Source organism: Cryptomeria japonica, chromosome 6 (genome assembly GCF_030272615.1).
Source record: "Cryptomeria japonica chromosome 6, Sugi_1.0, whole genome shotgun sequence".
NCBI lineage: Eukaryota > Viridiplantae > Streptophyta > Pinopsida > Cupressales > Cupressaceae > Cryptomeria > Cryptomeria japonica.
The window spans coordinates 284,409,181-284,481,269 of record NC_081410.1 but is presented as its reverse complement, the minus strand read 5'-3'; positions in this window follow the sequence as shown (position 1 = coordinate 284,481,269).

Below are 72,089 nucleotides of genomic sequence, written 5' to 3'. Positions count from 1 at the left end.
CAAAAATATACCTTTATCAGTCTGTGAAATCTGCAATCCTAAAAAGAATTTTATTTCTCCAATCATAGACATTTCAAATTCTTGCTGCATTTTAATAGAAAATTCCTTACATAATCCATCTTCTCCTCCAAAAATTATATCATCAATGAATACTTCTATAATCAAGATGTCATCATTAGTTATCTTGTAATATAAATTGTTGTCTGCATTTCCTTTAGTAAAACCACTCTTTAAAAGATACTTATCCAACCTTGCATACCAAGCTCTTTGGGCTTGTTTCAATCCATACACTTTACTTAACCTGCAAACCATATCATTGTCATCTGTCAAAGAAAATCCATCAGGTTTTTCAATATAGACTTCCTCTTCAAGATCTCCATTCAAGAATGCACATTTAATATCCATTTGATAAACTTTGTAGTTTTTGTGAGCTGCAAAAGCCAAGAATAATCTGCCTGCCTCAATTCTAGCTACCGGTGCAAAGGTTTCATTGTAATTAACTCCTTCTTTTTGAGAATATCCCTTGCACACTAGTCTTCCTTTATTTATGACAACCTTCCCATCTTCATTAAGTTTGTTTCTAAATATCCATTTAGTTCCAATTACATTTTTATCTTTAGGCCAGGGAACTAATGTCCAAGTATTATTTTCTGCAATTGTTCATCAATCTTTACATTTGTACTCTCAATAATTTTCTGCAATCTCTTGTTAAAACATTTATATGCCTTGCTCTTAGATGAATAACCAAGAAATATTCCTTCATCACTTCTAGGATCAAATTTGCCAATATACTCATCTCTTCTAATATAACATTTACTTCCAAAAATTCTGAAATACTTAAGAGTAGGAGTATTACCAAACCATAGTTCATGAGGGGTCTTACCGGTTTCACCTTTGATGTGAACTTTGTTGAATTTATAGATGGTTGTGCTGGCTACTTCTCTCCAATACACATGTGGTAGATTTGGTTCTAATAACATGCTTCTTTCTGCATCCAAGATAGTTCTATTTTTCCTTTCAACAACTCCATTCTGTTGTGGTGTTGATAACTGTCTTCTAATTCCACTCACTTCATAGAATGTATTAAAGTCCTTAGATGTGAATTCTCCTCCTTGATCTGATCTTAAACATTTGATTTTCTTACTGGTTTCATTTTCAACCATTGCTTTGAAGAGTTTAAACTTTTCAAGTGCTTTTGATTTTTCTCTGAGAAAAGTAACCCAACACATTCTAGAATAATCATCAATAATTAGCATGAAATATCTATCACCTTGTAAGCTTTTAGTTCTAGCTGGACCACATAAATCAGTGTGAATCAAATCAAGAGCATTATTGGATTTTTCTAGAATACTTTTGAAACTAGCTCTAACTTGTTTTCCAAATTGACATTCCTTACAAATTGTATTATGAGGTTTCACAATTTTAGGTAGATCTCTAACTACCTTAGAAGTACTGATCTTCACAATGCAATCAAAGTTTACATGACAGAGTCTCTTATGCCATAACCAACTTTCATCTATATGTGTAATCAAGCATGCCTTTTCACTATTATTCAAATGAAAGATATTACCTCTAGTCTGATTACCAATTGCAATTTCCAAACCAGTTCTATTCATGATTTTGCATTTTCCATTCTTAAATTGTATCTGAAATCCTTTCTCAACCAATTGATCAACACTTAAAAGATTATGTTTTAATCCTTCAACATAGTAGACATTGTCAATGTTATGCTTACCATCAAGAGATATTGTACCCTTACCTTTGATTGAGCAGGCTTTGTCATCTCCAAATCTTACTAAACCTCCATTGTATTCTTGAAAATTCAATAATTTACCTTTGTCTCCTGTCATATGATGTGAGCATCCTGAGTTAATGATCCACTCATCCTTTACTTCAACTTTAGCTTCTAGGGATTGTTCTACCAGTTGAGCAGTAGGTGCCAGTTGATCTTCTATTATAGCAACAAAAACCCATCCATTGTCTTTTGGATCCTCATCAGAATCATTAGTCACACCTTCATCAGCAATGTAACAAGATTTGTCTTTGTTCTTCTTAAATCTGTATCTCTGATATTCAGGATTAGGCTTGTATGTTTTTCTAGCTTATTCTCTTAGTCTAGCATGTCTATCAGGGCATATCGAAGCCATATGACCAATCTTGTTGCAATTAAAACATTTAAAGGGTGCTTTACCTTCATACTTACTTCCAACTTGACCTTTTAGCATTTTCCTTGCAAATAGTGCTTCAAGTTTTTCAAGCTCTTCATTCTCCTTCCTAGTTTCTTCAAGTTCTCTTGCATAAAAGGCTTTCCAATCTGATTTGTCAAATGATGGAGTAGATGATGTTGATTCTTTGAAGGCCAAATCTATCTTTATAGTAGCAACATGGCCAAATTCCTCAATTTCAAAAGCTAAAAGTTTTCCAATCAATGTATCCCTAGTTACTGATGTATTAGGCATTGTTCTCAACTCATTTATAGCAGTAACCTTCATTTTATATGTCGGTGGAAATCCTCTTAAGATTTTTGAAACAATTTCATCCTCACTCAAGGTTCCTCCACAACAATTAATCCCCAAAACAATTTCATTTACTCTTTCCATAAAGGTAGAAATCCTTTCATCTTCTTCCATTTTCAGATGTTCATACCTGACTTGGAAGCTTTCAAGTTTTGCAATCTTGACTATACAATCTCCTTCATTCAGTGTTTCCAAATGATCCCAAATAGCTTTAGTAGTAGACCTATCTGATAATCCCATGATTTGTTGATCTGATAATGCACTTAAAAGTGCTTCTCTTGCTTTGCAATCATTCTCCTCATCTTTAGCTAAGGTAGTTGGAGCAGTCTGACTAGCTACAGCAACAATATAACCATTCTTTGTAACTTCCTAGATGTCTTTACCAATGCAATTAAGATGTGTCTCCATTCTGATCTTCCATATTCCATAGTTGGTTCCATCAAGTTTAGGATTGTCCTTCCTGAAATAATTAGTGATTGGATCTCCTCAAGTTGTTAAACTTCTGCAAAAAGAGGACTAAGCTTTGATACCAATTGTTAGGTCCCAGAGACAACTGAGAGGGGGGGGGGTGAATCAGTTGTCTAATAAATTCAAACCAAAAACCACTTAACCAACTTAACGCTTAATACTAGTAAACCAGTTAAGTATGCCGGTAGATAGTGTTAACAGTAAATTGATATACCGATAAAGATTAATGCATGAAACATAAATACAAAGTCATCCACAACACATAACACCAGTATTTGTATGTGGAAACCTTGTAAGGGGAAAAACCATGGTGGGAAACCTTACCCACAATTAGATGATACTATTGCAGATAGTAAGTGTACATAAATGGGGTCTGCACATGCAGAAAGGCCAACAACCTAGAGCTAACTACTCAATCACAAAATGGGAGTCACACTGAATACAGTTGGATGGTTAAATCCAATAAGAATGTACTGCACAAAATATCATCTTCATATGCTAGATTCAGTACCGGTGTAATGCTGATATGCTTTCACAAAAACCTAGCTTCACCTTCAAATGATGTCTTCGTGTATACCTCTGCTTAATCTCGCATATACCTTCACACAATTCTTTTTCGCATTCCTCATTTGATCTTACAAATAAGATCTTACATTTATACCATAACCTAGGACCAATTTTAGTACGTCGGCTCTACAAGATATTACAATAAAAACATTTTACAATCAATATAATATCTGATGTAATAACCAATTAAACATGTCGGCTTAATGCATTTACAACAATAATAAATCATCTTCATAGCGTGCCATGCTGATCTGGAAAACATAAACTTGCTGGTGAAACCCTAGATAACCCTGGACCTATTTGCCAGTAAAAGCAAATATGCAAGTATGAATATACCAATGATTAATTCATCAAAACAAAGTGTCCACATGATGTCTTCGACATTACTAGGTGTCTTCCATATCATTCCAAGTGTCGGTGATCATTATATCCTGCCGATGAACCATATACCAGTAACTGTACAATAGTTACTTGCTTGTCAGTGAATGTTGTTGGATCTCCAGAGTACTAGTGTTTTAGTAGGTGTTGCCATCAATGAAAAAACCATACCAAAATACCAACATCTACTACATCAAGTAAGGAACACAATGAAGACCAAGAAGCTATCACAAAAGAAGACTTGTCTATTGCAACACAAAAGATGGAGTTAGAAAGAACACAAGAAAAATTCAGAATTCAGAGAATAGAGGCATATGCAAAAAGGAAAGGGAATGACAAAGACAAAGAATTAATGCCACAAGAATTACAAACAAGGATAGATCAAGCATCTGAAAATACAAGATTTTCATTGAAAGAGGAACAAGATGTATCCAGATATGGTAGAACCATAGAAGAATTAAGAGATAGTCAAGTTGGATTGACTATTAGTCCAGAAGAAGTTGAGTTTGAAAGGAGACAAAATCTAGCAAATGAATCCTCTTTATCATGTACACAAGTATGTCAACTCCAAAATGCAAATAAGGTCAATCAAGAAGGAATTTGTAGTATTAAAGATGTGTGTGTTGATATAATCCATTCATTTAAGGGACAAACGTTAGTTGAAGAACCACTTGAGTGTGAACTACAAAATGCTAATATTGATTTTGTTAGAACTAATTCGGAGATGCTTGAGAAAGACAACTCTCAAAAATAATTAATCTATGACAGTACCTATTCTATGCCAAGTTATGATCATTACATCATGAACATTGAAACACCTAATGATGACAGTGATTATGATTTACCCCCTTCTTCATCCTGAGCTAATTGATTGCGATAATTTAGACAATCCTGAACTAAATGTCTTTTCCAATGATCATGACTTAGCCATGTACCTTAATGCTATTGAACCCATCCCACCTAAGATATCTTCCATTGCAGAATCAAGTGATGTTTCTCATAATTGGTAGAATGCCAAACTTTCCAGTCGCAAAAGAAAAAGAAAACAAGGAAAGAGACCTATTGTTGAAAACCATTTCAAGGCAACACTAGATCAATCAAAAGAGAAAACAAATAATGTATCTGATGGTGAAAACCTCTTTGAGGTGCCAGAAGATGGAAAGTTTGACATTCTTCCTACACATTTTCAGGAGAGATCTGCTATCCTGATAGAACCAACAAAAGCAGCAAACATTGGTACATCAAAGGATCCTAAAATACTTCATTATGCTGCCTCATTATCAGAAAAAGAGAGGAATGAATACATGGGATTCTTTAAGAAAAGACAAATAAATTTTGCTTGGTCCTATGCAGATATGCCAGGACTTAATCCAGATCTTATCATGCATCATCTTAATGTGGATTTAAAAGCAAAACCAGTTAAGCAGAAGCTAAGAAAGATGCATCCGCACATTGCTCTTCTTATAAAAACTGAGCTGAAGAAACTATTAGAAGTGGGTTTTATAAGACCTATTGTACATCCAGAATGGGTTTCAAGTATTGTACCAATATCAAAACTAGATAAAAGCATAAGGGTCTTTATAGATTTTAGGGATCTGAATAAAGCATGTCCAAAAGATGATTTCCCACTACCAAACATTGATATCATAGTGGACTTATCAGCAGGGCATGAGATGTTTTTATTAATGGATGGCTTCTCAGGATATAATCAAATAATAATTTCACCTAAAGATCAAGAAAAGATAGTTTTCACCTGTGCATGGGGAACATATTGCTGGAATGTTATGCCATTTGGGCTTAAGAATGTAGGAGCAACTTATCAAAGGGCTATGACAACAATTTTCCATGATATGATGCATACATTTATGGAAGATTATGTTGATGACATACTTGCAAAATCTCATACAAGACAAGAACATTTGAACATTTTAAGAAAGATTTTTGATAGGTTGGAAAGATATCAATTGAGATTAAATCCAAAGAAATGTGCATTTGGGGTAACCTCTGGAAAACTCCTTGGCTACATTATATCAGCTCATGGAATTGAAGTAGATCCTGAAAAAGTCAAAGCTATCATGGAGATGGAGTCACCTAGGAATATAAGTCAATTGTGATCTTTACAAGGAAGATTGCAATCAATCAGGAGATTTTTTTCTTAGTTAGCAGATAGATGTCTTCCATTTACCCATCTTCTACATAAAAATGTTCCATTCAAATGGGATCCAAAATGTGAAGATCTTTTTTGCAAATAAAAGAATATCTTATGAGTCCTCCAGTACTGATATCACCAACCAAAGGGAAACCATTGTTGCTCTATATCTTAGCAACAAATGTATCATTAAGAGCTCTCCTAGCTCAACATGATGATGAAGGAAAAGAAATAGTAGTTTATTATATCAGTCGAACACTTGTTGGCTATGAATTAAATTATTCCTCAATAGAAAAGACATGTCTAGTAGTTGTATTTGCAACTCAGAAGCTACAACATTATATGTTGATTCATTATGTAAAACTAATAGAAAAGATAGATCCTCTCAAATATTTGTTGAGCAAGTCAACATTGATAGGGAGACTAGCCAAATGGGTTATGATACTGAGTGAATTTGATATAGAGTATGTTGACTAGAAAGCTGTCAAGGGACAAGTTATCGCTAATCAATTGGCTGATGTGCCTTTACAAAATGGCATGCCTTTTCACATCAAATTTCCTGATGCAAATATCTTGACAGTAAGTACAAACTTTTGGGAATTGTACTTTGATGGTTCTTATACACAATATGGATCTGGTGCAGGCATCTTTTTTATCACACCTCAAGGACACACAATTCCCAAATCATATAGACTGCGGTTTGCATGCACTAATAATACTACAAAGTATGAAGCATTGGCTATTGGGCTTAAAATGGCTATTGAATGGAATGTCAAAGAACTACATGTCTATGGTGACTCACAACTTATCATCAACCAAGTAAATGATGAATATCAAACAAAGGATGATAAGCTTATACCATACAAACAACTGGTGGAGGAGTTTAAAGGACACTTTAAAGAAATATCATTCACCCAGATTCCAAGAAATAAGAATAAAGTAGCAGATGCAATGGCTACAATAGCATATCTCTTGCAAAATATGGAGAATCAACAATGTTACAAATTTTTCATGGAATATATCTTAACCCCTACCATTCAATCCCAGCATACCTACCGAATTTTCCATATATCAGGAACTAGTCAATCCTCATATGGTCAAACTTATCAGTATTTAAAAGAAAATATCCTTCCTCTTGACTTATCTCACAATCAGAGAAGGAATTTTATTTTCTAGTCCTCTCACTATACTATAATTTCTGATATCTTCTATAGGCATGGTCTAGATGGTACTTTATTAAGATGTCTTGAACAAGAAGAATCTAAAAAAGTTCTTGACAAAGTTCATGTAGGTATTTGTGGCACACACTCAAGTGGTTTAACATTGGCTAAGAAAATTCTTTGTATGGGTTACTTTTGGCCTACTATGGAGAGAGATTCATTCACATATGCTAGAAAATGCAAACAATGTCATGTCCATGGGAATCTCATTCATGCGCGAGCACAAGAGTTATATCCTATGAGATGATCATGGCCATTTTTGCAATGGGGCCTTGATTTGGTAGGAAAGATATATCCCTCATCTTCTAATGGACATAAGTTTATTCTAATAGCTACTGAATATTTTACTAAATGGATTGAAGCAGTGCCTTTAACAACAATGACAAGAAAACAAATATCATCATTTATTTTGAATTATATAATCTATCGCTATGGAGTTCCTATGACAATTATCACTGATAATGGAAGACCATTCAAAAATCAAGATGTGAAGTAGCTATGTGAACAATTTCATATCCAACATAGGTTTTCTACTCCATATTATCCACAAGAAAATGGTCAAGTTGAGGCATCAAACAAAACTATCTTGAAAATCTTGAAGAAAACAGTCAATGAAGCTGGAAAAGACTGACACATTTAGCTAAATCCTTCTCTCTGGGCATACCGAACTAGCATTCGCACTCCAATAGGGGAAACTCCATATTTTTTGGTCTATGGATCAAAAGCCATATTACCTATAGAAGTAGAGATATCTTCTCTATGAGTATCCTTGCAAGGTCTTATACCAGAAGAAGAATAATGAGTCTCTCGACTCCAGGAACTAGAACTGATTCAGGAACGTCACCAAAATGCAATAGATCATTTGAAAGTGTATCAACAAAGAATGGAAAGAAGCTATAACCACAAAGTCAAGCCACACATTTTTCAGATTGGAGATATAGTTCTAAGGGAGAATCCAAGAAATCAGCAAGATCCAGAAAAGAAGGGAAAATTTGAACCAAATAGGCTAGGACCTTTTGTCATAGTAGGTGATTGGTTTGATGAACCTATCAATTCTATGCATCTCAAGAAATTCTATGCTTGAGATATAAAGTCCTAAAAAAAATCAACAAAAAACATATAACGTCCTGGAAAAATCAACAAAAAGCATATAAAGTCCTAAAAAAACCAATAAAAAACATATAAAGTCTTAAAAAAAAAAATCAAAATATGAAAAAAATGCAATAAATTTAGATAGTGAAAACTTGGTAAATAGGCACTATCTAAGAAGTAAGTTCCTTGATCTATGAGATCACTTTGCACACCTATCTACTTCATCATATCCATCTATCGCTTCCATCATATCCTAACTTATTCATTCCATTTTTCCCATCCATTTGCTCTAAACCATTTAGCAAGAAATATGCAACTTACCAACAGTTATCGATCTTTGACATACTTGTCGTAGTCACTGTCTTAGATTTTATCAGAATCAATCAATCTACATTTGTATCCCACCATGTTTTAGCTCTTGATCAATTCATACATCCATAATAAATTTTTGTTTCCATTGGGGGCAAAATCTTAATTCCTTTTGCTAAGGTGATCTTTTGAATCTTTGAAAATCCAAAAACATTTGAAAAACTTAGAAAAAACAAAAACACCTAGGATTTTGAAATAGATAATGAGCAACAAAGCAACAAAAATCAAGGTATTTCATCAACAACTGAATCATGAACTCAGGAAATGAAGAATCAACCAGCAAGCTATAAAGGATTATCAAAGATCATTCATCAAGATGATTATATCAGTTAATGACCATAAGAATATGTGAATGACATACAAGATTTGGTGTTTATATCTTGATTTTATTGCTAATCATGTACTTTGTGCAACTCAAGGATGTCCATGACTTGAGAAGCTATGATGGGACATGATTATTTTTCTTTGATTGTTGTATGTGGTTTATCTCTTACTATGGTATAAACTTGTCTCGGGTTATAATCGGGAAAAGATCAAGGAGGATGTTCCAAGTCATGCATGAAAGGGGATAATCCTTGTCTGTTCTGCAAAGCAATGCTCAGGTCAACTTGATCCATTATATCAAGTTGCTTGTATTAACTTGCTATATCAAAAGTAAGAAATAATCAAGTCATCTTGAATCATTATGTCAAGTTGCTTGTATTTTATTACAATATTTTAAAGCTCAATAATGAAATCAAACACTGTTACAAGATAACATATGAAGAATGGCAATATCATTTTTAGTTAGATCATTTCATTAACTCATTATTCATCTGCATTATAAGAATTCATGGTCAGTTGCATTATAAGCATATCATTTCATTAACAGATCAACGGTCATAAATAAAGATTGAGTATGCTTGGACAAACAAATACAATTTGCATTTAATCATTATATGTGCATTCATTTTTTAAGAAACATTTTAATCATCATACATTTCATTTAGATGCATTTTATTATTGCATTAGCTTGCATTCAATTAAGTGCATTTCATTCATCATGTAGTGTATCATCATTATTATTTGCATTATCATTCTATTAACGATCATTTAATTGCATCTTTGCACTTAGATTCATAATCATTATAAACATTACATATAAAATCAAAAACATTTCATATAGATCATTTTCATTTACATCATCATAAGCATTAAAGCAATCATTCATTTACATTTCCATATAGATCATTGCATTTGCATCATTTACATATCATTTAAGTTAGTGATCATTTTCATTTGCATCCAAGATCATCAAAATAAAAAATCAACAAAAGCATTTATCATTGCATCATCATATAAAGCATCATCATCAAATAGAGTAACATCCATAATAAAGATCATCATCATATAGAATCCATGTTTGCATATAGATCATCATAAAACAATAAAAACTCCAAGTATACAATGATATCAGATAAACAATACAAGTGCCTCCAAATCAAGTCATGACTATCCTGTACCACTACCACCTGACTCTGTCCATCTTTGTGGCTGTAGGCGAGAAGATCCTCTAGATGCATGTCTTCCATGATCACCACTCCTCTGAGGAGGTCCCATGACCCCACCACTACTAGTATCTATCAACATGATGGTATGATAACTACCTACTCTCTAGCTCTCTACAACTACCTCCTCATATCATCATCACCAGTGGGAATTCTCCTTCCTAACCCAAACTAATGCTCTAACAGTGTCAGCTGAGAGAGTACCTGATCCAACCTACTGAATGTGATCAAGAAGGCCCTAAGTATCCTGTTGTCTCCTAATAGCTCTATCCCTCTCATGCATAAGAGTCTGCACCTATGCTCGAAGCTGATCAATCTATGCTCTAAGACTATCAATAGTCTCCTGCTCTGGCACATCATGCTCTGGTGCATCCTGCTATGGCATATCATGCTCTCGTGCATCCTACTCTGGCAAATCCTGTTGTGGTGCATGAACCCCAATCCCCTCCTCACCACCACTCTGTCTAATTACTGGAATCTCTATCTGAGTAGCTCTCGCAACCCATCATCTAATAAGGGGAACATGATCCTCGGGATCCTCATCATCTCCACCATGAGCTGCAATAAGTCTAGGGTCTGGCTGAATCAGACCAAAATCAATGCCTCTCCTGCAACCTCCATCTAGTCCAGTCACCCTGCCTCTTCTTGTCAATGGAAACCCTCTCGGTGATCTCATACCTACCCTACCATGCTCCCTCCTAATCTATCCAACATCCCTCCCACCCATAGGACGTGGTCTCCTAATCCTGACAACTGGTCCAAATGGTCCTCCATGGACTCTCAATCGACCTCCCCTCCGTCCAAGTCTCCTACCACCACCACCTCCATCCCCACCCTCATCTCCACCTCCCCCAACCTCTTGAGCAGCTCTGAGCTCTCATCTCCATCTATGTCTCCTCACACCTGGATCATCTGAATCATCATCCTCATCTCCTAAGCTGGGAGGAGTATCTGTTGGATCAGTAATATGAGGAAATGGATGAGCTAGTATGTACTGAGCATAATCTACAATAACCTCCGGATCAAGAATTTGCAATCTCGTATCATAAGCCACTCTCAGAGTAGCAAGAAACTCTATTCAAGAAATCTCAAATGATAAGGAAGGTCCCCAATCTTGCCTATCTCTATACTATAGAGCATATATCATCACACCAGTAGGCATAGGCTAGATGATACCAAACTATCTAAGAATGCGACTAATCAACTGTTGCTCAATAATGTAAGGAGTCTAACCAATGAGATATCTACTCTGCATGATAAATGATAATGTCTGTGCATCATCCATCCATGGCTCACAATCAACATATGGTCTCCAAGTAATGATATCCAATGAATCAATCACCCAACGCCAATACTCCATCTTACCCAGCTTATGTTGAGTAAGGATACCTACATAAAAATACACATATGGTTGTCTCCCTCCACAAACTCTATGATGGATAGGCCGAGTAATAGCAATGTGCTCCCACCACCATATCTGCAATAAAGTGCATCTTGTAGACAAACTAGCACTCTCATCACACACCACCTGATGAAGATCATGATATAAATGTACAAGAATGAAAACACCCCAAGCATATTGAGTATGATGCTGCATCATACTCAAGAGAATCTCACCCCATCCAACAACAAAACCTCATGATCGCCTATCAGGACAAATAAATCCTCCAATCAAACCAACAAGAATCACAGGGAGAGCCTTGTAATTCATCACCATATCCTCCCATCGGATCTCTCCTCTAGCAATGCTATCATTAGCAAACATGGCTCTGAAAGCATTTGTCCCAACATGATCCTGAAAATCATACTGCACTAACTCGCCAGTCATTGGGATGCGCAGAATTCTATACACATCCTCGAGCATCACACTAATCTCACCAGTGGGCAAGTGGAAAGTGTTATGCTCATGGTGCCATCTCTCAGCTAACACTATCAATAGTCCTCTATTATGCATAATCTCAGGCATATACAATAGATGGCGTAAACCACAAGCATCTATATGTCTAACCTCATCGTGTGTCAGCTCTAGCACTCAATGACATACTACCAGTAATTTCACCCGACACTGGAGAACATCAAGTTTCTCCTATTTATCAGGAGAATTCAATCAATCATCAACTATCTATCTATCACATCAAAGCGATCGCTAATCTATCAAATCAATCAATCAATCAATCAATGAAGTCCCTATTCATCATACATGCACATCAAACACGTTAAATCTAATCATCAAAGTAATTTTTATCTTTTGCACTTATCAAAAACATCCTATTGAGAAAAAGCGCTAAACAAAAGCATATGCGCTATCTTTTTGATCAAATGCACTAACCCTAAGAACATATGCGCAAAACAAAGCAAAAGCGCTAACTTTAGCTACAAAAGTGCAAACAAACAAAGCAGAAGTGCTATCCTATGCATATGCACTATCATACTTAACATTTGCACTAACAAAATGATCATAAGCACTAATCTATGCATATGCGCTAAACCTAATTGCATATGTGCTAAATCTAAATGCAAAAGTGCTAACCTAATACCGAAAATCGCAAAAAAATTCAAAAATTCACAAAAAGTGCCTAAAACATGAAAAGTTGCACGACAAGTTGAAAAAAAAGCTCGGGATAAGATACATACTAGATACCCATACTCGGGAGGTTGCTGATATCGTCGCACACGCTCAAAATGATGGTTCTCCACAAGAATCACCAATTCGCCACCTAACCAAGAATACTTTCTTCACAAGCTGACAAGGATAACAATGAAATTAAAATTAGCCTTGGTTAGTTTTATATTTACTATTTGAAGAGTAATTAATGCTACTCAATGGGGCAATTTAATTTTTTTTTTATAAATGAATTTAATTGACGGAACCTTTTAGCAATTATCATGAGATCAATCATTCAAACCATAGTTTTCAATAATTTCACGATAAATCTCCTGAGGGGGCACACAATCAAGATTTTCATCTTCATCGGGCGCATTATCAAGACTTGATTTAATCTTTGAAACAATGTTGTCTTGACATCATTTCAAAGACAGGCAAAATGTATACACATAAAAAAGGCTATGAGCGATTAAATAAATATTGTATATTTATTTAATAATTATTCTTCTATTAAATAGTTAATTTGAAAAGATTTATTTATTTAATTAATTTCATGTCTTTCTATTAATTGATTTAAATGAAATAATTTATTAATTAATTCATCTATCCTATTCTTATAATTAATTAAATATATAATATTTAATTATCCTTTTAACCAAGTTTATTAAATATCTAATATTTAATTATCTCCTTCAAACAATTAAAAATCTAATATTTAATGGTTAGTCTCCTATCCTATAGTCTCAAATATTAAATGATTTCTAAAAAATTTTAATCTATTTTCCAACTCACCCTCCATATCCACTTCATCTTCCCTTTGCCAACTCATCAAACACGTGGCTAAGGAAATTAATATTTCTTAAATATTAATTCCTCATTTATCTTCAACTTCCAAATTTAATGAAATATTGTGTACATACACATATTTCATAACCATTTCCTATATTCTCTCCAACACCCCCTACATCTTAGGAAGGACTTGAGTCCACTTGTCCTGTCATGCCAAAATCTTCTCCAACCATCTCTAGATTCCCTCAGTCAAGCAACCCAATCAAGGTAAGATGAGTGACACTTGTCTTCTCCTTCCCCCTTTCTTTTAACCTTCACCTTTGCTCATAGTCATCCAAATCTACAGATCTGATCATGACTGTTGATCTAAGCCATATCATCTCATCCTCTCAAAGTCTATAAAATCAAGAGCTTCAGTTGAGAGAGAGTTAGACTTCAAGTGCATTTTCAAGCGAATCATTTGTGAAACTTATGCATCCATGAGTTTTAATCTTAAAGCAAATAGCAATTATCATATAGCATAATCAATTTAGCATAATCATGTAGTATTTTATATCATAGCATTTTGTTAACTATCAGTTATCAGTCCATTCTTCATATGCCATCTTGGAAGCTATCAATGCATTGTCTAAGAGCACACCATCTACAACTAGGAACGGTGGAGTTAGGACACAATGAGACATAAACCATGAAGGTAATATTAGTATTTTTATTTCATATGGATTTCATGTAGTTTTATTGGTTGAGTTTGGGTTTCCTATAGCATTTCCATTTGTATTTTGTGAAACTAACTTGTTGTAGGTAGCATTCTGAGGATGAAATTCAAGTAGACACAAATACATAAGGAGTGCATCTAAACAAGTTAAGGAAATTAAAGAAAATGTCATGAGTATCACTGGTATAAAATAAAGTGACTTAGAAAGATTACAACTAAAGGCTCATCTCTCACCGGTTGGTACATCATCAGATAGTAAAATTCTTGCTGAATTCAAAAGAGTAGATAAGAAGAGAAAACCCTCATCAGTACCCTGTCCTCCTCCCAAGAAGACAAGGAAGAAGAAATAGGAAGTGAGACCACCAGAAAAGAAGTTGACACCAAAGAAGAAAAAGCAGCAATAGGCTATACCACCATTGGACAACTTACTGAATGAAATAACTGATAATGACAACTTACCCAATGTGAACAAATTCTATGATACATTCACTAATGAAGAGAAAGAAAGTATAGAGAATAGCATCAACCTACATCTTGACATATATAAAAAAGTGTTAATAGAAGTTGTAGATGATTTGCCTAGTGAATTGTATAGGCGGTACCTACTAAGAGGTTAGCAATTATGGAGCTAGATAAGAAGATTAAAATTGAGAAACTTCTAGCTGTACATCAAAAGGACAAAGACAAGGGGAAAGGCAAGTTAGGTGGACTACCAAACATTAAAATAACTGATAACCTACCACCACCTTCGGTTACTCCACCGATACAGACTGATAGTACACATGCTATTCAAAATGTGGATACACCACATAAGGATACAAACCCTAAGTTTGAAATTGTGTACACTATTAACATAGACACTCAGGAGGCTAACATTGTAGTTGATAAGAAAAGCATAGAGGAAAAGAATGATCTTACTACTGAGAAACTGATAGATAATATTGAGGTTGGAACACAAGCAGAACACATTGAGATTGGGGTACAGGTAGAGCAAACTGAGCATTTAGAGGAACCCTTGGTTAGTGAAATGGTTACTGACAATACCAATGCAAGCATAGAAAAACCTGCAGAGACAATAACTAAGATACCAACAGCTGAGAATAAAGAAAACCCAATGGACATACCGGTAGTAGATAACATAGTGAAACAAGCAGAGAAACTGATAGAGTCACAGGGACACATTGAGATAGTGAAACCGGTAACCACAGAGAAACCAAAACCTTTGCTAGTGGAGATGCAAACATAGACTGACCCACCATAGGTCGATTCAGGCAAATTGGTTACTCCCACTGGAAGCACTAGGATTGTAAATGTAGTTGGGCAGACATCCGGTACTTCACTGACAAAATTTAGACCCACCAATGTGACTGAAGTACTTTTGGATTCAATAAAGAAAATAACAGTCTATAATGCATTGGCCTATAAGGCAATTGATGACACAATTCCTATTCTTAAGTTGATTGCACCCAAATGCAATGTAGATAATAAGGATTCTTTGAGTCAGTTAGACACATTGTCTAAATATATTGTTGGCAATATAGCATTATAACAGACAATGAAAGATTGTTGGCATTTCATAAGGATATTGAGAAGGTTGTTGATGATTATGGATATATCTGATTAAGGATGTTTATTGTCTTGATATTATTATTTTGTCATTGATGTCAAGAAATTGATTTTCTAATTCAGTATGATGTTGCCATATCTTGAGAAGTATGATTTAAAGAGTATATAGATGTCGGTAAAAGACACAGGAAAGGATATGATGAATAAGGGGATGAATAAGGTATTCAATGGGCAACTAGTACCAAGTCAGACAATGATGAGATCATGATGTTTTAGATTGTTTTAAGTTTGCATGTTTGACAGTTTTGGTTATATTACTGAAATATATGTTACTGAGGTTGAATCTGATGTTTTAATGGATGATTAAGTTTGTATGATTTATCCCCCCCCTCTCATCTTGTTGGCTATTGGATCTATACTTATATTAAGTATCAGAACTATCAATTGGTATAAGAGCTCTAGAATCTGAAAGGAAAGTTTAAAGGCACTTGAGTTAAAGATCCAAAAATGTATAAGAGGGATGCACCGAAGTTGAACAAGTCAAGTTTCTCTACATGGTAGAAAAGGATGAAGCTACATCTATCAGGAGTTGGAGAATATGCTATATACTATATGGAAAATGATTTTGTCACACTGAGAACCTATCCATTGACTATGGAAGAGATAAAGGCAAAGCAAGAACATATTCAAGCAACGATTGAAATAACATCTGCATTGACCGATTCAGAGTTTAATGATCTAGAAGGCTGCAATGCTGCAAAGGCTATGTGGGATAAGCTCATATCAATATATGGAGGAGATGAACATGTTCAAAGAGCTAAAGTATATAGTCTAAGAGAACAACTTGAATCTATGAGGATGAATGAAGGTGAGAACATAACTCAGTATAGTACAAGACTAAAGGAGATTGTCAATCAAATCAAAGTAGTAGGTGGAACTATTAAAGAAAAGGATATAACAAGTAAGTTGTTAAGAACCCTTCTACCAGCTTATGCAATCTGAATCTCTGCAATCAATGAATTGAGGTCTGTACCTAATATGCCAATTTCTTTAGATGCTACTATTGGTAAGCTACATGCATTTGAATTGAGTAACTTTGATAACAGTGGATCTTCGGTAAATAAAGTTGAATCTACATTTAGTTCTTTTCATCTTGATGAATCTAATGATTTTAATGAAAGAAAGTATAAGTACTCTGAAGGAGATCACAGTGGAGCAAGTGAAAGATTTCGTAAGAACATGGAGGCAGTACACAAACTATATGAGGAAATCAAAAAGCAAGAAGAGTTTGAAGCACTATTAGCCAAAAGGTTACCGAGAGGCAAAGGTAAGTATAAAGGAAAGCTACCTTTGAAATGTTTCAATTGTGATAAGATAGGACATATGGCTTCTAACTATCCTGACAAAGATTCTACTGAAAGAAGAGATTACCGAGATGACAAACAGAAAGATAATCATTACAGAGGACACTGAGACTTCAGAAGAAGATATAGAAAGACATGCCTAATAGCTGATGAGGAATCTAACGATGATAAATCAAATGAGACTAATACAGAGGAAGTAGTTTATGTAGCTATGAAAGATGGATCAGATGAAGAAAGGTATGAAGAAAATGCCCTAATATCTCACATAAACACTAATGATTCTTGGATTATAGATAGTGGATGCTCACATCATATGACAGGAGATAAACACAAGTTTGTTATATTAGAAGATTATGATGGAGGCTATGTCAGATCTGGTAATGATGCAACATGTATGGTAAGAGGTAAAGGATCTATAAAACTTCTTGACAATGCAAGATGCAATGATGTTTATTGGGTTGAAGGTTTGAAATACAATTTGTTGAGTGTAGCACAACTAAACAACACAGGTTACCGAATAGAATTTCAAAAGGGAATTATCAAAGTTCATGACAAGAATGGAAAGTTAGCTACTACTGGGACACAAACAAAAGGTAACACATTTCACCTTGACTCAACTCATAACAAGTGTTTGCATGCAAAGTTAGATGATACCTGGTTATGGCATAAAAGGTTTTGTGATGTAAATTTTTATAACCTGATCAAAATAGGTAAGAAGCACCGAGTAAGAGGTCTACCGAGTCTTCAAAAACCTGAGAATGCTATGTGTCGAGGATGCCAGATGGGTAAGATGACAAGATCAAGCTTTACAAGTAAGTCTTACACTTCTAAGGGAATTTTAGATCTAGTGCACACTAATCTTTGTGGTACTATGAAAGTTCAAAGTTATTATGGTGATAAATATTTCATATTATTTGTGGATGACTATTCAAGGATGATGTCAGTAATGTTTTTAAAAGAAAAATCAGAAGCTTTTCAAATGTTTAAATGGTACAAGGCAAGAGTTGAAAATGAAACAAGAAGACAACTAAAATGTCTTAGATCAGATAGAGGAGGAGAGTTCACATCTGATGAGTTCAACTTATTCTGCAATGATCATGGTATTAAAAGACAAGTCTCTGCACTGAGAACTCCACAGCAAAATGGAATAGCTGAGAGAAGAAACAAATCTATTGTGGATTGTGCTCGAACATTGATGATTGAAAAGAAGGTACCACAAACATTTTGGAGAGAAGCAATAAGCATAGCAGTTTACACCTTGAACCAAGTTCAATTGAAGAAAGGTACTTTGAAGACACCATATGAAATCTAGTATGATAAGAAACCTAATGTTAGTTATTTTAAAATCTTTGGAAGTAGATGCTATGCTCACAAAGATGATAGAAATGGCAAGTTTGATTAGAAGAGTGAGGAAGGAACATTTCTAGGTTATTCTTCTACAAGCAAAGCATTTAAATGTATGATCAAATCATCTAACAAAATAGTAGAAAGTGCAAATGTGAAAATTGATGAATTTGCAGAAAGAAATGATGAAGGAAATTCCAAGGAACTAGAAGACTATGATGAATTTATCTATGTTCAACCGAGAAGTCTTACTGAGAAGACTGTTGAAGAAAATGAAGAGAATATCCAGTTACCGAGTGATGAAGAAGATCATAAAGAGCCTACCAAGCCTGTATTAGCCAAGTATGTCACAAGACATCATGCACCAAGTCAGATTATAGGAGATAAGGATGATCCAGTGATGACAAGGAACAAACTGAGACAGAAGACATGTTTGATATCTGAATTTGAACCAAGAATAGTGAAAGAGGCATTTAACAGTGAAGATTGGATAAATGCTATGATAGAAGAGATTGATCAAATCAAGAAGAATGACACATGGACACTAATCCCAAGACCAAAGGACAAAAATGTAATCGGTACAAAGTGGATTTTCAAAAACAAGCTAAATGAAAAAGGAGAGGTCATTCGAAACAAAGAAAGACTAGTTTGGAAAGGTTATGCTCAAGAAGAAGGAATTGATTATGGTGAAACCTTTGCATCTGTTTCTAGACTTGAAGGAGTAAGAACATTGTTGGCTTATGCCGCTTTCAAAAACTTCAAAATATATCAAATGGATGTCAAATCTGCATTTCTAAATGGAATATTAGAAGAAGTTTTTATTAAACAACCTGAAGGATTTGTTGAAGACAATAATAAAGATTAGGTATGTAAATTGAACAAAGCTTTATATGGTTTGAAACAAGCACCTAGAGCATGTTATGAAAGATTGCACTCTTATTTGATTAAGATTGGTTTTATAAGGACAAGTGAGAACAACAATATGTATATGAAGAATGATGATGGAATACTGATCTTAGCCATATTTGTTGATGATATTATATTTTATGGAAATGACTCTTTATGAAAGAACTTTGGAAATGAAATGAGCAAAGAATTTGTGATGTCATTAATCGGTGAGATAAAGTATTTTATAGGTTTACAGATATTGTAAATGAAAAATGTGATTTTCATTACTCAATCCAAGTACATAAAGGAAATCTTGAAGAAATTTGGAATGGAGGATTCAAAACTAGTAAGTACTCCTATGACTACCAACTGTAAATTATCAAAGAATGATGAATCTGCATCTGTTATGAGACACTTTATCGATCCATGATTGGAAAGCTACAATATGTTGTTCACAGTAGACCAAACATAGCACATGCAGTAGGTATAGTTGCAAGATTCTCTGCAGATCCTAAGGAAACACACATGACAACAATGAAAATAATTTTTAGATACTTGAAAGGCACTGAGGATTATGGCTTAGTATATCAGAAAGGAAATAATTTTGATTTAAAAGTTTATACTGATGCTGATTGGGTAGGCAACATTGATGATAGCAAAAGCACAAGTGGAGGAGCTTTCTTTTTAGGAGAAAGGCTAGTGAGTTTGCTTAGCAAGAAACAAGGATGTGTTTCATCGTCAATAGCAGAAGCTGAATACGTTGCTGCAACATTGAATTGTACCAATATTGCATGGATCAAACAATTGTTGGAAGGTATAAATGAGAAAGTTACCGAGCTAGTAATTATATTCTGTGACAATACTAGTGCTATTAATATTTCAAAGAATCCTATTATGCACTCTAAGACAAAGCACATATCTATCAAATATCATTATCTTAGAGAAGAAGCTCAAGAGAAGAAAGTGGTGCTGGAATATGTTAGCACAAAGGAACAAATAGCAGATATCTTCACCAAGCCACTACCAAGGGACACTTTTGAATATCTTAGAAGTAAGTTAGGGGTCCTACCCCTACTCACTGACCGAGTTCGGTGAAAGCATCAATCTGATGATTTTATCGAATATCTTTTGGGAGTTGATGCTGATTTATACACTTTAGGATGTTTTCTAAAGGTGTACAGGAATTATTACAGGAAATAATATAGGGAACAGGAATTGAAGACAAAATGCTCTGACCGAGACTGAATTGATACACAACAGCAGGAAATCACTTCATATAGACAAAAACTATGTTTTAGTTCTTTACTTTTTGGCATTGTTGTCAAAGGGGAGAAGACTAATATCAGAGGAGAAGACTTAAAGAAAAATGAGAAGACTACAGATTGGAAAGAAGACTGAAGAGAAATAGGAGAAGTCTAATGTATGGGGGAGAGCATTTCAGCATTTCAGAATCACAACAATTTGAATCTTTTAAGGTCAAATCAATTGGTTTTGCCATCAATGCCAAAGGGGGAGATTGTTGGCAATATAGCATTATAATAGACAATGAAAGATTGTTGGCATTTCATAAGGATATTGAGAAGGCTGTTGATCATTATGGATATAACTAATTAAGGATGTTTACTATCTTGATATTATTATTTTGCCATTGATGTCAAGAAATTGATTTTCTAATTCAGTATGATGTTGCCATATCTTGAGAAGTATGATTTAAAGAGTATATAGATGTCATTAAAAGACACGGGAAAGGATATGATGAATAAGGGGATGAATAAGGTATTCAATGGGCAACTAGTACCGAGTCAAACAATGGTGAGATCATGATGTTTTAGATTGTTTAAACATCATACATATGTTGTAAAATTGTAAAGGTTAATACTATACTATGTTATCAAGCAAAGAACCTAGTCGGTAAACCCTAAGGAACCTAGTCAGTAAACCCTAAGGTTATTGCTATCGGTTAATGAAGGTGGAATGTCTACCAAGTGAAGTTTAGTATTCACTAAGTTGTTACCGAGTTGTAACCGAGCTATAATAGAATGCATTAAATTTTTGCATGCATTATTTAATGAAGGAAGCTGATGAGCTGGAACTGATTAAATGATCGGTGAGTAGTGGATGAAGTTTGTTAATGAATCTAAGACAAAGGAAAGTCAACATGAAGATCTACAACTTAGATTGACCCACAATACCCTGGCACAAGTTTTGAGAAATGTATGCAAGTTCCAAGGCAGGGTAAAATGTTTTCAAATCAAAAGATGCATTGAACCTGGACAAGATCGAAGATCTAATGGCTATGATTGATCATGGGAAATGTGATCAAGGAGATTAAGTAGTTACCTAATTGTTTATAAATAGGAAACTATTGATAAACAATGTATGCGGGCAAGTGTATGCACAGGGATTCTACATAGTGATTACCGAGCACAGAAGCTTGAAGACCTGTTTGAATAATAGAGTATAGAAGCCCAGTAGATAGACAAGATTAGTTCTATGTCTAGATTGTATTGAACAAATAGGGATCTGCTTTAGCATTTTAGATGTGAAGTTGTAGATAGATTTTATTACTGTTATTTTGTGAAAGTGATAGAAAATCTCTTAACCGAGTGGACTTAATAGTCTTATTTGTAAAACCCTCTAGCAAGGTGACATTCTGATTAAGTGTTTGAAATCCTTTAACAAGGTCACTTCTAACAAGGTGAAGATCCTAATAGATCTAAGGGAAATCCCTTAACTAGGTCACATCTAGCAATGTGTTTGTAATCTTTAACAGGATTTTCTTTTAACCGAGCATACTCTAGAAGAGTATATTTCTTAGTGGGTCTAAAATCCCACAGTGGTTTTTCCCTATTTGGGTTTCCACGTTAAATCTGGTGTTATGAGGTTTATGATGTTTATATGCTTTTGAGTTTGCATGTTTGACAATTTTGGTTATATTATTGAAATATATGTTACCGAGGTTGAATCTGATGTTTTTATGGATGATTAAGTTTGTATGATTCACCCCACCCTCTCATCTTGTTGGCTATTAGATTTGTACTTATATTAAGTATCAGAACTATCATATATTACTCGTAATATACTAACTGTTGATCAAATAAATGAAGAAACATTCAAGGAGAAAATGGAAAAAGAAAAAGAGAAATTCTTCGAGGAAACAATAAAGAAGCACATGAAACATATTGATACTCTTTTACAAACAATGAGGGCAACAATTACGGAGTTTAATGAACTGTACAAAGATACTTGCAAGACAAATCTGTTGACAGTAGATATTGACAAAGAAATTAGTAAAGTTCAAAAGGAGATTAATAACATAGTTGATAATATAATTGGTTCATCTGAACCTATATCAGTTATTGATTAGGAAATTGCTTGATTTAGTGAAAAATTGGAGAAGAAAGAGAAAGAGAAGGAAAGGATAAAGGAAAAAGTGAGAGAGCTAAAGTGCAAACTCAGTCCTAAGTTAGATAATCTTTTCTCTCTGCGGAAAGAAATCTCTGAGGCACTAATTCAAGGTGAAAAGATGCCAGAAGAACAAATGCATCATCTCACTGGTACAATTCATAGAACTGAGGCAGCTATGAAGGACAATAACAGGTTTATTTAGAGCTTGAATTTGGTCTTAGCAAACTTATTCCAGATTGTAACCCAACAGTTAGAAAGTTCAAGCTGAAAACTATACTCATTTGACAATTTTGACAACCTTTGTGATTGCTGTCAAAGGGGGACTAGTAGGATAGAGAAAAATGATTATCAGGAGAGATCATTTGCTTAGGGGGAGCACACATTTTTGGTAAAAATTTTGGACTTCTTTTTGGATACAATTTTTGGATTTTTCTCATGAGTGTTGCCATCAATGCTAAAGGGGGATATTGTTGGCATTGCATACTCTAATGAGAATTGAAGGTGATTGAAGGTGTTTTCATTGATGGCAACCTTGCGGTATTGTGGAAACCAGTAGACACAACCACCGGGAGGCACATACAGTGGTAGACACTTCACCGATAATGACAATAATATTCACTGGCATCACAGCCGACAGGAACAACCTTTTGTATTTAATTGTAATATCTTTTGTAAGATGACATGGCATATTGTAATAGACTCATATATGTATGAGGTCTTATAAATCATTTTACAATGATAGATGAGAAAAAAGATAAGGCAACATGGATGTAGAAGTGATAAGTGAATATTAAGGCAGTTTTTGTATAAGGGTTTATGGTTATAGTATGAGCTTAAACCGGTACTGAACCTTGTATAGAAGATGTTGAATTATAGCAGCACATTATTTTTGATTCTCATAATCCATTTTGTAAGTCAGTGAGACTTGCTTTTGTAATTGAGTAGTGAGCTCTAAGCAGTTGGCCTTCTTGCATGTGCAGGCCCCTCTTGTAAGTAATATCCATTCATTGGCCAGTGAGTGAATATTGTGGGTCACAAATCCCACTGAGGTTTTTCCCACACTGGGTTTCCTTGTTAAACATCTTGTATTATGGTGTGCTTTCTATGTTGTGTTTATTGTTACTATATACTGCATTAATTCTTGTTTATCGGTACACTATTTTGGAATGCAAAATACTTAATAAAGTTAAATATTTTGTAAGAGGGTTAGATATTGATTCACCCCCCATCTTAGTATCTTTGAACTATCGTCAATCCTAAGAATTGGTATCAGAGCTTGGTCCTCTATTTTCGAAAGTCTAATAGCTTGAGGAATATTCTGACACCGGTACAGATGGAAAATTTAAGAAAGCAATTAGGAGCTTTGGTGGACTACGATGCAGAAAAGTTGAAGAATATCAAACTTGAAGATGATCTAAGGACTGCACAGGAATTCATTCAAGGACTTCACGAGAATCTCACTATTGCTAGAAATAAGAGAAAATAACTTCATGAGAAGATGCAGGGTAATGATGAAGAAAAAGAAACTCTTAATGAGCTTGTAAGCAAGATAAGACAAGAAAACATGACCTTGAGAAATTAAATGCAAGACATGACTATGAGATTTTGTAAAGATATTGAAGATAGAAAGAAGAATGAAGATGACTTGACTACAAGACTCAATGATGTTGGAGATGAAAATCTAAGACTCAGTCATGAAAATGATATGTTGAGGACAGATCTAATTCACATGGTACATGATAAAACTGAACTTATGAGAAAGAAGGAAATTTTGGAAAATGAGTTGGATACTGCAAATCAACATAAAGAGAAATTCAAGAAAAGTTCAGAAGAACTTGATGGTATGTTGAAAAGTTGGAAACCTAATGGAGACACTGACGGACTTGGACTTGAAGTTGGTGAAAGTTCTGGTACTGCAAACAATCATGATCACAATAAACCGGTAAGACAACCCAATGCCTACAAATTTAATGGGAAATGCTTTAACTATAACAAGTATGGTCATAGAGAAAATCAGTGTAGATCTAGAAACAATCAGAACATTAATGCACCCACCGATCAATGTTCCAAATGCAACAAAATTGGTCACAATTCAGAAAATTGCAGAATGAATGTAAGATGTCATGTTTGTGGAAGATTTGGGCACTTATCTAATCAATGTAGAACACAAACCGACATAGGATATGGAAAGGATATTTAGAAAAACAATGTGACTTGTTATGCTTATAACAAGATTGGACATATTGCAAAATTTTGTTGAAGCAAGACTTCATCGACAAATACTAAAGGATCCAGTTTGAAAGGCAAAGAGAAGGTTGATGAGGTAAAGAAATAATTTTCAAGAAAGTGGATTAGAAAGACAGGTCAGAATGTTGATGAGACTATTCCTTCACTAGCAGAACATAGTATTACTCCACCGACAGGAGACTCTTCATCCAACTGAAAAGTAACCCTTGGGGGTATTGCAACAAGTTGAAAATCATGTAATTTTACCCTTGGTTGATGGTGAGAAGATGAATTTCTTCTTTACTGACAGATGTGTTAAGTTTCACTTAACTGACGAACATTTAATGTGGTTGTTGGAGTAAAAGACATTATAATCTTTGATTTTCCCTCTTTTTCATTCACCGAGCATTCAAACTTTCAGAGAGCGTGAAAATTTGAGTGAAGGCATCCTTAGTGAGAAGTGAAGCAAGTTCTTTCAAGCATTCAAACCTATCAGGTAGATTAAGGTATTTATCAATGGCTTCCTCCTCTGCTTCAGAATTTATTGCAACCCTACTGTTGTGGAAGTAGTTAAATGCCCTAGACTCATTTTTAAGATTATCCCTGAGATAGCGAAATAGGATGATTCCCTAGGAGGTTTTTCAAAAATTCCAAAAGGTGTTGCATATGCTGAAGATTATAGAATCTATATTCATTACCATATTGAGGAATTAGGTTCAAAAGAAATATTGAAAATGTATAAAAATGTTATTTGTGATGAAAGTGGAAATGTGAAACCCGAAAATAAGGCTATTGAAACTTGAGGTTTTATGGAAATCCTTGACATCCCAGAATTTCCTAAGGAGGTAGTAAGGCTTGTGCTTAGCAGAGTTCATGGTGAATTATTTTGGCTAGACTATGTTTGTAAAATCACTAAGGAAGTAGTTAGGGCAATGACTGGCTTACCCTCCACCGATAGCATGCCAAATAAAACTAAAAAGGTTCCTAATAACACTATGATGACATTAACAGGAGCAACCTATGATAGCAGATCCCTGAGAGTGAATGATGTAAAAGATGTGAATATTAGATTCATAAGTATGATTTAGGTTATAAGGCCACCCATGTAAACTGACTCAACTCTATTTCCAGCCTTTGTATTAAAAGTGCATATGATATGGTCAATAGTGATGCAAAGATAGATGTATGTGAGTGGTTAAAGGATGAGTTAATAGATAATCTAAAAAAGATCAAAGGAGACAAGAAAGGTACTTTTCATTTTGGCAATCTTTTGGTATGTCTGATGTTGTATCTTACAAAAGAGGTTCCCGATATTGGTAAGAAAGACTTTGGTTTTGATATACTGGTAGGAAAACAACTGTTAGATATCTTCACCGGTGTGGGGAAAGATAAGGATAACAATATAACAGAGTACTTCAAAAAATTCAAAGCAAAAATGAAAACAAGAGAGAGATTACCACAAAGTATTGTAGATAAATATGAGAAGGAAATATGTTTTGTAATCAAGAAGGATGAGATCTGGATGAAGGCAGTTCTTCCTAGAACTGTATGGGTAATAGAAATGGGATATGAGGCAGATGTAAACATAATTGAAACTTATGCCAAAGCCCTATTAGAAGCCCCTAGAGAATTGGAAGAAAAGGTTTTTGGAAATGTACAATCAATAGAAAGTGATGTACAAACATTAAAACAAAGAAAGAGAAGAGAAAAATACATAAGGAGTGCATCTAAACAAGTTAAGGAAATTAAAGAAAATGTCATGTATATCACTAGTATAAAAGAAAGTGACTTAGAAGGATTACAACTGAAGGCTCATCTCTCACTAGTTGGTACATCATCAGATAGTGAAATTCTTGCTGAATTGAAAAGAGTAGATAAGGAAGAGAAAACCCTCACTGGTACCCTCTCCTCCTCCCAAGAAGACAAGGAAGAAGCAACAGGCAGTGAGACCACTAGCAAAGAAGTTGACACCAAAGAAGAAAAAGCAACAACATATTATACCACCATTGGACAACTTACTAAATGAAATAACTGATGTCGGCAACTTATCCAATGTGAGCAAATTATATGATACATTCACTAATGAAGAGAAAGGAAGTATAGAGAATAGCATCATCCTACATCTTGACATATATAAGAAAGTGTTAATAGAAGTTGGAGATGATTTGCCTAGTGAATTGTATAGGTGGTTAGATGCTAAGAGGTTAGCAATTATGGAGCTAGATAAGAAGATTAAAATTGAGAAACTTCTAGCTGTACATCAGGTCAAATCTATTGAAGAAATTGATGAATTGGTCAGTGAAGCTAATAGGTCAGTTTTTGCAAGTGGACACCGGCATGTGAGCCTAATGATTGGCAGGGTAAAAATTTTAGAAGAAACAACTGACAAATGGGACATCTTCTTTATTGAGAAAGAAAAACAAGAAGAACTGAAAAGACCTAAAACTTTCAAAGTCTATCAAAAGGACAGAGATAGGGGGAAAGGCAAGGTAGGTGGACTACCAAATATTAAAGTAACTGATAACCTACCACCACCTTCAATTACTCCACCAGTATAGACTGATAGTACACCGACTATTGAAAATGTGAATACACCACATGACGATACAAACCTTGAGTCTAAAATTTTGTACACTATGAACATAGACACTCAGGAGGTTAACATTGTAGTTGATAAGGAAAGCACAGAGGAAAAGAAAGATGTTGCTACTGAGAAACCAAAAGATAATATTGAGGTTGGAACACATGCAAAACACATTGAGATTGGGGTACAGGCAGAGCAAACTGAGCATTCAGAGGAACCCTTGGTTAGTGGAATGGTTACTGACAATACCAATGCAAGCATAGAAAAAACTGTAGAGACAGTAACTAAGATACCGACAGTTGAGAATAAAGAAAAACCAATGGAGATACTAGTAGTAGATAACACAGTGAAACAAGAAGAGAAACTAACACAGTCACAAAGGACACATTGAGATAGTGAAACCGGTAACCACAGAGAAACCAAAAACCTTTTCTAGTGGAAATATAGACATAGACTGACCCACCATAGGTCGATTCGAGCAAATTGGTTACTCCCACCGGAAGCACTGAGACTGTAAAAGGTAGTTGGGCTGACATCCAGTACTTCACTAAAAAAATTTAGACCCACCAATGTGACTGAAGTACTTTTGGATTCAATAAAGAAAATAATAGATTGTAATGCATTGGCCTATAAGGAAATTGATGACACAATTCCTATTCTTAAGTTGATTGCAACCAAATGCAATCTAGATAATAAGGATTCTTTGAGTCAGTTAGAAACATTGTCTAGATATATTACTGGTAATATACAAATTGTTAATCAAATAAATGAAGAAACATTCAAGGAGAAAATGAAAAAAAAAAAAGAGAAATTATTTGAGGAAACAATAAAGAAGTGAACAAAACATATTGATACTCTTTTACCGACACTGAGCACAACAATTACAAATTTTAAGGAACTATACAGATATACTTGCAAGACAAATATGTTGATAGTAGATATTGTCAAAGAAATCAGCAAAGTTCAAAAGGAGATTAATGACATAGCTAATAATATCATTGGTTCATCTGAACCTATATCATTTATTGAACAAGAAATTGGTGGATTTAAAGAAAAATTGGAGAAGAAAGAGAAAGAGAAGGAAAGGATAAAGGCAAATGCGAGAGAGATAAAGTGCAAACTTAGTCCTAAGTTAGATAATCTTATCTCTTTGTGGAAAGAAATCTCTAAGGCACTAATTCAAGGTCAAAAGACACCAGAAGAACAAATGCATCATCTCACCAGTACAATTTAGAGAACTGAGGCAGCTATGAAGGACAGTAACAGGTTTATTCAGAGCTTGAATTTGGTCCTAGCAAACTTATTCCAGATTGTAACCAACTAGTTACAAAGTTCAAGTTGAAAACTGCACTCATTTGACAATTTTGACAACCTTTGTGATTGATGTCAAAGGGGGAGTAGTAGGATAGAGAAAAATGATTATCAGAGGAGATCATCTACTCAGGGGGAGCACACATTTTTGGTAAAAATTTTGGACTTCATTTTTGGATACAGTTTTGGGATTTTTCTCACGAGCGTTGCCATCAATGCCAAAGTGGGAGATTGTTAGCATTGCATACTCCAATGTGAATTGAAGGTGATTGAAGGTGTTTTCATTGATGGCAACCTTACAGTATTGTGGAAACCGGTAGGCACAACCACCAGGAGGCACATGCATCGATAGACACTTCACCGACAGAGACAATAATGTTCACTGACATCGCAGCCGATAGGAACAACCTTTTGTATTTAATTGTAATATCTTTTGTAAGCTGACATGGCATATTATAATAGACTCATATGTATATGAGGTCTTATAAATCATTTTATAATGACAGATGAGAAAAAAGATAAGGCAATATGGATGTAGAAGTGATACGTGAATATTAAGGCAGATTTTGTATAAGGGTTTATGGTTATAATATCCATTCATTGGCCTATGATTGAATATTGTGGGTCACAAATCCCATTGAGGTTTTTCCCACATTGGGTTTCCTCATTAAACATCTTATGTTATGGTGTTCTTTCTATGTTGTCTTTATTGTTTCTATTTATTGTATTAATTCTTGTTTATTGGTACACTATTTTGGAATGCAAAATACTTAATAAGGTTAAATATTATGTAAGATGGTTAGATATTGATTCAGCCCCCCTCTCAGTATCTTTGGACTATCATCAATCCTAACATAAATATATCACTTTTTTAAAAGTACCACTGCACTAGTAACCATACTTACTGAGTCATAGGGGGGGTATCATCCTATCCCAAAAGAGTGGATTTGGCTACAAAGATTTTAGCCCCAGAGGCTTCACAAAATATATTGATCTTTAACATCAAGGAGTCCATATTACCTTCTTCAAGTTCTATAAATAGGGTTGTATCATTATCAAACTAGATATTAATAAGATCCACTATGTTGGATAGGGAGATACCTCTAACCCTTAGAGAGTGGGTATATCCTCTAAGCCAATAGAATATAGCATTTGCCATAATAACAAACATGGCAAGAACAAGTGGGCATCCTTTCTTGATAGACCTTTCTAGCTTGAGGGGCTCATTACAAGAGCCATTGAAATCCACTTTAGTAGAGGCATCATTAAGGAGAACTTGAAACATTTGACAAAATTTATTTCAAAATCCAGATTCTTCTAGTATCATAATGAAAAAAATCCATTTGATCTGATCATATACCTTTTCAAAGTCAATGATGAACATAACAACATTTTGGTTAGTTAACTTTGCCCAGTTCATGGCATCCCAACTTGTGATGAGGTTCTAAAGAGTGTAACTCCCTTTAATGAAACTTTTTTGAGTATTTCTAACAAAACTTGGTAAGATATCCATGTCTGAATGCAATAATCTTAGCAAGAATCTTATAGGAAATATTAAGAAAAATAATGGGCCTCTAGTTTTTAATAAGAAATTTGTCCCCTTCTTTTAGGAAAAGCTTTATCACCCCCTTATTGATCTTAGAGCCTAAAGAACCCCTATATAGAGCTTCCTCCTAAATATATAAAAGATCCATGCTAATCCAATCATTATCTTCTTTATAAAACTCAATGGGTAGCCCATTTGGACTTGAGGCCTTATAATTATTGAGGGTACTAATAGCCTTATGTATCTCCTCAATTGAGATAGATTTTTTGAGAGAGTCAACCTCCTTTGATAAAATCTTCATAGGAATTAGGGTTCTACATTTATCTCTAGTAGAGAGGCTAGATAGCGAGTTAACCTTAGAAGAGAATAGCTTCTAGTAGTATTGTAGGAAGGTAGTTTTGATGTCTTCATTGTCGATCAATTCTTTACCCTTCTCCCAGACTTTGTCAATTCTTTCCTTGAATTATTTCTATCTCAACATATTAGAAAATAATTCAGAGACCTTATCTACTTGTTGTAACCAATTGATCCTAGCCCTCACCTTGATTCTTTGTATCTTCTTATGTTTTATTCTTCTCAACATGTCTCTAGTTCAAGATAATGAGAGAGACAATTCCAAGTTGTCAAGGTCATTTTGAATATGGGCCTCCTAAGCTATCAAGTTATCAACAAGTTCTCTCTCTAGTCTTCTACCATCATTCAAAATATTAGTATTAAGAATAAGTACTCTTCCCTCTTAGGATGAGGGGCTATATTGAAGTTTACCATAATCTGAGCTGAGATCAAATGATGATATGAGAGAGTGAAGGGACAAAATTTGACTATGGTTCTATTTCCCTCTTGTTTGAAAGAAAAAAGTTCTTTATTAGCATAGAACCTATCCAATCTACAATAAATTATCCTCCTACCTTACTGAAAGTTACACCACATATACCATATTGATCTATAATCCTTCTTCATACCTTAAAGGGGATTCTCCCCACATTTCCATTCCATTTTCAGACCTCCAAGTTTATCCTTTGGATGTTCCACCATGTTAAAGTATCCCCCAATAAGCTAGGGAATATCTAGAAGATTAGCCAACCATTTCCAAAGATCTATTATTTCTTTGTAGTCATTGGAGGCATAAAGAGAACATACTCCAACCTTAGTATTACAAAGGTTCAAAATTATCCACACCACTCTATTACATGGGGAGGAGCCACTATCCATAATTTTGGAGACCCATTTTCCTCCAATAATAATGACAACACCCCCTTTACCTCTATCATGATTGGTGGAGAATTGTAGTGCATCTTTCCATGTGCATTTAATATTTACTCCTAGAGTGAACCTAGTGGTTTTTACTTCTTGAAGCAACATAATGTCAATATTTTTATGTTGGCTAAGAAATTGCTTGACAACATGTTTCATGTCTAGGTATTCAAGCCCCCAAATATTTGAAGAGATGCAGTTCAAATCCATGAGAAACATTAAGCAATAATGTGCTTGGTAGCTTTAAAGTTGTTGAAGCACTTAGGGAGTTCCTTCTTATTACTTTTCTTCTTAGGAAGGGGGATGTTTTTCCATTAGGTATTCCTCTCTTTCTTTTAACCTTATTAAAGAGACCATTCCTAGTAGGAATTAAAATATCATAATCTTCATCTTTGGAATCCATAACTTGATCTTGACCTAAACTATGCTCCTCTTTAGTGATCGAATCATTGGACAAGGACCCAGTCTCCAAGTCTGAATCAATAAGTTGGGCTTCAATGAATTCTTCATAGAGGCTCACTCTAGTTTTTTCATAAGGTATTATGGCCAAGTCACGGGCTTCATTAGAATCATTATTCCTAATAAGGGGGTCTATAGTAATAACATAAAAAAGGAAGCATCACTATCAAGTTTAATGTTCTAATTATTTTTTATCAAAGAAGTTCTAACATCAATCTGAGGGGAAGAGGTAGTCTAAGTACCATCACAAAGGGGGGAGTCCTATTAAGGTATTCCTATTGACCTCACCATCTTCGAGATCCTCAAAATGAGGCTCTATAAGAATGTTGAAATTTTTAGATAGTTTCAAGGAGTTTGAACCCCTCATGGGGGTATCTAGGCTAGCAAATTTGCTCGAATTCATACTAGATTGTCTCATTTCCTCAATACCCCTAAAAATAGATTTGATGAGAGAGTTATTATTTACCTCAACTGAACTAGCCATAAATATAATAATGTAAGAAACATCATCTATTGAGACAGAGGAATGAACAACTTGGGGGCACTCATCAGAATAGTAGGTCACCTCGATCATGGAAACCCTAGAGCTCTTAAGCTTATCAAGGGCAAATTGTTGAGCATTCTTCCTCCTAGCCTTGTGATTTCTTGGATGCATGAACCGGTCAGAGTTATCCTTCTTGGGATCCCTAATTTTAGAAAGCAACAAAGCAATAACCGAATGAGGGTTCATCATTAAACTTTCCAAACATAGCATACTCATCAAATATTAGAAGATTAGCAGGTGAAGAATTCACCACATCTGTCACCACATCTTTTAGAATATTAAGTTGTTCCAAAATAGGACCTTGAGCACCCTTTACAAGATTAGGAAAAGACTAAAGAGGGTGGAGGTTTCACCAATGGGATACACAAGATTTCCAAAATTACCCATAGAGTAGGTAGGGGGCTTACATTTTGCTAGAATAGGGAAATTTATTCAAATGTGCCCTTCTCTTTTACATAGAAAACAAGCATTAATCTCACGTAAAAAGCTTTTAACACAAACCATGGGATCCTCATCAATATTAATTTCAACAAATCTGGGTAGGCCTTTGTTGGGGGACCAATAGATATTAAGATCCTAGAATCCATGTGGGGAACCAAGGAGTGGGTGTTATCCACTCACTTTCCCAATGGAGTCTAACATTTGGGGGATACAATTCCACAACAGAGGTGAAAAGTTTTTCATAAACACCTATGGGAAGAGAGGGCTAAAATTTAATCACTCACAACCTTAGGCGACCATTTAAGGCCCTAAAAATACATTTACCAATGGACCACTATTGTGTCTCAACAACTATTGCCTACAACTAAGAATCATTAAATAAAATAATGAACAAACCTTTTTAAATCATTATACATAAAGAAAAATGAAACCCTATTTTTTATGCAAATATTTTTGATCCATTCGTCTAAATATTTATGGGCTAGGCATTTAGCAGTGTCCATAGTCGCAAGAGAAACAACAATGTCCTTTAACCTATATTTTTCATTATTCAATACATCAATCGTATTTAAATTAGGGGCGATAGAAAAGATAGATAGAGAAAGGTCATTTTGCTTACCTCCTCTAGATAGAATAGAAACCCTCACATTGAATTTATGCAAACCAGGAACAAAGAATGTAGAATTAAAAAGCATCAACTTAAATGAATTAGAGCCAGTCGTAGCAGTGATATCTATATTAATGGCACAATCACCCCAAATAAATGTTATACCATCTAGAGCCCCATCTATCCTGGTGCATTAAACACTCAAAGCACACAAACTAAAAAGCCAGAGCACAAGCACAATAAAACATTAAAACCAAAAAAAATCAAGAAGGGGAGAGGTGACTTACTTGCATGGAGGAGGTTGTATACTCTCCTCCATGGATTAGCTTTGAAGACCGCTCCATCGAGGCACAAACCTTAGGTTCATGCATCCAAATTTGCAGAGCCGAATTCACCTAGGGTTCATTTTCTTGTTGAGGTTGTATACACATAAAATTGGCTTTGAGCAATTAAATAAATATTTTATATGTATTTAATAATTATTCTTCTATTAAATAATTAATTTGAAAAGATTAATTTATTTCTCATTTCATGTTCTTCTATTAATTAATTTAATTTAAACATTTTATTAATTAATTCATTTATCCTTTCTTCTAATCAATTAATTAAATATCTTATATTTAATTATTCTTCTATCCACTATCCTATAGTCTCATCAATTAAATAATTTCTTAATTATTTAATCTTCCTTTTCCAACTCACCCTCATCTCTACATCACTTCTTCTTTGCCAACTCATCAATCATGTGGCTAAGATATTAATATTTTTAATATTAATATACATCATTATCTCCAACTTCCAAATTCATTCTTCAAATAATGTGTACGTACACACATTCCTCAACTTCCCTATAATTTTATCCAACCTTCCTACATCTTTGGAGGGAGTTGAGTCCACTTGTCCTCTTATCCCTAAATCTTCTCTAGCTATCCTATATTATCTCAAGTATTCTTCTTAGTCAAGGTGAGATGAATAACACTTGGCTTCTCCTTCCACCTTTTCCTCCATCCTGTAGGTGTGGGAGGAACATCTTCCACCTTTCTCTCTCACATCTTAACATCTTTCTCATAGCCATCCAAATGGCAAGATTTAATCATGACCGTTTATCTTTGCCACCTAAGCTTATGCACTAAAAAACATATAAATAGAGGTCTCCTAAGCTATTTTTGAAACTAATATCTAATCTTATAGTCAATCAAGAGTCTTTATCTTTGCATCCATGAATTCATTTGCTTAGCATTTTTAGAGTTGTTTTTGAGCAATTTAGCATAAATCATTATCATAGTTTATCTTTGCATATCATATAAATTACCAGTCCATTCCACACTTGCCATCTTGGAAGCTACCAGTGCTTGTCTAAGAAAAAAATCATCTACGACTAGGAAAAATGGGGTTAGGACACAATGAGACATAAATCATGAGGGTATAATATTTTATTTGCTTTTTCATTTCATGTTGTTTCATTGGTTGAAACTTGAGTTATATTTGCATGATAGACTAATGAGTTTGTAGGTTTAATCTATGAGGTCAAACTTAAGTGATACATTTTCAGTGCCCACCATGGGGTCAAGGCCTCACACTTATTTTTTTGATATCATGTCTAATTATCACTAACACAATGGATTAACACTTTTTTAAACAGGTTTCACGCTTGTGTGAAATAAGGTAGCACTTTTGACCCTTAGTTTAGCATTTTTGTTCTGCAAGTTAGCATTTTTATGACATAGGCTATCGCTTTTGTCTTGCATGTTAGCGCTTTTGCTTCCCAAGTTAGCACTTTTGCTTAAGAAATCATACTTTTACTTAGCAGTTTAGCACTTTCATTGCATAGGGTAGCGCTTTTGTCTTTCAGGTTAGCACTTTTTCTATTTTAGCATTCTCACTTCACTTTGTTGCAAAAAAAATTGAAATTTTATAATCGGTTTTCTATCAAATCCTTGCAGGTTTCTACTACCCAAGACCGATTTTTCCAAATTACTGACTTGTGTGCTTGCAGATTTCATTTTGAGCAAATTTTTAATGCATTTTGTCACATAGTTTAACTAAGAGTGTTTTAGGAAGTAAAAAAATCATACATGTTTCACCTAGCTTAACTAAGGGATAAAGCATTGAACTTGCATCATTTGTTTTTAGTAAGGTAGTTGCACATAGGTAATCTAAAGGGTAAAAGAACCATTTGTCTACTATGCTAGTTGAAAGTAATAGGTGAGTATGCTCTCACCCTAATACGATGATAAAAAAGCTAGACCTACTTTAATTTCTTGTTTTACCATTAGAGGGCATGCCTTCCCAAGCTGCCTTGAGGGGGTCAGTGAGAGGGGAATGACCCAAGTGGAAATAGACTAATACTGAGTCCTTCCGGTCCACTCTAAATAAATGGTATCTATGACAAAAGTCATTGACAAATAAATGGTATCTACGACAAAAGTCATGGACAAAATGTGCTGATTAGTTCATACCGACACTATATTTCCCCATAAATCCTATGGAGCATAACCTCTATAGGCTGGGAACTTCTGTATTTATAGAGTGTAAAGTGCTGCATGTATGGCCACATGACCTAAAGCCCTTACTAAAAACCATTTGTATTAGTTGCCAAAATCCTTCTAATTATTGGCACAGGAGGTCGGACCTCTGAAGCAGCTCACACACATACAGTTCTTAGTATAGATATGAAGTTTGCCATGGGGATTTTTCATGCAAACTGGTGCTTGGCTACCCCAAACAAGTGAGTGTCGAGGGTGGAGCCAGTGGGGTCAAGCACCTAAATATCCACTCTGAATAGCGTAGCCTTGGGGAAAACCCCATGTGAGATTCAACAATTAATGTCTTGGCCTACCATAGGATTTGTTCTTGCTTGTGCACTTTGCTTTCCAAACATTGTGTCTTTGTGTCTGCAAAAAATTCTCAAAATGGTCAAAATATTGAAAAATCATCATTCTGAAATAAGTAAAAAATTCTACAACTTGCTAGAAAACTAAAAATTTCTTTTAACACAGTCAAAATCATGTTTTTGTAATGCAGAACATCACATTTGTTGTGTAGAAAAACACTTTTGAGCAACATTGCAATGCTTTTGACCTTTAGGATCATGCATTTTCTCAATAGAATAACACTTTTACAACTAAAACAATGCTTTTGCACCTTAGGCTAGCACTTTTACTGCGCAGAGTAGTGCTTTTATTCAATAGAGTAGTGCATTTGTTGTGTAGGCTAGTGCTTTTGATCCATAGGTTAGTGCATTTGTTTTTGCACATCTGCAATAGTGAGCATTTTCACATATCAGACCAAAATTTCAACATCATTTTCAGATACCCTTTTTTGAGGAGGTTTGTTTCCAACTATCACATGTCTTCAATCTAGTCAAACAATTAAGTTATCAATCAAATAGGTTATTTTACAAAGGTTTTTATAAGCATAAACATCCAACAAATTAGTGATTCAACCATCTCAAGTGCAAATCAACATCATTATCAATTTCTTATCAGGATATATCAAATTCTTTATCATGAAACTTGATCATATCAACCTTTGTTCATTATCTTGGATATATTGTTCCTCTTTGGACCTAGGTTTTATAAAAATCAAGATTGCACTCACATTGGAATCAAACAACTTGTAAATCATTAGATGCTTATATGAGTTTTAGATATCGCCTAAAGAAAAGGAAACCAAGTTGGAAGGCTATCTTGAAGAAGAGGAAATTCTTATACATCAATCACAAGATCGTGTTGAAACATAGAATGTTCCTACACTATTTTTGTCACTATTTACGTGGTTATGGAATGGAGTTTGATGGAGAAATTTTGCAAGCACGTGCTTTTCAACAAAAGGATGCCTTATCTCAACGCACCAATAATAATGGTAAAATCAATAAAGCTTATCTTCCTAAACCAATAATCACCTATTGAGTTGCATTTTAGACAATCCAAAACTTTGGAAGTTTTCAAATCAATCACATGCCAGTTTGGACTAGAGCTCAACATGAGCAGTTGAGAAGACAAAAAAAAATGGAAGAATAAAATCCAATGTTTCATCAATTTGGATACACAGATATTGATGAAGAAGCATCCAATGCCACCATTCGAGATGTTGAACAAGATTCTAGATTTGACAAACTATTGGAAAAACAAAAGAAAAAGTACATCCTAATGTTGGCAAATTTAGAAGCTAAATTGCCACAAGATTTTAACATGGAAAGTTTGAAACAAGATATGGGAACAAGTAATCATCAAAACATTGATGATCCAATAATGATGATGTAAATTGAGTAAATCATGAGGAAATAAGAGGGGATAGAACAAGAAAAGACCATGATGATGCAAGGAACCAAGATGAAACAAGGAGAGAGCGTAGTGACAAAAGAACTTATGAAGATGCAAGGAGAACCTATATTGATAATCCTTTGTTAACTCTCTACCAACAAATGCAAACCTTGTAACAACAAATTCAAGATATGCAGAATGGAACAAGTTCCAAGAAATATTCATTGGAGGATATTTGTCCATATCCTTTTGACAAAAATTTAAACATGATACCATTCCCATAACATTGTGAAATCCCTAAATATGATAAATATGATGGGAAATATGATCCTTAAGATCACATTAGGGAATTTTACACCATGAGTATGGAGTTTGAACACAACAAAACTTACCTAATGCGTCTATTTCCTAGAAGCTTAAGTGGACAATCAATGAAATGGTTCTCAAGATTACCGTCTGGAATTAAATCTTTTGGAGAACTTGTAAACAGATTTATCTCGCAATACTCCTACAACATAAGAAATGAGATAACAATGCTAGACCTATGTAATATAAAAGGAAGGAATGGTGAACCCTTCATGGTTTTTCTACAGCGATGGAGATGACCATTTAATAGATATCCAAGAGATGTACCAAATCAAGAAAAAATGGAAATATTCATTGACAACCTTACCATTGAAATGAGTTATCGTCTCAAACTGCAATGTCCTCTTTCTTTTGCTAAAATGATTGAGAATGGTCTAAATATAGAGGATGCAATGGTAAAGAAGGGAGAGTTAAAACTCTAAAATAGTTCCTACAACAACATTAATCACAAAAGATCATAGAGGTGAAAGCCCTCAAACCCTGGAGTAGTCTGTTTGCAAATAAACCGACTGGAAAACCAATTGGAAAATTGTCATTTCCCTTTGTGAAAGACATCTCTGATAGAAAAATGGGTAAACTTGCTATTGCGGTTCTAGATTTCGTTATCGATCATAGCATTTCTTTAATGGTTTTCTCTCTAGTGGGGAAGTTTGTTGGACCATGACCCAATATTAAGGATTTTAGGTCTTTTGTTAAGAGAAAATGGAGGATGAAAGGTCAGGTTGATGTTTCTGACTTGTCCAGAGGTTTTTTTGTTTTTTTCTTCTCTTTTGGGGAAGATATGGAAGCAGCATTAAGCGGTGGTCCTTGGATGTTTGGTAAATCTTCCCTATCTATGAGAAAATGGTCTCCTAATATGAAACTCAATGACTCTTTCTTTGAATCTACTCTAGTCTGGGTAAGGCTGTCTGACTTGCTGATTGAATTTTGGGTTGAGAATGTTTTCTCAAGAGTTGCAAACTCCTTTGGAGAGCTTGTTGCGATAGATCCAATGACTGTAGCTTGAAAAAGGTTGGTTTATGCGCACATTTGTGTTAATATTTTGCAGAAGATGGATCTTCCTAGTTCTATTGATATAAGTTCCAAACTTGGATTATGGGAACAGACAATAGAGTTTGAGTCCCTCCCCTTTGTATTCTTTTCTTGTAAAAAAGTTGGTTACTGGGCTAAGGCTTGCCCTAGTAACCCTAAAAAACCTATGACGGTTAACAATCCTCATAAACAGGTTTGGAAAGAAAAGAATAACAATAAAGAAGGAACTAAAGTGGAAGGAAGAGTTGAAATTCCTGGTAACATACTAGACCTATCAGAAGGAGATAGAAATGACCCTCTTAAGACTCCACCATTGAAGGAAGATAAAAAGAATGAAATCAGTGACTTTGAGATCAAAACAGTCAATACTTTTCAGGCTCTACAGGCTTAGGAGGAAGAGAATGCTATCAGTGAAGAGATTCTTGAAGAAGGTGAGATTGAGATTGTGACTGAATCTCATCATGAGGCCCCTCAAGTTTTAGAAACAAAAGAGATGAAGAGTGCCTAAATAAATTTAAAGGACATGAAATTAAACTTGGAAGGAAGAACAAGTTTGGATCACCTAAGGTTAATCTAAATACGTTATTCTAGAATATTGGAGTTGATATGCCCACATCATCCGATAAAGGGGAGAACTATGGAGTAACATGCAAGATGAGCCTAGAGATGAGCATGAGGGAGAAATAACAAAGAATGGAAAAAAGAAAAACAAGAAGGCAGGATGCCCTAATGGGGACTAGGTCCAAGGCTAATAGTGGTGCCTCCAAATCTCCGCAGGGACGTAAAACCATGAAATGGCACAGGGATCAGGAGAGCAAGCAAAACATAGCTGATGGAAGGTAGTGAACTATATAGGAATCCTACCCCCAAGTTTCCAAATGAAGGTAATATCATGCAATATCAGAGGCCTAAATGGTCTCAATAAATAGGATATATTATAGAATTTCATTCGAGACCATAAGCCAAATATTATCCTGGTTCAGGAAACCAAAATGAGTAAGGAGAAAGTGGAGAATTTAAACTTCTTTAAAAATGGAGGGGTCTGTGGTAGCAGTTCGAATGAGGCATCTGGTGGGGTGGCTACATTTTGGAACAAGAAAACTATTGTAGGAGAAATGATTGATGAAGATGGTAACATTATATCCATGAAATTTAAAAGCATCTATGAAGGAAAGGAATGGGTGACACAAATATCTATGCCCCTAATTCCAAATCTGCTAGGAGCAATTTTTGGGATAAAATCTAGTAGAAAAGAAGATCTTTCCCTAAGAAAAGCTAGGTGTTGATGGGAGATTTCAATACTCCTCTGCAAGGTACTGATAAATCTAGAGGAACTCAAGCCCAACTAGACATCAAATCTGATTTGATGGACTTCATCAATGTCAATGCTCTTATTGATATGGATCTTACTAGAGCTTCTTACACCCGGTCTAATCACAGGGATGGTGAAGACCTCATTTAGGTAAGACTTTATAGATCCCTTCTTACTAATGATTGGATTCTTTCTAATAGATGCTCCCTGTCAGTTGTCAATAGAATTGGTTTGGATCATTATCCCATTGCCTTTGTTGCTGATTCCATTAAGAGTAAATAGAGTTTCCCTTTCTAGTTTGAGAAAATGTGAATTTCTCACCCCTCTCTTTAAAAATCCATTGCCAACTGGTGGAGTATTGATGTGCATGGAACCGCCATGTATAAAGTTGCTAAAAAACTAAGAAACATCAAAGATAACATTAAGATATGGAACAAGAAGGTCTTTGGTGATATTTTTGACTCTAATAAAAAGCTAAAGGAGGAATTAGAACAAATCAAAAACTCTATACAAAAGGATGGCTATAAAATGTATCCCAAAGCTAAGGAAGATGATGTTTTAGTCAAAATTCATAACATCATCTCTAGGGAGGAAATCTATTGGAGGCAGAGATCAAGGGCTATTTGGCTGGAGGCTGGGGACAAAAACACTAATTTTTTTCACATGACCTCTTTGAAACATAAAGTGGTGAACAGAATTTCCAAATTAATTGACGAGGACAAAATTCTTCTTAATGAGAATGATATTAGGGATGAAGTTGTTAGTTTCTTTTCTCAGCTCCTCACCAATAGTAAGGATATTTATTATACCCAACAACAAGATCTAGTTGACATCATCCCCAAGATTATTAATCCTAATCAAAATAAGGCCCTTTCTGCTATTCCCTCTGCTGGGGAAATTAAAAAAGTTGTCTTTTCCTTTCAAGGGGATAAGGCTCCAGGACCTGATGGCTTCCCTATGTTTTTCTTCCAATCATTTTGGCATATTGTGGGAAAAGACACGATCAATGCAGTAAAAAAAAATTTTGGTTCAAGAAGAATCCTTAAGGAATTCAACTCCACTTTTATTGCCTTAATTCCTAAGGTGGTTGGGGTGGATTCAATGGGAAAATTCAAGCCAATAAGTCTATGTAACTCCTTCTATAAGATCATATCTAAAGTTTTGACTTCTAGAATTTTGGTTGTCCTCCCCTTCATCATCTCTAAGGAGCAAAAAGGTTTTGTTCCTCGCAGGTAGATTTTGGACTCAATCATTGTTGTGCATGAGAATATTCACTCCCTCAATGCTACCAATAAAGAAGGATTTCTGATAAAGTGGATCTGGTGAAAGCTTATGATAGAGTGGATTGGCAAGTTCTTTTCAGAATCATGGAGGCTTTTGGCTTTGATGAGAAGATAATAAAAATTATCAGAGAGTTGATCTCTAATCATATGTTTTCAATTCTCATTAATGGATCTCCTACTAAATTCTTTAAATCATCAAGGGGGCTCAAACAAGGAGATCCTATATCTCCTATTCTTTTCACCATCTTAGCGGAGAGCATGAGCAGACTGATCCGAAATATGAAAGTCAATAAAATTATCAAAGGTCTTCAACCTTCCTCTACTAATGTTTTTTGTTCTCATCAATAGTTTGTTGATGATGCTATCTTAATGGGATATTCTTCTATTGGGGAGGTCGCTGCCTTTAAAGGTGCTCTTAATTCTTATCCTATGGCTACTGGCCAGCAAGTCAATTGGGACAAATCGGCTATGTACTTCTTGAACACTCTGATCATAAGACAATAGAGAATTGCTAAAATTATTAGTTGCAAGGTGGAAATGCTCCCCTCCACTTATCTAGGTCTTCCCTTGGGATTAGCTCCCCCAAACTCCTTCTAGAATATGCTAATTGACAAACTCAACAAAAAACTTGTTGGTTGGAAAGGATCCATTTTATCTCAGGCTCGAAAGTTGCAACTTCTTCAAGCTACTCTCCAGAATCTCCCTGTATATGCTCTCAGTCTATTTGGTATCTCGACTAAATTTGCTAAAGCATTAGAAAGAATCTAGAAGAGATTTCTCTAGTCAGGAGTTGAAGAAAAAAAGAGACTACCCTTGGTTGCTTGGGGATAAAGTGTGTAAACCAAAGAGAAAGTAAGGGCTTGGTATTAAAGCTCTAAAAACTTTTAATAAAGCTCTCCTTGCTAAACAAATATGGATAGCTTATGAGCTTTTTGTGTATATGTTGAACATTCTCAAGAACAATTATGTTGCAGATTCATCCTCATACCTTTCTAGATTCAGTGGAGCCTAAAGTGCAAAGGGATCTAGCCCTTGTGTTCCAGATTCATCCTCATACCTTTCCAGATTAGATCAGATAGAAAAGAATGAAACTTAGTCTTTAGTTCCCCGACCTACAAATAAGAATGTTATTGGAACTAACTGGGTTTTTAGGAATAAACTGAATGAGGATGGTCAAGTTATAAGAAACAAGGCTAGATTGGTTTGTAAAGTATATTCTCAAATGGAAGGAATTGATTATGGTGAGACATTTGCACCTATAGCTAGAGTTGAAGTTGTTAGACTATTTCTTGCCTATGCAACTTATAAGAACTATAAGGTATATCAAATGGATGTCAAATGTGCATTTGTGAATGGTGAGCTTAAGGAAGAAGTTTACATTGAGCAACATGATGGATTTTCATTGATAGATGATAAAGATATGGTTTGCAGATTGAAGAAAGCTTTATATGATTTGAAACGAGCTCCTAGAGCTTGGTATGCAAGGTTGGATAAATACCTTTTGAAGCTTGGTTTTCTAAAAGGTAGTGCTGATAATAATCTATACTATAAGATCACTGATAATGATATTATGATTATTGAAGTTTTTGTTGATGATATCATTTTTGGAAGAGAAGATAAATTGTGCATGGAATTTGCTAACAACATAAAAAATGAATTTGAAACGTCCATGATTGGTGAAATGAATTTTTTTTTAGGTTTGTAGATTACTCAAACTGACAAAGGGATTTTTATTTGTCAAACTAAGTATCTGAGAGAATTGTTGAAGAAGTTTGGTATGGAGAATTCTAAACCGGTAAGTACTCCTATGACTACAAATGAGAAATTATCCATCAAGGATACTTCTACATCGGTAAATCTGACAAGGTATAAATCTATGATTGGTGGTCTATTATATCTAACTCAAACTAGACTTGATATTATGAATGCAGTAAGTATCATTTCAAGACATCAAAGTAATCCTAAAGAAAATCATGAATATTCAGTAAAGAGAATATTTCGGTATTTGCAAGGAACAACAAAATATGGTTTATGGTATTCCAAAAATGATGATTTCACTTTATGTGCATATATTGACTCAGATTGGGTAGGTGATACTGATGACAAGAAGAGCACTTCTAGTGCTTTCTTTCTTGGAAAGAAATTAGTTTCATGGATGAGAAAAAAATAGTCATTCATTTCTTTATCTACTGCAGAAGCTGAGTATGTTGCAGCAGCAACTAATTGCACTCAAGTTTTGTGGATGAAGCAAATGTTGAAGGATATTAGGGTAAATTGTAATGAACTGGTAGTGATCTATTGTGATAACTCTATAGCTATTGACATGTCTAAGAATTTGGTATTTCACTCTAAGACTAAGCATATTTCAATAAAGTATAACTTTCTGAAGGACAAGGTAGAAGCAAAGGAAGTCAAATTGGTTTATGTGAACACTAAAGAACAAATTGCAGACATATTCACTAAACCATTGTCTAAGGAATCATTTGAATACTTGAGAGATGGGTTAGGGGTTTCTGCCCCTCCGACAGAGACTTGATTGATGAAATTTGTCATCAGTTGGGTATGCATTATTAGGAACATTATTCATTCTGGCACTGATGACTGGTGCTACTACTCAAGGGGAGTAGTCAGCTTTGAGATTCAGAGGTTTATATCATTGCTTTGATATTTTTGTCAGGTTTTTGGCATTGATATCAAAGGTGGAGAGATATTGATGTGAAAATAAAAGAAAAGTTGTATACATTGGGGAGAGAGATTGTTTTGAACCTTACAGAGATATCATTTATAGAGGGATATCTATTGATTGTTGGTTTTCTTCCATAGGGGGAGACTTGTTTTGGCACTTTTTGGTACTTATATATTTTTCACATCTAGTGTTACCATCAATGCTAAAGGGGGAGATTGTTGACATTATGGATGAATTGATTATGTGTGGCATTGATGTTTTATCATTGATGTCAACACTAGCTGTTATCGATAGACAAGTTTACACTAGCTGATATGGATGGTTACCAATAAACAGGTTACCAGTATAAAATCTAGTGTTACTGGCAGAAGAGATTATCTGATTGGCACTTTTGGCATGTTTGGATCAGTGAAGTATATTGGATTTCATGTGTTATATGCTCCGTGAGCATGTTGTGGTCAGTTGGTGTTGTCTTGGTAATTGGATGTTATCATACATACTGGTAAACCCTTAGTGACACTATTTTAAGGCTTTACCGACAAAACTTTCATTGAGGAATTATGGCAGGATGCATAAGTGGTGTTGGTGCAACTTCTTGATGGATACCAGGATACTGAAGATATTCATTGATCGCGTTTCAATTGCTTGAAGATGTCACTTTGGCATGGTAGACCCAAAATAGGTCCACTACCTATCTATGTTATGGATCGGTATCATGCTAGCGTGTACTCTACACATTACCTGGATGATTTGAGATGGTTTATGGATTTTATATTATTGTTTTGATCTTAATCTGACATGGCATATCATTGTAAAAAAGAATTATGTAATGATCTTATTGTAATATCTTTAGGTGGCCGACCTAATTGGTTGAGGCCTTAGTAGGGTTTGTATAAATAAGAGGTAGGAACTCTTTGTAAAGTATCATGGTTATTGGAAAGGTCATGGTCAAGGAATTGTTGTCACTGAGGGTTGCACCTGTGATGCTAAGTTCAAGAAAAAGCAATCCTATGAAACATGGAAACACCTTCAAGCCTGTGGGTTGCTCGAAGTGAAGGTGAATCTCTGGAGATCAGGCCAACTTCCTCTTCTGATGGATCTCCTACACTAACTTTTTGTGGGAAAAGGGTAAAAATCTCATATGTAATGAAAAAAACCTATCCTAATAGAGGTGACACACCAAAATGATGTAGTTCTACTTACTATCCTAAAACTATAACTAGCTACAACAAGAACCAAAAATTATCTCACGAATCCAATAAGATCATGAAATTCATAATCATTCCATGTGAAGGCTAGAAGTTATCTAACTTCTGCATGTAGGAAAATTAATTTTTCACAAACATGCAAAGAGATAGAAACCAAATGAACACAACCCACAACCTAAACTTACTATGAAAGTTTCCTATTTCTGCAAAGCATAAATGAGACAAAGATAAGGATTCAGAATTAAATCACAATAACTTCATCAAATCATTCATCTGACAATGGAAAAATAAGAAAAATTGACAAGGAAACTGAAACTCTCTATTGTAAACTAAAAATAATCTCTATTACAATGCTGAAAACTAAAAAAAGTGTTGAGATACAATGCTTCTTTGCAAAAATGTGAATGCAAAAAAGAAAGAACCAGAGGGAAAAAAGAAAGAGTGAAGGAATATATAGAAATCATGATGAATCCCCTTTAAAAACACTAAAATCACTGCATGAGAAAAGCCTTGGGCGAATCTACCCCAAAAATGGCATAAAAACTCATGCATAATCTGTAAAATAATAATCTTTTTTGCTCAAAAGAACTATCACAGATCCTCCTGTTTAAAAATCTGCATATCTAAATGCAAAAAATAGCTATCCCCATGTGAAAGTTGCATGATGAACTGAACTATGACTATATTAAAAACAAATCCCACTAAGAAAATCTTATGCATCCCTTGGCAACTGCTCTTTGTGTTGAAAACTTCTATTAAAAATGGTTGTGGAAATGATCTCCTTGTTTTGCGAGCTTTCCAACATTTTGTAACACTTACATATTCAGATAATCAATTGCATTAATCTTTCATGTAGAAATCATCCCCTTGCTTGGCGGGCTTTTCACTGTTTGAACAACCAGTTCTGAGTCCACCGTGCAATTTAATATTATTGCTAGCCACTAGATAATCTGCATTGACGATGGCCACTTGCATTTAAATTTTTTTGTTTACTTCTTAGCAGGCCCCAACCATTTGTCGCTAAGTCACTATGATTATCCATCAAGCATTTTTGTCTTGTGGTATAGCAATGGCCGTTGATCTATCAGGAACCTACTTGCCTTTTAGTCTGCTTGTTTTCTTTTATCTTCCTAGGCCCACAGGAACAAGCAATGCTAATGAACTTTGAAGTATTGAACCATTTAGAAATGGTGATCCACTTTGAACCAGTTAACCATTGAACTTTGAACCATTGAACCATTTTGAAACGGTGAACCACTTTGAAGTTCAAGTTCAAGGTTGACTTAGACATTAGCTCATCTATAGATTTTCTGCCACATGTTAGCCTCTGATTTTCTCACGGGTCCACTTTGTCTTCCATTTGGACCACCATCTAGACTGGACCCACCTTGTCACCAAGTCGCAGTGATAACCTGGTGTGCATCTTTCATTAGCACCTTAGCGACCACTGTCTGATCTTTTGCCTGACTATTGGGTGTGATCAATCTACTCGATCTTTACTCTTGTTCTGCCCATGGTTCTTTGTCTTCTATCTACCATGTGGCACATTCTTATTCATTCTGACTCCACCTAGATGGCCACATCATCAGTCGCCAAGTAGCATGAGATAACCAGCAAGCATTTATATCTTGCGGTATAGTGACGACCATTGATCCATCCTCAAACTACTCGATCTTCAGCACCTCTTAATATCTAGGCCACATGTCAATCTCTGGTTTGCCACCTGATCTAGCTGAGCACGGCCTCATTTGCCACCTTAGCACCACCAGGCCCACCATTTTACTTTGGTTTGTTTGGCATCAGTCTTTCAGCCAAACTACCTCCCTCGGCAAACATATTTTTTGTCTCATTGAAATAGCAATTTGATTGATACCTATTATTTTGATGAAACCAATGCATTTGGTGAAACCATTTAGAGATATATCATAGCCAAGGTTTGTTTGACATTCACCTTACTGATATGCCACCTATCATGAGGGTATTTGTTCTAGGCACTTCACATCCGCGGTACATCGATAGTCATGGATTGCTCCAGAATGTCACTCCACCGTCCGAACTTCCTTGATCTATCGTTGATCTCATTGATCTACTCAAGCTTTAACTTTCCCTTTTCGGCACATGCTTTGTCACCAAATCATGGGGAGTATTTGGTGATTATCTTCCCATCGTGACATAGCAACAACTATCAGATCTTTCTTGATCACCGTTGATCTACCTCAATCTACTCGATCTTTAACCCCGACTAATCTTCTCTCTTGTATCGTGTGTCACCCTCTGATTGGCTCATGAGATCCGCAAGGGAACCACATGTCTATTGGGCCGCCATGCATCCTGCCCTGTCAGATCTCATTCTTTCAGCCAAAGTATTCCTTTGGCGAGGTACTTACCAATTTCGTCAATATTATTATGTCACTGAAACTGAGCCTTTGGTGAAACTTTTTTGGGACTCATCGCGGCCAAGATCTACTCGATGTCGATGGAACTGAGATTTCGATGAAACCTTTATGGGATTCATCACGGACAAGATCTGTTTGATGTCACCCATCTATGCCATGTCACCAGCCAGTGGACCACCACCTGTCCTTGGTTTTATACTCTTTGTTCTGCCACATCATCAGTCGCCAAGTTATGATGATAATCCAGTGTGCATCTTTTCATTGTGACATAGCAACAGTTGTTAGATCTTTGTGATCACCATTGATCTTTCTTAAACTTGCTCGCTCTTTAGTCTCTTCCAGCCAGTCGGTCACAAAATTAGGATGCCTTGAAATGCATGCACATGGGGTCCACCAAGCCACGAGCTACCTCTTCTTGCCAAAAGCCCATAAGCTTTGACACTATATTTATATGTGACCTTATATTTAAATATGATAAAATCCCTCCACGCGGCCAATGTGGGATAAAAGGTTCTCTTGCCTGGCGACTGAAAACTGCTTGGAAACTCTAAGGCCTTTCAAAACCCTCTTTGGTGCCCAAGTAAAACTTTACACAGGCCGACTGCATTTTTCTCTGAGTTTCTTTTGGCCTTAAGGTTTTAATAGCCACATAATTTCATTTGCAATGGAGCATAGATGTTTATGTGATCTACAACATATATTTTTTCTATGATCTACTGCATGCTGAGCTCAACCCTCATGGGAGCCACATTTTAACCCACATGTTGTCTTACTTTCCTATATCTACACATGAAACAAAAAAGTTAGAAAAAATAGTGCATTTCTTCTTGGTTCATGATTTGGACCTTTTCAAAATGAATGCAAGGCTTCATTAGGGCACCAAATTTGGCATTGTCCAAAATTTTGGTAACATTTTTGGTGATGTCTTAGGGGTGTTTTCCTTCTAAATAGTAGAATCCAGTAGCCTAGCATACCTATTGGGCATTGAGTCAATTTTGCCTTTCTCAAAATCTGGAACTGCATCTTAGCATTCTAAACAAAATTGAAAAGAAAAATACAAAGGCTCTGCATATAGTTGAGCCTGCACACTATGCAATCAACACTTAAGGAAAGTAGAAACAAAAAATGGTCTAAAAAAGCAAACTGTGATGTGCTTGAAAGCACTTATTCAATTTAAACTACTACAACTTTGCTTATAGCTGAGCTTGACAACTGCTGAAAAGAAAAAACTGCAACTATTCTACTATGTACTTATGAAAACTGTTAGTACTCAATAGGATAATTTGAGGTGAATCCCACTGATAGGGATTGGCAACACTTCTCCATCCAATTTATCAAGCTGGAAAGAATTATGTTGTTTGCATTCTATGATAACATATAGACCATCCCACATGGTATCAAACTTGGTATGCCTAGGAGGTTTGTTCTTTAACTCATCCCACTTGAAAACAAGATCACCTTGATTAAATATGCATGGTATAGATTTTCCATCAAAGTTTCTCTTCATCTTAGCATGGTGAATTTCTAATTTTCTGTATGCTTCTCTGGAAGTTTCTTCTAACTACATAAGCTGAGAAGGCCTAATCTGCATAGGTTGTTCTTCAAGTAATTCAAATTCTTTTACATAATTCAAAGTTGGCAATTCAACTAAAATAGGTAACTTGGCTTCTTTGCCATAAGTTAAAACATAAGGAGAGTTACCTGTTGATCTCTTTGGTGTAATTTTATCAGCCCAAAGGGCTAACTTGAGCTTTTCATGCCAAGTTCTTTGATTCTCAACAATGGTCTTCTTAATGATGTTGATCAAGTTATTGTTAGTTGATTCTGCTTGTCCATTTCTCTGAGGGTAATAATTAGATGAAGTATTCAAATATATATTATTCTTAACTAACCAATCTAAAACTCTAATACTAATAAAAGCTAAAGCATTATTAGAAATGATTGATTATGGGGTACCAAACTTGGACACTAAGTCTTGATAGAAATTCAGAATAGAAGATTCACTAGATTCTTTCAATGGAACTTCTTCTGTCCACTTTGTGAAATAATCAGTTGTTGTAAGAATCCATTTGTGACCTACACTTGATGGTGGATTAAGAGGTCCTATAAAATCAAGCCCCCACTTTGCAAAAGGCTTCTCTACTTCGATTGGTTGCAAAGGCAAGGCTGCCAGCCTCTGTTTACCTGCAAATAATGAATATTTTCCACATTTCTTTACCCATGAGTGAGCATCCTTAAATATTTCAGGCCAATAATAACTATCTCTCATAATTTTTAGGGCTGTTGTTCTTGCTGCAAAGTGATCCCTTGTAGGTCCTTCATGAAATTCTTTTAGAACTTTTTCTATCTGATCTGGCTCAATGCATCATAATAGAACCCTGTTATAAAATTTTTTGAACAAAATACCATCTATTAAAGCATAAGGAATGACTTGTAGTCTAAAATACCTTTGTTTTGATCTGTCTAAGCCTTCAAGACAATCACCAGTTTGTAAATAATGGGAAATTTGCTGATTCCAAGTGACTGGAAAAGTTGGTGCAGCAGGTCATTCTTCATTATTAAACACCACGTCAACTTGTTTCTCCACTTCTTTACTATTTTGTATACTTCCAACAAGTTTTTCACATAAACCCTTGCCTCTAACTAGCTTGGTTACCTTGATAGATATGTCATATTCCATTGCCTTAGTAATCCAACCCGCCCTTTTGTCATTTATGTCTTTGCTGAGCAAAAACTCTTTCACTATATGATGAGCAACCATAAGCTGAATCTTATTGTTAGAGAGCATGTGCCTAAATTTCTTAAGGCTACTTATTACTGCTAACACATGTTTTTCTACAAATGAGTATCTAGTCTCATAATCATGCAAAATGTGGCTAAAGAAAGCAAGTGGCTATTCTAAGGCTTCATCATTTTGTTGACACAACATTGCAAAAATAGTATCTTCACTCCCAAAAGAATATAGAATAAAATCTTTATTAAAATAAGGACTAATGAGAGTAGGGGCTGTTGTAATTGCTTCTTTAATTTCTTCAAAATCATTCTTACCTTCCTTAATCCATTGAAAAGGAATGTTTTTCTTAGGCATGTCTATAAGTGGTTGCATCAATGTTGTAATATTAGGAATAAACCTTCTGATAAAGTTAATCCTACCTATGAAACTCTAGAGTTCCTTCTTATGTGTTGGTAATGGCAATGCAAGTATGGTTGTGATCTTCTTGGGATCTATTGAAATCCCATGCTTTGAAATAATATATCCCAACAACTTGCCTTCATGAACAACAAATATGCTCTTCTTGGGATTTAATGAAACTCCATATTCCCTGCATCTCTCTGATAACTCAATGATGAACCACTAGTACCAAACTGGTACTGAGAGGGGGGGGGGGTGAATCGGTACAAACACAAATACAATCCAAAATTAGTTTGACAGCAAATACTCCAAATGACTGACAAACAGGGATACCGGTAAAATAGAGTGCAACAGGTAACATCCAGTATAGCTCAATCAGTCATGAACCAGTCACTCAATAAGCTTTCCTCTTAGCTCAATACTACAGTATCATTATATTCTCATGCATAAACAGGTAAACTTAATCGTCAGATCTTCACAACAGTGAGTTCAATATGTTTTATAGACAGGCATAAAACATAGAACCTTCATGTGCTTAACAGGTAAAACAAAGCATCACAAGACAAAAGCATTTTACATGACACATATTTTTCACATGGAAACCCAACTGGTAAAAACCACGGTGGGGATGAATACCCACAAGCTTCTCTTTGAACTCTTTAGAAGTCCGCTCTGTTAGGAGCCTTGTCCGGTTAAGGCCATTACAATAGGTTCTGGTAGGAACCAATCCTGTTAGGGATCACCCGGTTAAGGGATACCCGGTCAAGGGTTAAACTCAGTAGGGTCACCTTGTTAGAGGATTTCAAGAACTCAATAGCTGAAAGGATCTCCTAAGCTCTATAGCTTCTCAGAAATCATTAGCCTCGAGTTACCCGGTTAAGGGATTTGAATCAAGCCTGTTAGAACCACCCGATTTAAGGGATTTTGAATCAAGCCAGTTAAGGCTACCCTGTTAGGGGATTTTACAACTGTTGAAGTGGTTAGAGATCAATAGGTATTACAATGATCTGTTAACAACACTCAATGCTAATGCAGATCCATTTAGGCTCCTCTTTTCCTTCTGCACATTCACTTTGCATGTATCTCTTCTCTCCTTTGGTCTGGCAAGAATTACGTATCACTTCCTTTGGATACACACTCACAAATTTTGCCAACAACCTTCGAAAGAAACACAACATCAACCTTATAGGAAACATACAGGTCAGTAGCAAAAACCCTAAACCCTCAACTTGTTAGGTTAAGCAATTCAAACGGTTCGATCCTGACTGTTGAATCATATTGCATTAAATGCAACAATCCTGAATCAATCTCAAGACATTCTCCATCGTCCATTATCCACCGATTTCATGGTGGTTGATAACCCATCACACATTATCACCATTTGATAGACTTCGCACATTCCCAAGGTAGATAGTAATAGTCATCTTCATGCAAGATCCTTCAAACACATAGATCTTACGTGGCAACATGATCTGTCCTCCATCATACTGCTAACTCATCACACAAAGATCACCGATTGAGTCACACAAACTTGAGGTACTCCAACTGGAAACCCTGAAGTGGAAGCTACCTACCAACCGGTATTCATACAATGCTTCCATGTGCCGGTTCCCATTACTACATGCCGATTCACCTTGAACAAATATGCCGCTTCACTTTGGCATATAAATCGATTCATACAAATATTGGTTCCTCTCTCTCTTCACTTATCACATGTGCCAGTTCACACTATGTTTCATATTGACATCAATGACAACATACAATATCATTATGTCTTCATGTTGGTTCATATAATGCCAACAATCTCCCCCTTTGTCATTGATGGCAATATACAAAAGATATCTTCTCTGCTTCACATCTTCTCCCCATTTGTTGCAGATATCTTTTTGCTTCACTCCTTCTCCCCCTTTGACAACAATGCCAAAGTGGAGGTACAATCATCTCTATTTCATCATGCTGCTCCCCCTAAGGAGTAGCATCCTTCAACACACCAATCAACCAAAATTTGTCTTTCCAGTCCCTGATTGATGTGGAACAATTACTTTTAGTTCACCTCCTGAAGGGGCAATACCCCTAATTCACCTCTCAAATGCACAAATGTTGTCTTTGGGAGAGGCTTGGTGAATATGTCTGCTAACTGCTCCTTACTAGACACATGCTCTAGTGCAATCTCTTTATTCTGAACCTTTTCCCTCAAGAAATGATACTTAAGCTCAAAATGCTTGGTTCTAGAATGTAAAACCGGATTCTTTGATATATTGATAGCACTTGTGTTATCATAGAATATACTTACCGGTTCAGATACAGGGATCTTGAAGCCTTCCATTACATGCTTCATCCAGATTGTCTGACTGCAGTTCATGAAAGCTACAACATACTCCGCTTTCATTGTAGACTGAGAGATACAACTCTGCTTTTTACTCATCCATGAGACCAGTCTACCACTGAGAAAGAATGCACCACCGGTTGTGCTTTTCTGGTCATCCACATTACCTTCCCAATCAGCATCTGTGAACACTTTCAGATTGAAATTATTGTTGTATGGGTACCACAATCCATAGTCAATTGTTCCCTTCAGATACCTAAGAATCTGCTTGACTGCAATCAAGTGAGATTCTCTTGGACTCTTTTGGAATCTTGTAGTAATGCCAACTGCATGTGTAATATCTGGTCTGCTATGCACTACATAATGCAACTTACCAATCATTGATAGGTATTCCTTCTCATCAACCAGTGCGGAATCATCCTCTTTTGTCAATTTGCAACTGGTTACCATCGGTGTACTAACCGGTTTGCTATCTTCCATACCAAAAGTCTTCAACACCTCTTTGACATATTTGGACTGAGTGATGAAGATTCCATCTTCCATTTGCTGGATCTACAGTCCAATGAAGAACTTAATCTCCCCTATGAGTGACATCTCAAACTCTTTCTTCATATCATCAGCAAACTCATGACTCATCTTGTCATCTCCACCAAAGATGATGTCATCAACAAAAACTTCATAGATCAGGATCTGATCTCCTTTAGTCTTCAAGTAGATATTGCTATCTTCACTTGTTCTCTCAAATCCAATCTTCACAAGATGGGAATGTAGGTGCTCATACCATGCCCTAGGTGCTTGCTTTAGACCATATAATGCTTTATGTAGCCTACATACCATGTCACTATCTTCAGATAGGGCAAACCCATCTGGTTGCTCAATATACACCTCCTCTTCAAGTACACCATTTAGGAATGCAGATTTTACATACATTTGATATACCTTGAACCTCTTAAAAGCTGCATATGCAAGAAGCATATGAACTCCTTCCAATCTGGCCATAGGAGCAAAGGTTTCTCCATAGTCTTCTCCTTCTTCTTGAGCATATCCTTTGCATACCAATCTAGCTTTATTCCTAATCACTCTGCCATCCTCATTCAACTTATTTCTAAACACCCTTTTGGTGCCAATAACATTTTTATGCTCTAGTCTAGGTACCAAGGACCATGTACCATTTTTCTCTATCTGGTCAACTTCTTCTTCCATTGCCTTGATCTAGTCTTCATCCTTATGAGCCTCTTTGAATGACTTAGCCTCAAATTCAGAGATCATGCATGAGTTTTCTCTAATCTTTCTTCTAGTAAGGATTCCTGCATCCTTATCACCTATGATATGCTTGGGATCATGATTCAACTTGACATACCAAGGAATGGTCTTAACTGGTTCTTCTTGCTTTTCTTCTTCATCCTCATCTTCATCAGTATCGACATTCACCTGTTTAGGGACACTGTTACTGGTACTTGGTTGGCTAACAACTAGTTCCCAAAAGGTTACAATTAGTTCATTTACAACTTGCTCACTGTCGATTTCCTCAGTCTTCTTAGAGGATTCATCAACTCTTACATTGATGCTTTCCATAATTCTCAGAGTCCTATTGTTGTAGCACTTGAAAGCTTTACTCTTGGTGGAATATCCTAGAAATATTCCTTCATCACATTTAGCTTCAAATTTGCCTTGATGTTCACTCCTCTTGATGTAACATTTGCTACCAAATACCTTAAAGAGTTAACCATAGGTGTCTTATTGGTCCAATACTCAAGGAGTTTTGTCCTTACCCTTTTTGATGAGTACCTGGTTCATAGTGTAGACTGTAGTGCTCACCGCTTCTCTCCAAAAGGTGTGAGCTACCTTTCCTTGGATCAACATGGTTCTAGCTACCTCAACCATAGGCCGATTATTCCTCTCTGCTAGGCCATTCTACTATGGAGTCTGGGGGGCAGACAGTTGTCTCTTGATGCCAAATTCTTCACAATACTTGTTGAATTCACCGGAAGTGAATTCCCCTCCTTGATCAGTTCTAAGACACTTGATCCTTTTACCGCTTTCCTTCTCCACCAATGCTTTGAAAGCTTTGAATTTCCCAAAAGCTTCAGACTTGTCTTTCAAGAATGTGACCCACATCATTCTTGAGAAGTCATTAGTGAGAATCATGAAGTACCTATCACCCTGCACACTTCTAGTTTTCATAGAACCGCATAAATCAGTATGCACAAGATCAAGCAAGTTGTCAGCAGTGAAAGATTTACCTTTAAAGGTTGAGGAAGACATTTTCCCCAATTGACACTCTTTGCATAGGGTATCATCCAGTTTTCTCAGCACCGACAACCCTCTAACTACCTTGATCTTACTAGCCTTCACAATGTTATCAAAGTTCACATGGCAAAATCTCCTATGCCATATCCAACTATCATCAAGATTAGCCATAAGACATGTACTTATATTTGCATTCAATTGAAATAGGTTACCTTTAGTCTGCATGCCGGTGGCCACCAACTTACCATCTTTTCTTTTGATTCTACAAACTCCATTTTTGAATTGTAGAGTGAGGCCACTGTCATTTAGCTGGGCAACACTTAGAAGGTTGTGTCTAAGACCATCAACTAGTACACATTGTCAGCACTACTCTTTCCATTCAAAGAGATGGACCCTCTGCCTTTGACCATGCATGGTGCATCATTGCTAAAGCGAACCACACCACCATCATACTCCTCTAAGGACAGAAACTTACTCCGATCACCAGTCATATGGTGAGAACAGCCACTGTCAATGATCCACTCATTGGAATCATCAAACTGAGAGACAAGAGCCTTCTTATTTACCACATCTTCCTTTATAGCAACAAACACAATATCTTCATTCTCTTCATCTTCTAATTCCTCATCTGTGACACCTTCATCAACTGCCACAAAACAATTTCTCCAGTTTCCTCCTTTGAATTTCTTGAACCTTTCCGGTTTATCCTTGTTGTCACTATTAGGACAATTCATAGCAATATGTCCTATCTAGTTATAGGAGAAATATTTCAAAGGTAGCTTACCTTTGTATTTACTAGTTCCTTTTGAGAATTTCCTAGCAAGAAGTGCTTCAAATTCCATCAAAAACTCTTCATCATTCATTTCTCTACTCTGATTAGGTTCTCCACTAGTGCTAGCCTCTTTTCCTTTTCTGGAAGGTATAGCAGAGGCTCTAAAAGCTGATTCTATCTTTTGAACATTGCCATCAAAACTATTTAGCTCATAGGCCATCAACTTGGCTATGATGGAGTCCAAGGACACCTTAGACTTGTCTATTGATCTCAGCTCCTAAATAGCAGTGACCCTTATTGCATAGACTGGAAACAGGGATCTCAGGACTTTACTTACCACAGTGGAATCTTCTATTTTGCCACCTGCGCTCTTTATTTCTCCAATAACTATTTTGATTCTTATTCCATACTGCTGAATGGTCTCTCCTTCAACCATCTACATGTCTTCAAACTTCCCTCTCAGGCTTTCTTCCTTAGCCTATTTTACATGCTCATCACCACCATAGATATTTTTAAGAGCATCCCATACCTCTTTGGGATTTTCCTTGTCCTGAACGTCAATAAACTCAATGTCAGATAGACTACTGATGAGGGCTTCCATGACTTGCCCATTTTCTTTTATCTCTCTCTTTTGGTCATCGGTGAGAGTACTGGTAGGAACAATATATACATTTACAACATAACTCCAGTGTTGAACACCCATGATTTTGATGAATATCTTCATCCTATCTTTCCATATGCCAAAATTTTCCCTGTTAAACTTTGGACCTTCCCTCTTCATCATTTGACTAGGATCTTTTCCTCAAGTGGTTAAGCTTACAACACAGAGGACCTGGACTTGCTTTGATACCAATTGATAACTCAATGATGAACCACTAGTACCAAACTAGTACTGAGAGGGGGGGGGTGAATCAGTACAAACACAAATACAGTCCAAAACCGGTTTGATAGCAAATACTCCAAATGTCTGACAAATAGGGATACTGGTAAAATAGAGTGCAACTGGTAACATCCAGTACAGCTTAATCAGTCATGAACTGGTCACTCAATAAGCTTTCCTCTTAGCTCAATACTATAGTATCATTATATTCTCATGCATAAATAGGTAAACTTAATCGTCAGATCTTCACAACAGTGAGTTCAATATGTTTTATAGACAGGCATAAAACATAGAACCTTCATGTGCTTAACAGGTAAAACAAAGCATCACAAGACAAAAGCATTTCACATGACACACATATTTTTCACGTGGAAACCCAACTGGGAAAAACCACGGTGGGGATGAATACCCACAAGCTTCTTTTTGAACTCTTTAGAAGTCTGCTTTGTTAGGAGCCTTGTCCAGTTAAGGCCATTACAATAGGTTCTAGTAGGAACTGATCCTATTAGGGATCACCCAGTTAAGGGTTAAACCTAGTAGGGTCACCTTGTTAGAGGATTTCAAGAACTCAATAGCTGAAAGGATCTCCTAATCTCTATAGCTTCTCAGAAATTATTAGCCTCGAGTTACTCAATTAAGGGATTTGAATCAAGCCTGTTAGGACCACCCAATTTAAGGGATTTTGAATCAAGCTAGTTAAGGCTACCCTGTTAGGGGATTTTACAACTGTTGAAGTGGTTAGAGATCAACAGGTATTACAATGATTTGTTAATAGAACTCAATGCTAATGCAGATCCATTTAGGCTCCTCTTTTTCTTCTACACATTCACTTTGCAGGTATCTCTTCTCTCCTTTGGTCTGGCAAGAATTATGTATCACTTCCTTTGGATACACACTCACAACTTTTGCTAACAACCTCAGAAATAAACACAACATCAACCTTATAGGAAACATACAGGTCGGTAGCAAAAACCCTAAACCCTAAACTTGTTAGGTTAAGCAATTCAAACGGTTCGATCCTGACCATTGAATCATACTGCATTAAATGCAACAATCCCGAATCGATCTCAAGACATTCTCCATCATCCATTATCCACCGATTTCATGGCGGCTGATAACCCATCATGTGTTACCACCTTATAGACAAGCATAAAACATAGAACCTTCATGTGCTTAACAGGTAAAACAAAGCATCACAAGACAAAAGCATTTCACATGACACACATATTTTTCACGTGGAAACCCAACTGGGAAAAACCACGGTGGGGATGAATACCCACAAGCTTCTTTTTGAACTCTTTAGAAGTCTGCTTTGTTAGGAGCCTTGTCCAGTTAAGGCCATTACAATAGGTTCTAGTAGGAACTGATCCTATTAGGGATCACCCAGTTAAGGGTTAAACCTAGTAGGGTCACCTTGTTAGAGGATTTCAAGAACTCAATAGCTGAAAGGATCTCCTAATCTCTATAGCTTCTCAGAAATTATTAGCCTCGAGTTACTCAATTAAGGGATTTGAATCAAGCCTGTTAGGACCACCCAATTTAAGGGATTTTGAATCAAGCTAGTTAAGGCTACCCTGTTAGGGGATTTTACAACTGTTGAAGTGGTTAGAGATCAACAGGTATTACAATGATTTGTTAATAGCACTCAATGCTAATGCAGATCCATTTAGGCTCCTCTTTTTCTTCTGCACATTCACTTTGCAGGTATCTCTTCTCTCCTTTGGTCTGGCAAGAATTATGTATCACTTCCTTTGGATACACACTCACAACTTTTGCTAACAACCTCAGAAATAAACACAACATCAACCTTATAGGAAACATACAGGTCGGTAGCAAAAACCCTAAACCCTAAACTTGTTAGGTTAAGCAATTCAAACAGTTCGATCCTGACCATTGAATCATACTACATTAAATGCAACAATCCTGAATCGATCTCAAGACATTCTCCATCGTCCATTATCCACCGATTTCATGGCGGCTGATAACCCATCATGTGTTACCACCGTTTGACAAACTTTGCACATTCCTGAGGTAGATAGGAATAGTCATCTTCATGCAAGATCCTTCATGCACATAGATCTTACGTGGCAACATGATCTATCCTCCATCATACTGCTAACTCATCACACAAAGATCACCGATTGAGTCACACAAACATGAGGTACTTCAACTGGAAACCCTGAAGTGGAAGCTACCTACCAACCGGTAGTCATACAATGCTTCCATGTGCTAGTTCCCATAACTACATGCTGGTTCACCTTGAACAAATATGCTACTTCACTTTGGCATATAAACCAGTTCACACAAATGTCGGTTCCTCTCTCTCTTCACTTATCACATGTGCCGGTTCACACTATGTTTCATATTGACATCAATGACAACATACAATATCATTATGTCTTCATGTCGGTTCACATAATGCCAACACTCTCAAATACCTGTTTGAGATGGTCAAGATATTCAATAGCCTTTTTAGAAAAAATAGTTATATCATCTAGGTAAACCAAAACAAACTTGTTAATCAAGCCTTGAAATGCCATATCCATTGCAGATTGAAATGTTGCCCCTGCATTGGTCAGTCCAAATGGCATTTTATTATAAGCCATTGTACCCCACTTGGTGGTAAATGTTGTTTTGTACTAATCTTCTTCTTTGACCAAAATTTGGTTATATCCTAAATAACCATCAAGTAATGAGAATCTCTCTGATCCTGATGCAACCTACAAAATTTGCTCCATTGAGGGCAGTATGTTTCTTTCAGGGATTCTCTATTTAGGTCTCTAAAATCAACACATAATCTCAGTTCACCATTTGTTTTCCTAATGGGAACTAGATTGGACACCTAGGATGTGTGTTTGATTGGAAATATAATGTTTCCTTCAATCAACTTATTTAACTCAGTCCTCATAAGATGTTCTAATTTTGGATTAAGAGGCCTTTGTTTCTACCTTAATGGTTTTGCATTATCTACCATCTCTATGGTATGTTGAGCTAAATGAGGATCAAATCCTTTCAAATCTTCATACCTCCATGAAAATATGTCATTGAATTCTTGACAAAGTTTTACAAAAGCATGTTTTTCTTTAGAGGTACATACCTTGCCAATTTTTAGTAGCTTGTCCTCGAATATTTCAACAAGTTCATAATATTATTCCTTCACAAACATATTGCCTTTATCCTTTCTAACTTGATCATTTGTATTAAAATAGATTCAAGGGTTACCAGACCCTTGGGAAGCTTGTTAGTTTTCAATTGGAGAAACTGATTTTCATATTGATCATTGAACTTACGTTGATTTCTAGTAGAAAACTCAACTTATTCAATTAGAAAATTGGTAATCTGCTCATTTGAGTCAAAAACCTGCCAATTAACAATGTTATCTGGAACTGAGGGCCTTACTGCAACTTTAACATACTATTGTCTATCAATATTTTCTAGTTCTTTTGGAATATTGAACAGAGCTCCTAAAGCAACAAGCCTATCCACTTCTTTATTTTGACTTCTAGGTATGGACAACAAATTAAATGCATCAAAATCTTTAATTAAATCCCAAATTCTATACTTGTACATCTTCAAAATATCATTTTTGGTGACATGGATATTCCTTACTTGGTTCACAACTAGTTCACTATCACCAAAAACTTGTAAACATTTAACTTTTTTCTGTCTATCCCATTCTAAACCATGTGCTAATGATTCATAATCAGCTGTATTATTTTTATAGCTAAAACAAAATTAGAAAGAAGTATATTATCTCATACCTTCAAGTGAAACTAGCATAACAACACCTTTGGAACCATTCTTACCTCTTGAACCATCAAGATAAAGCTGCCAAACCTGATTTTGTTGTTGTTCTAACTGCTGGTCAAGTGAAATATCCTCTTTTTCAAGCTTAGGAATAACATAATCCTCCTCATGAATCATATAAACACCAAGACCTATTTCATTCATGTTGATGAAAGGATCTTTTGTAGTATTCTAAGTTGCCCACTCATCCAAATTCACATCAGGTATGCCTTGAATAGGTGTCTCCAGATCCTCGATAGGTGGTAACTCCTCATGGTCTCTAATGGTAAGATCTGCATTTATAGGACTTGGGGTATATGGTTCTAAGTGGTAAGTGGCTTGGGGTTTTGACTTAATGGTAACCTTAGTACCATACCAGGTTTTAAAAAACAAGTGTGAGCAATCAGCAGAAAGGTATTCTCCTAATTTTGTTGTGAAATCTCTAGATAGGTAAATATTAAAGTATGGAGGTAAGTCAGCTATGTACATGTCCTGAGGTATTACAAAATTAGGACAAGCATGCAAGGTCAAACCAATATTTTTGACCAATCCAACTGACTTAACTGTTGTTCCATCTAATTGTACAACTCCTCTAGAAACAGGCTCATAAATTAGACCAAATTTATCTACAAGTTCTTTGGGCATAATTGAATTACTGGCTCTTGAGTCTATCAAGCAATTGTGGACTAGATGGTTGTTGTATACACCTAAAAATGGTCTAAAGATAATTAATTAAATAAGCAATTATTTAATTAATTCCCTTTCCCAATTTAATTGAATTCACTAAGTAATTTGATTAAATTCCCCCTTTCATCTACTTATTAATAAATCTAAGGATTTATTTAATAGGTTCATTTCAATAGTCCTCTTTGATTAATTAACTCAAATTAATTAATTCTCCCCCCATCTTCAATTAATTCTTCTAATCTTCTAATTAATAAAAAAAAAATCAATTTACGAGTTGTTGAGAATTAATTAGTCTTATTTGAATTTTTAAATTCAAATTTACCCACATGCCTCCTGACTTCTAATCACCTAACCTAACCCCTTCTAAACCAAACTCATTTCATCTGACCTTGGGTTTAATTAAACCTACTCTCCCCTTGAGACACATGACATTCTTGGGCCACATGTCCCCTTTCCTTAGACACTTGCTCTCTCATGAACAAAGCCTCTTGACACTTGTCACCATAGAGATGACAAATGTTCCCTTTCATCCAACCTCTTCTAGAAGCCTCCTGACACTTGTCACCATAGAGATGACAAATATTCCCTTTCATCCAACCTCTTTTCCAACCTCCAATTTCACCATTGATATCTTCAAACTCAATCTAGACCATTGATTCTTGCCATCTCACCCCTGGCCTTAGAAATCCAATAAATAGACCTCATTTTGGAGCAATAATCATCCCATCTCATTTGCATTTTGAGCATTGTTACTATAGTCATATTAATCTTAGCATATCATTTGAGCATTGTTATTATAAGCAATTGCATTCTTAGATCTAGCTTATTTTCTAGCATAATTATTGAATCATGTAGCTTAATCTTCTCTTTTCTAGATTAAATGCATCATTATCATCTTAAATCCTCCATCTAGATGTAGTCAAGTCACTAGAATTTGCTTATCCAGATTTGAGAGCAAATCTACACTCACATTTATTAGGAGGCAATAGATCAATTAGCCATGGTTTTATCTTTATTTGTTTTAGATTTGCTAACCATGCTTGTAATGATCTATTGAGTGTTTTGTGTTGCAGCTGCAGATATACACTTCATAGGCATGACATTTTGGCACCCACCATGGGGCCAAAATTATCATTTTTGGCCTCTTAAGCTTCATCAACATTCATCTCTACCTGGGTTTCGTTCTGAAAATCGTACGATTTCCTTTGCTGGCTCATATAAACTTCTTTGTGAGATGGCACGATAATCATTCTTTACTCGTATAAGCTCATTTCTATGTCATACGAGCCTATTTATGCTTTCACACGAGATCTAAAGTTTTGTCATACAAGCTGGTAAAGCATGTCGTACGACTTTCTGCTTCTGTTTTTCTTAAATAGACTACATTTTAGGGTGTTTACACTTTAATCCAATCATTATTAATGCTAACCCTGGTTTGTTTATGAGATTTTTGGTAGCCTAACTAGTTTTGTAGGATGATTATCGAAGATGCACTAGCCAAAGACCAATTTCAACTAAACATATCATGATTACTAATGGATCTATTTTGCAGGTTGCCTAAAAAGAATTGAACAAAACTTTGTGTATTTCTTAAATATTTCTAGGCACACTTATCTTTTACTAAAGTAATGAACAATCATGTATTTTGTGTTTTTGATGATAGCCAAGTATGCTCTCACCTTTATTAGGTGACCAGAAAGCTAGACTCATATTTTACTTTCATTAGTGCATTTCTTTAGCAGGCCTGCCCTCCCGAGGAGCTAATAACTCTTAGCCATTAAGGCCAGTGAGAGGGGAATGACCTAAGTGGGAATGGCTAATGCCAAGTAATCCTACCCACTATAAAATAAATGTGATTTGATGAAAATCAATTCAATGACAGTGCTTAGAAATAGCTCTCCTTCATACCTTCGGGTATAGTAAACCTTGGTTTTTAAGGCTAGGAGACCTCTTAATTGAGTATTAGACCCTGACACAATGAACATATCCCTTACTACTTCCGCTTAAATTAGAAGCTACCTGATTCACCTCTGAAAGGGTGATAATCTTTGTGCAAGAGAGATAGTAACTCTCCCAAGATACTTGCCATATCATGCCCCCATTAGTGTTTGGAGTCGGATAATACGACATTGAGAATCCATTGCGTGACTTAGTGACTGTATTTTGATTAGTTATTGGGTGTGTACCTAAGTTTGAAAGCAAAGGTTTTCTCTCCTCAGCCAACTTCCTTAGGGTTTAGCATGCTTGAGGTCACTTAACATATCGCATGTTTGTTGTGTATTCATCCCTAAATTGAAAAATCGGATATCTAAAACTGGAAAACATAAGCAAAACATCAGACTTCAGTGATCAAAATTTGACCAAACAGACACATTTACCTATGTTCTGTTATTTGTCATACGAGGCCTTTACCTTGTCATATGGTTCAGAAAAGTCTGTTGTGCAAACTGGTTATTTGTCGTATTGCTTAATATTCTTTGTCATACGAGGAATCTATTTTATCGTATGCATTAGAAAAAATTTTCATGCGAGCCTGTTCTTTTGCACATGAAAATTCTAGTTTGTCGTATGTCCTAGTATATTTTGTCATTTGGGGTTGTATAGTCTATTGTACAAGGCTCTGGTTTTTCACATGAAAATCCTAGTTTGTCGTATGGCCTTGTACCTTTTGTTTTTTGGAGTTGTATAGTCTGTCGTATGAGTCTCTGTTTCTACCAGTCCAGAGTTGTGTCTTGCATGCATTTTTGGGATCTTTCATTTTTTCTTGATCAATTTCTCGTAATCATAAACGCTTGTTCTCTGTCATTCTGTGCTTGGATTGTCTCCTTTGTTCACTTGATCAAGTTATCATCCATCAAAATCAGACTTTAGAACATAAACACCTCAAGGTTTTCAAGTACTCACCCCCAACAAGTTCAAGATCTAAACATCTCAAAGTGCATTATCACCCTCTTTGGTAAAATGATCACTCAAACATAGTTTCTCATTAGGATCTACCATCCTTTGTCACAAAACTAAAACATTTGGTTAGGATAATCTTGTCCCACATCGTAGGATATATCGTTCCTACTGGACTTGATTTTTATCAAATCATCACCATTGCACTCCAAAACCAAAGATCGAAAAACTTGCAAACCTTTAAACACTTGAACCATCTTTTCATTTCATATCGCGCTATCACATTTACATTGACAATTGATCACTTATCGAAACAAATATTGGACAATCAAATTCTAGCACAATATCTAACACACATGTATGCCCGTTCCAACTAGAGATCAAAGACGAAGAATCGCAGAGATAGATATCAAAATATTGGAAATAACTGAAGAGAATATAACCATGGAACATGAAGATGAAATACAAGTTGAAGAAGAAATAACATAACAAAATATCTCAGACATAAAAAAAGATCCTCAATTTGATAAATTTATGCAAAAAATATTGGAGGGAGAAAAATAAAAATATTTCCTAATGTTAGCAAAATCTGGCGCTACACTCCCCCAAGATTTTGATGTGAAAAAATTGACACAAAATAAAAGTGACCCTCCCCCTAATAATGAACAATATGAAGATATTTTTGGTCTCCACATGAATGACACATGAATTTCTAGTAACACCAGAACCAATGAAGAAACTTACATACCCAAAAGAGATGAAGTAGAAATTCTGAATAACATTCAATCCAATGGAGATACAAGAAAGACTAGAGATGAAACAAGAAGAGATCCAGATCCACCTAGAATATAAAATCATGGTTATGCAAGAACAAATCATGTTGATAATCCTATAACAAATCACACACAAATACTACAAACACTATAAACACAAATTCAAGATATGCAAAGAGGAAATGTTAGACGATACTCACTTCAAGTAATTTGTCCTTATCCATTCGACAAAAACCTAAACATGATACCATTTCCTATAGGTTTTAAAACTCCTAGATATGAAAAATATGATGGAAGCACTGACCCTCAAGATCATATATGAGAATTTTTCATAATGAGTATGGAGGTTGCACATGAGGATACTTACTTGATGAGATTATTTTTGAAAAGCTTAACTGGACTAGCTATGGAATGGTTCTCCAAACTTCCACCTGGAATCAGATCATTCTCAGAGTTGGTGGATAAGTTTGTTTCACAATAATCTTACAACATGTAACATGAAATAACAATGCTAGACGTATGTAATGCCAAAAAAAAAAGTGGAGAACCTTTCATGATATTTTTACAACAATGGAGATGGTTAGCTTCACGGTATCTTCGTACAATGCCAGAGTACAAAAAAATGGACATATTCATCGACAACTTGAATGATCAAATGAGTTATTACTTAAAAATGCAAGGAAATCAAAGTTTTAAAAAAATGATTGATAATGGAATCAGAATGGAAGAATTCATGATAAATAAAGGTGAGTTGGAAATATACAAAGAAGGAGTTCATCCTCCTAATAACAACACCAATAACAATAATCACAATGATAAGCCAAAGTTTTTGAATAGAAATTGAAATATCATCAATGATGGAATAGTGGATAACAACAATGTGAAACCAAAGCAACCGGTCTTTAATTTATCCACTCACTCAGCAACGGCTCAACAAAACAACCATCACCAAAAAGAAACTATCAAAAATTTCTTTTGAAGACAATTTACAAACATTGGTGAACCCCTTGGGTCAGCATTAAAGACACTTCTCACAAACAAATTGATCACTTTGCTAGAAGAAAGGAACTACGAACCTCAAATAAAACCACCTTGGTGGAATGATAACCATTATTGTGATTTCCATCAAAACAAAGGACATCACATAGATAGTTGTCAGAAGTAGAAACATGTCATCCAAGATTTGATTGATAATGGAGTAATAACTATGGATGGATATACAACAAATGAATCTCATACAACTTTTAAGACTCCACTTCCAAACTATGAGAAAGGTGAATCATCAACAACAAATAACGGTAAGGGTAAAGGTAAGGTAAACTACACTCATACATATGACAATGTGGTAAATGTGATTGTAGTTAAAGAAAAGAAAAATCAAGAACAAGCTCATGCTATCATAAGAAGCAAAGGCAAAGTTGTTTTTCTAGGTCCTTCTATAAACACATCATCTATTGCAAAACAATACAGTCTAGTGAAGCAATTACAGACAACAACCACACAAATATCCATCTTAGAACTTTTAAAGCTTTCACCTGCACTCAAAGAAATTATTGAATGAGCATTAGTAGATACAACAGTATCCAAAGATCTTGATATCGATCAATTCCAAACCATGGTGGGACACCTAACAACCCCTCACTGATTATCATTCACAAAGAAGATGGCATGTCCCTACAACATCCCCATAACTCTCCCTTGCATATCAAAGTCATCATTCATAAGACATGAGTTAAATGTGTCCTAATAGATGGAGGAGCTGGCTTAAACATCTTATCTTTGAGTATTGTCCATGCTCTAGGTTATTCAGAAGATGTAGTTGATCCCCGAAAAGAGATCACCATTAAAGCCTATGATAAATAAGAACGTTCCTCTAAAGGAATTATGATGTTACCCATCAGAGTGGTGCCTTTGTAGAAAGACACAACATGCCAAGTTCTAGATTTAGATTTATCATACAACGTACTCTTGGGAAGACCTTGGATACATGCCATACAAGTTGTTCCATCAACGTACCATCCATGCTTAAATTTTCCCTATAGTGGGCAAGAAATCACGATCTCAGCAGATTCAAATCCATTTCAATATTGTAGTAATCTCAAACCAATTCAAGAAGTCATTATTCCTCATAATAGGGAGGCATCATCTTTGACCACACAATCCAAGGAACAATCATTTGCCTCTATCTTGTCAAGTATGGAAAACAAATGCAGTTAAGAGATCGAGGGGATGAAGAATATTCAATATCACAATTACCACTTTCTCCTAAATCCTTTGGAAAACCATCAAACTCTAAACAACAACCAATTCTGAAACATCTTCTGATATTTGATGGAGCATTTGTTAGTGCCAAAACCTTATCAGAAGAAACAAAAGACAAAGATGTGCTACAATGGCTATACAAGGATGAATAATTTCAACAAAAGATCAACAATGTCTGCATACCTACAAAAAAGTATGGATTTAACATTCTTAGAAAAATGGGATACACTGGAACGGGTCCTATAGGAAAAAGAAAAGAAGGTATCTCAGAACCTATCCAACCTCATACTCAATAGGCTATAGACAAAATAGGCTTAGGGTATGGACAAGTCACTTTACCAAAAGACACATCTTTTAGTCAACAAGAAGAGGAATATGAAAATAGACAGGAACAACTAGAAATTGAAAGAGAAGAAACATCAGCTAAGCAACAAACACCAGCAAACATGAAATGGGAAAAGAAGAAAGCTTCAAATCAACAAGAGAAACAAACTAAAAGCACCTCTCAAGCAGCATTAAATCTCAATCAAAACAAGAAAGAAGCTAATATAAATCTAGGAGAGCTCATAGAAAAGTTGACAGAACTCAATCTCAGTCTTGAAGAAGTTGAATATGAAAGAAGTAAAGATATAGTCAGAAAAGTAGAAGAAATGCTATATGACCAAATCTGTAGATTGCAAGTTGCAAGTGATATAGATTATAATGAATGGGAATGGGATTACTATCACTCTGAAGAATCAGCTGAAGAAAATTTCTTTGAAGGAGATGTAGGAGTCGATGTAGTTCACACGTATGCAGGACAAATGTTAGGAACTAGTTCACTTGAATTAGAATCACAATCGGCTGACTTGGACTTAACTAAGGATGATCAAGAGTTTCTTATGTGAGGTCATTCTGATGAGAGTACCATTCTAGACATTGACATACATATTGAAAACTTTGATACATCTATCATGACCCTTGAAACCCTTGAAACATCCCAACCTGAAGACTCCTTACCTCTAATCCACCCCAAGCTTATTGATTGGGAAAATGAAGGACATACCACCATTGATACCTTTCTGAATGACCATGCCATATCTGTATATCTTAATGCAATTGAACCTGTAACAACCTTCACCAGGAATTTCAGCAATGCATCTTCCAGTCAAGTGGGTGCCAAATCTATTTGTTGCAAAAGTGAAAATAATGAAAAGAATATCAAGTCTAATGCTAAAAACCATTTCTTGGCAACATTAGATTAGGAAAAAGTAAAAAGAAAGGATGCATCTAATGGTGAAAACCTCCTTGAGGCACTGGAAGATGGGAGAATTGACACTTTACCTGAGCACTATCAAGAAAGATCATCCATTTTGATCGAACCAACAAAGGTAGTTAACATTGGCACAATAGAGCAACCAAAGATTCTTCATCCAATGACTTCTCTATCTGAGCAAGAAATGCAACAATATGTGGAATTCTTCAAATGATGATAAATTAATTTCACTTGGTCCTATGCAGACATTCCAAGGTTGGATCCAGAGCTTATTATGCATCACTTAAATGTTAGTCCAGGAGCCAAACTAGTTAAACAAAAGTTAAGGAAAATGCATCCTCATATCGCCCTTCTAGTCAAGTCAGAACTAAAAATTATTGGATGTTGGATTCATCAGACTTGTAGCCTATCCTCAATGGGTATCCAACATTGTTCCTATTTCAAAACCAGATAAAAGCATCAGAATATGCACAGACTTTAGAGATCTTAATAACGCATGCCCAAAGGATGACTTTCCTTTTCCTAACATCGACATCATTGTAGATTTAACTGTTGGACACTCCATGTTTTCTTTAATGGATGGTTTCTTCAGATACAATTAGAGAAAAATAGCACCTGAAGAACAAGAAAAGACATGTCCATGGGGTACTTTCTGCTAGAACGTCATGCCTTTTGGATTAAAGAACGTAGGTGCTACACATCAGAGAGCTATGACAACTATATTTCATCACATGATGCATACATTCATGGAAGACTATGTGGATGACATATTGGCTAAATCATACAACAAAGAAGAACATATAGAGATACTAGAAAAGATCTTTGATCGGTTAGAACAATACAAGCTACGACTAAACCCTAAAAAATGCACCTTTTGTGTTACTTCAGGAAAGCTATTGGGATAGATTGTTTCAGCCAGAGATATCGAAGTGGATCCAACTAAGGTTAAGGCAATCATGGAAATGGCATCTCTCAAGAATATCAGTCAACTAAGATCACTCCAAGGAAGACTCCAGTCAAACAGAAGATTTGTTGCACAACTAGTAGATAAATGTCAACCATTTACTCATCTATTACACAAAAGTGTTCATTTCAAGTGGGACCACCAATGCGAGGATGCATTCAACAAGATCAAGGCATATCTCATACAACTACCCATCCTAATGTCACCAATTTGAGGAAAACTGTTGTTACTCTATGTATCAACTACCGAAGCATCATTAGGAGTTTTGCTTGCACAATAGGATAATGAAGGAAAAGAACGAATTATCTACTACATTAGCAGAACAGTAGTAGGATACAAGATCAATTATTCACCAACAAAAAAAGCATGCTTGGTTATAGTTTTTGCTTCTCAAAAATTATGACATTATCTACTTTCTCACTCCATCAAGTTAATAGCTAAAATTGATCCTCTAAATTATTTACTGAGCAAGGCAACATTAACAGGATGACTAGCAAAATGGATCATGATTCTAAGTGAGTTTGATAGTGAGTCTGTTGATAGAAAAGTTATTAAAGGACAAGTCATTGTAGATCAACTAGAAGAGGCACCACTTCAAGATGATCATCCTTTACAGATTGAATTTCCCGATGTTGATATCCTAACAGTCACCACAAAAACATGGCAATTATACTTTGATGGTTCATATACACAATATGGATCAGAAGCAGGCATTTTATTCATCACACCACAAGGTCATACAATCCTAAAAGCATACAAATTAAGCTTTCCATGCACTAACAACACCACAAAATATGAAGCTTTGGTTACAGGTATCAAAATGGCTATAGAATGGAACATTACACAACTACAAGTCTTTGGAGACTCTCAACTCGTCATTAATAAAATCAACAATGACTATCAAATAAAGGACAAAAATTTAATGCCTTATAAAAAGATGGTTGATGATATCAAGAAATAGTTTGTAGAAATAAATTTTCAGTAGATTTCAAGAAATGACAACAAAGAAGCAGATGCCATGGCTACACTTTCTTCTCTCCTTCAGACACAGGAAAATCAACAATGTTATGAATTCCTGGTGGAAGAGTTGTTTTACCCTGCTCATAATTGTCTTGATTCCCAAACTATCTGTCACCTTGTGGGGCATGATTCATCATGCTATGGCCAAACTTACACATACCTGAAAGATAACACCCTACCTCCTGACTTATCGAAGAACCAAAAGAGAAACTTTATTCACCAATCCTCCCATTTTACTCTCATCATGGATACCTTTTTTAAACAAGGTCTAGATGATACTCTTCTAAGATGTCTCAAACAAGAAGAATCTGAGAAGGCCTTACATGAAGTTCATAATGACATTTGTGGCACTCATTCAAGTGGTCTTACCCTTCTGAAGAAACTCATACACTTGGGCTATTATTGGTCGACAATGGAACGAGATTCTTTTCAAATAACTATAGCATGCATACAATGTCAGATCCATGGGAATTTGATTCATGCTCTAGCACAAGAACTTCATGCTTTGGCAACATGTTGGCCTTTCTGCCAATGGGGTCTTGATCTCATAGGAAAGATAAATCCTTCTTCATCTAATG